This window comes from Sphaerodactylus townsendi, linkage group LG03 (assembly GCF_021028975.2).
Source record: "Sphaerodactylus townsendi isolate TG3544 linkage group LG03, MPM_Stown_v2.3, whole genome shotgun sequence".
Taxonomy (NCBI): domain Eukaryota; kingdom Metazoa; phylum Chordata; class Lepidosauria; order Squamata; family Sphaerodactylidae; genus Sphaerodactylus; species Sphaerodactylus townsendi.
In genome coordinates this window covers 126,707,459-126,777,890 of record NC_059427.1, presented here as the reverse complement: position 1 = coordinate 126,777,890, position 70,432 = coordinate 126,707,459, and the positions used below count along the sequence as shown (strand labels likewise).

The 70,432-nt window shown below is 48.9% G+C and overlaps 2 protein-coding genes across 2 annotated transcripts; one reads left to right on the top strand and one right to left on the bottom strand.

Moving 5' to 3' along the window:
* Positions 1 to 31,556: 31,556 nt before the first annotated feature.
* Positions 31,557 to 36,337, top strand: CBX8 (chromobox 8). The gene is made up of 5 exons (XM_048488183.1): positions 31,557 to 31,897; positions 32,441 to 32,484; positions 32,684 to 32,749; positions 32,871 to 32,937; positions 33,113 to 36,337. Exons 1-5 carry the CDS (start codon positions 31,829 to 31,831, stop codon positions 33,962 to 33,964), a joined length of 1,098 nt encoding a protein of 365 aa, XP_048344140.1. The 5' UTR covers positions 31,557 to 31,828; the 3' UTR covers positions 33,965 to 36,337.
* Positions 36,338 to 46,572: 10,235 nt separating this feature from the next.
* On the bottom strand, positions 46,573 to 59,233 carry CBX2 (chromobox 2). The gene is made up of 5 exons (XM_048490290.1): positions 58,928 to 59,233; positions 58,773 to 58,816; positions 57,080 to 57,145; positions 55,140 to 55,209; positions 46,573 to 53,109 (listed from the first exon to the last, which is right to left on the bottom strand). Exons 1-5 carry the CDS (start codon positions 58,997 to 58,999, stop codon positions 51,754 to 51,756), a joined length of 1,608 nt encoding a protein of 535 aa, XP_048346247.1. The 5' UTR covers positions 59,000 to 59,233; the 3' UTR covers positions 46,573 to 51,753.
* Between the last annotated feature and the right edge of the window lie 11,199 nt (positions 59,234 to 70,432).

The window sequence follows — 70,432 nt, the reverse complement described above, 5'->3', positions numbered from 1 at the left end:
GGTGTAAATCCATTGAAACAGATGGGATTGTAGAGGCTGCCGGTGGCACGGAATAAGATCAGTGACAAGGACGTGAAGCTCGGTTGCCTTTCCCTGCCAGCGCGGAGGGGGGGGGGGCTCAAAGTATCGCAGCCGAAACCAACGAAACCCCCGAAAGCCTTTTTAGGGGCTGGTATTTCACCCTGGATTGGACAGGTCAAGAGGAGGAGGGCGACGCCGGGGGCGGGAGGCGCCCTTCTCCGGAGCCGCAACAAGTTTAGACTATAAGCGCTGATGTCAAGGGTATAAAAAGATGCGGGCGCCGGATCGCCAACCGTATAAGGAAGCGCCGGGAGGCTGCTAAATGCTGCCGCAGTGGCGGGTGCGGGCGAAGGGATCTCGCACGAGCGAGCCACACAGATAGCGGGAGGCTGGCGGAGCCGGGCACGCTGTTGCCCGCAGTCCGGTGGAAGGGCCGGGGACAGGTGTAATCCTAGTGACACGGATGTCGGTATTCACACGCACACAAGCAGAGGGCAAGCCTGTTGTCCTCAAGGCATTCACTCAGCGTGGGGAAGTGGAGAAGAGGAGGTGGATTCTGGAGAACCGGGTTTGATTCCGCACTCCTCCACCTGAGTGGCGGAGGCTTCCCCATTCCTACATTCCTGTCGAGTTATTCGGAACTCTCTCAGCCCGACCTATCTCACAAGGAGTCTGTTGTGGGGAGAGGAAGGAAAGGGAGCTTGTAAGCCACCTTGAGTCTCCTTACAGGAGAGAAAGGTGGGGTGTAAAACCAAACTCTTCTTAAATCAGTCAAAGAGGCATGGACCCGCTCTTACACACGCAGTTCCGGATCCCCGTGCCTGCTAGGGAGGCCTCCGTGTCAAAACATTTAGCTTTATATTGGCACGGAATGTAGCGCGATGCTTAAGCAGGTGCCCTTAGAAAGAAAGTCTCATTGAGCGCAAGGGCAGGTATTCCCTCCTAAATGGACAACAGATCTTGAAAACTAAGCAGCGTCTGTCCTGATTAGTATTTAGTGGGAGACATCCAAGGAAGCCACATCTGTTCGTAGGGCCTTGGAAGCCCTACAGGGTCCCGGTAAGAAGAAGAGGTAAGAAGAAGAAGCGTTTGGATTTATACCCCACCTTTCTCTCCTGTAAAGAGACTCAAGGTGGCTTACAAACTCCTTTCCCTTCCTCTCCCCACAACAGACACCTTGTGAGCTAGGTGAGGCTGAGAGAGTTCCGAAGAACTGCGACTAGTCCAAGGTCAACCAGCAGGAATGTAGGAATGCAGAAACACATCTGGGAACCAGATAAGCCTCTGTCACTCAGGTGGAGGAGTAGGGAATCAAATCTGGTTCTCCAGATTAGAAGCCACCTGCTCTTAACCACTACACCAAGCTGGTAAATCGGCAACTTGACAGTCCTTCCCTTCATCCCCAATGGGCTTGCATGTTACAAGGTCTGTGTTCAGGCGGCAGCCTAGAGACCATTGGGGCAGTCCCCTGGACTCCTCCTGACAGGCACCAAGGGGCAGCTTGGGCGGCTCCAAGAAGGAAGCCAAGTTGTGTGCAAATCCACGTAGTTTCCTCCTGATCCTAATGCCTGTCCTGCGTCGGGACTTTTAAAGAATGTGAAGTTATTTCTGAGTGATGCGACAGAAATCTGTCCTGGTTTGAAGGCAGACAGTAGAGGGGGTGGGGTGGGGAAAGGAAGTGAGAGAATATTGCCAGAAGGGTGCAACCAGTCCCACTGTGTATTTTGGCACAGTCCTCTTCCGGTGTCTATTTCCTTTACACAGAAACCTATAATTTTAGTTTGGGATGATAGCGTGAGTGACATCTTCATGTTGCCTTTGACCTATTATGATTCTCTCTCTCTCTTTCAAGATTCCTATGAGGAGCGCCTTCTCTGAAGCTACCCTTGCTGCTATTCGCAATTCCTAGCTTGCAAAGAAACGAGAAGACGATCACAAGCCTTTCTGGGCAACGTGGTTAGTTGAGTGGATGGGATTCACCTGTTAAAATCCTGGGAATTTGCGGGAATTCGTGTTCTATCGGTGACCTTTGGGTATTTAAATTTTTTCATGAAGCAGAGCATTCTGAAATCCCCCCCCCCCCCCCCCCCCCCCAGAAAGGACAAGGATCGCTTCAGGGGGCTCAACGCTTTGAGGTTTCTGCCGCAAGCGCCTGGGGCAATTGTCTGTGACAAACATGAGACAGGGTTGCTTGCGACTCTTGCAGCGACTGAAAACCAAGTCAAGAGCAGATCACAACCACTGGAAAAGGCTGTCTTGGTTGGTCTGAGATGAATTCCAGCCAGTAATATTCCTGAAATAACTGGCAGGGAATCTGGCCAGAGGCTGAAGAAGGAGGAGGAGGAGGAGGAGGAGGAGGAGGAGGAGGAGGAGGAGGATTTATATCCCCCTTTCTCTCCTGTAAGGAGATTCAAAGGGGCTTACAATCTCCTTCCCCTTCCCTCTCCCCCATAACAAACACCCTATGAGGTTGGTGGGGCTGAGACTGCTCAGAAGAACTGTGACTAGCCCAAGGTCACCCAGCAGGAATGTGCACAAGTTAATCTAGTTCACCAGATAAGTCTCCACAGCTCAATTGGCAGAGCAGGGAATCAAACTTGGTTCTCCAGTTTAGAGTGCACCTGCTCTTAACCACTACACCATTCTGGCTCGCACAGAGAAGAGACACCTTTTCCTCTGCTTCCAAAGCCTTCCCTCCGCCCGGCCACCATCCTCCAAGGCCCTGCAGACAGTCTCTTGGGAGACTCCCAGAGGGCCAGCAGATATTTCCTGCCCTCGGGGCTCCCAGCAGATGCCCTTCTTCGTTGTCCTGCTGCACCTGCTACCCGGCCGAAGGCCCCAGCTGCGCCTGGCTGCCTAGGTGGGGCCGGCAGAGAGGCTCGGACCGCTGGCGCACACAGGGGGCAGGTCTGGAACTTCCCCCCCCCCCCCCCGCCCACACACACCTGAAAGGCGACAGGGTAGTAGCGCTATCCCCAGGGCGAGATCCGGGGTCAGAAAAGGCGAGATTGAAAGGCCAGCAGGCATTTGCGGCGCTGTCAGGCGAGCCGCTTCGATCTCAGCCAGCAAATCTCCTGCAGTGCCAGGGACTGACCTACATTGTAAGCTGCAATGAGAGGAAGTTAAACCCGGCGAGGAGGAGGAGGCCCGGTTGGGATCTCTCAGCAGCGGAGTCCTGCCGCTGGCATTTCAGATCTATCCTTCGTTGCCCTTCCCCATCCGAAGACATTTGGTCAAGGGGGGGGGGGGAGGCACCGGCAATTGGGCTGTTGCTGCTCAGCTCGATCCCTCAAGGCGTGGAGCAGAAAGTCTGGGATTTAAGGCGGCTTCTGCCCACAAAATCTATGTCCGCAAATCGCCACGGAAGAAGCGAAGTGGGCCGAGTGTCTCCCCGGGGAAAGGCAGAACTGAGCCGATGGGCTGCAGCAGAGAAGAACTGCCGCTTGGGAGGTGCTCTTTGGCCAGCCACGAGCTCCATGGGTCGCCGCAGCCACCGACTTTCAAGTCGGGATGGATCCCCTCGTCTTCCCGTCCCACTCGCACAACCGGTTTATCCTCCATTGCACCTCCTCCACCCATAGTGTGTGCGTGTGTGTGGTACCTAGGACCAGCTCCTTCTGCGCCCATGAAGCCTCTGATGTAGGCCTTCCAAATTCACATTAGAGTGGATTGCTAATTTGGTTAGCTGTGCCCCCCTCCCCCTTTACCTGTTTTTCCTTTGCCCACTTTAAAGCTCCTCTGATTCTCCCTCACTTCCCCCTATTGCATCTGTTCACTGACATACTCATACCACAGGGATTCAAAGAGTGGTGCCCTTCAAAGAGTGGTGCCCGGCGCCCTCTTCACCTTCCTGGATCTTTAGGGTCCTCCCCGGATTTCGCCCTAATTCTTAAAGCCGTCCCTTCTTCTCCTGGCCAACCGCTTGGCTTTCCCAGCTACTGGACTGAATCGCCTGCCAGGGTGCCTAGAAGGATCGCAGAGTGCCTGCCAATGAAGGGCAAATGCCTTCCGATGCCTCCAGTTCCTCGGTGGTTTCCAGGGAAGCTGGTACAGAATTGTTCTTATTTCATTAGGCTCCGCAGAACTGACATCCCGAATTCAAACAATCCGATGAATACCCCGAACCTCCACAGAACAGATCATGCGCAACATGGCCTGCAGGTGCGGTACGATTGGTTTCAGGATTCTGACTCATTTTAAAATCCCGAAGCCCAGAAACGCCAAGGCCTTCGTGCCAAGGCCTCATCCTCACCAGGCAGGACAAGTCTAGCTGACACCCAAAGGTCTTCTACACGTGTGGATGCGGCAAACAGGTGTCTGAAAACACCTGCATCATACACAGAGGGACCGGCTGCAGGTCTGCAGCACAGGGGTCTGATGTTGAGTGACAGGGTAGTTCTTGCTTGACATTCCGAGCAGCCAGAATGAGTAGGGTTCCTCGCTGCGCCATCAGTCGATGCCAGCCAGCCAACCAGCAACCCCCCCCCATCCGTCTGTCCCTCTTCCTCTCCCACTGAAAGCCCCCCACCCCCCAAAAAATCCATTCCCGATCTCTCAGTCCCTCTCTGGCACTTGCCTCCCTCCCTCTCCTGCTCAACCCATCCATCCATCAATTCACGCTCTCCATACAGTCATCCATCCATCACTGGCACGGGTATTTCCATCAATCACGCACACCTATAAACCCCCTCCCCCAACATCTCCCGCTTTCCGAGTCTGCCCCCGCTCCGAATCTCGCCGCTCCAGTGGAAAACCCCCCCACCCCGCCGCCCCCCCCACCCCGCTCTCTCTCTCTCTCTCTCTCTCACTCTCTGTTCTTTTCCCGGAGCTAATTGTAATTGCGATTACGCTGTTTCTGATTTCCAAGCCAGAGAAGGAGGGGGAGGGGCGGACCAGACGAGGGAAGCGGCGGCGGCGGCAGCAGAGAACATAAAACCGGGGCTGCGGCTGCGGGTGGCGAGAAGGCCCCCGCCGCCACGCAGGGCCAAATTGGCCCCTGGTGCGGAAGCCCCCGCGGCAGGAAGGCAGGCGGCCCGTGGGCTCGTGGCGGGGGAGAGGCTGCCTGGGCCTGCACGGGGCCTCCCCGGCCTTCTTTTTCCCCCCACGGGGCGCCACCATTTTTGCCTTTCCTGACTTTGGGGGTGAGGGGGGGGGGAAGGGGAGGGGGAGGCCGGGGGGAGGAGAGTGGGGCTCGCAGGCCCGTTTCCCCCACTGAAGTCTGGTTGCCGAGATACGCGCCGACCAATCAAGTCTCACCAGCTCACCCGAGGCTCTCGCGCCGCTTCCTTATATGGTGCGGGCAGTCTGCAGGGCGCCGCATTCATCACCATATAAGGGCATGAACCTAAATACAGTATCTACCTTGTTCTCTCGCTCGCTCGCTCCCCCCCCCCCCCCGCTTTTCTTCCTTCGCCCAAGACGAGTGGCAGCCAGGCAGGCAGGCGATCGATGCCCGGGCGGGGAGCGGCGGCAAATGTCGCCGCCAGTGGCCGGGGGTGGAGGCCAGTGCCCAGGCAGCCAGAGACCGAGAGAGGGGCAGGCAGGCAGGGCTGCTGCTGTTGCAGCCGCCGCCGTCTCTGTAAGGTCGAGAAGACCCGGCCAGGCACACAGATGTTGCTGCCATTTTCCCCCGCAGGCTGCTGCGAAATTATCTGCTTGTTTATTAGGGGGCGGGAGATCCTTTCGCCTGCTGCAGTAGCCGCCATGGCTACGTTACAGCACCGTCCTGGGCTCTGCTGCCTGCCAACACGTCAAGCGAGGTGGGGCGGGGCTGAGGGCCTTCAGGCCCGGGCTCCTTTCTGCCGCGATCACTTGGACACCCCTTGGAGGTCTGGGAGGAAGAGGGAGCCCCTCTGTCTCCATAGGCCGGGGGAAGCTTGCTGACGGCTCTCGCCCTCCCGCTGGGCTACTACGGCAGCAAGATAGGGGCTTTTTTTTTTTTTGAGGAGACGGGCCTGAGGTTGTAGCCTCCCAGCCGCGATGCATGGGGGGACTGCGGAGCGAGGAGCGAAGAAACACTCTGCACTCGCTCAGAGATCTTTCTGCTTGGCACTGTGCTTGAGTTATTGGCAGTGAAAACAGACTGAGGGCTAATCCCGGGCGTTCCGGGTCCTGCCTGGCTCAGATTGAACCAGAGAAGGGGGGGGGGGGGATGTCAGCCTGACTCCTGGTAAAACGGCCTCAGAAAGGGTTTGTTCCGAGCCGATCATAGGCCGAAGTGGAGGGGCGAGGAGTTGCGGCCACACCTCCTTGCAGCTGTCAGACTGCAATGTAACCCTCTCCCCCTACCCTTGCGCTGACGTCAGCGAGCTGCTGTGCCGGGGCTGAGGGTGTGCGTGTGTGCTTTCTCTGCAAGGCAGGACGGCCCCCTCCCTCTTCGCGGGTGGGGGGTTCGCCCCAACCGAAGGGGACTGCAGGAGCGGGTGTGCAATAATAATTCTGGTCGCACCCAGGAGCGCATGCTCTCTCGCTCTCTCCTATACTCTCTCTCTCTCTCTCTCTCTCTCTCTCTCTCTCTCTCTCTCTCTCTCTTCTACACAGCCAGATTTTGCTGGCTCTTTCCTGAGCCCAGCAGGGAAGAGAAACAATTCGCACACGACGAAGGTTGAGTCCCTGAGACAAAATGGATCCAAACCGGGGAGCTGGGCTGCAGGGCTGTCGTCCGCCTCGGCCCCCTTCCGTCGGCTTTGGCGGGGACGGACAGGGGCGATGGCCCTGGTTTGCAAACACCCGTATTTGTATTTCTAGGTATAATCGCGGATCGGGTGGGGGTTGTCGCCGCCAGGAACAAAAGGCGCTCTGTGCAAAACGTCCTTCCTGTGCCGCGAGTGTCAGATAAAGCTGCTCTATCCCCCCCCCCCCGCAAGTCGGCCGCCGCCTCCTCCCAGTGAAGCAATTTTATATCACAAGGATTTCCCTGTGCGAGTTGGCGGGTCCCTGGGCTGAAATGGCCGCGTCCCCTTCCTGGCAGGAGAGAGAGGAGGATCACTGGCAGACTGGCAGGCATCGATGCGCGCCTCTGGGTGCGAGCGCGAGCGCGCGCCTACAAGGGAGGAGGTGGGAGGGAGGGGGTAGGATTCCCGTCAAAGGCTTCTTTGGGATACAGCTTTGAGAGTCTCGTGAGCCTGGAAGGAGTATATTCGGTACCCCCCACTAAAAAAAGAAGGGGTTAGAGTTTTCTGCGGCACTGCTGTCTGCTGTTGGTCTTCTCTTGGAAGGACAGAGTTCAGCTTCTGTGCTGCATACACCTCCTGGCACGCTCAAGGCCCATGCCTTCGCTCGTATTGGCGAGACTCCGATCCTTAAAGGGTTTAGAGCTGTTTGGACTCAAAGATGCGCACCGCTCCGGGAATCTGTGCACCCAACTCAGAATGGGCGGCTTTGTATGCGCCCCCTTTCAGTGTCTATTTCTAGCTTCGTGGACTATGCACAGTTATCTCCATGGACTCCCAACTCCCCGATTTCCCCCCTCCCCCTTGCCAAAATGTAGGACTCGCCCAAGCCTCTTCCGACCAGTTTCCTTAATCCACAACATATTTCTGCCCAGGGAGTGGCTGGTTCAGCCACAAGTCTCTTGGAACTTGGAGCAACCCAACCTGTTCCACCTAACCCTCTCTTCCCCAGGTTGGTTGGTGTTAGGAAAGAGAGAGGCTGAGGAGTCCCGCTCGTGGGGCTCCTGAGTGGGACTCCTGAGTGCGGTAACTGGTCATGAGCAACACCCACTACTTAACGCTGTCCCTTAGCGCTGCCCTGATTCACGCTTCAGCGCCCCCAAGAATTCGACCTCCAGCTCTTGAAACAATAATTGATCAAGGTTACTAGTATGATTCCCCCCCCCCCCCCAGTATTGTCATCCCCTCCCCAGACCTGCTGCGGACTACGCAGACTCCAAATGTGTCAATCCACAACCAGAAATATTTCTGCAAACTGAATTCTCTAAGGGCTGAAAAAGGGGGCCATACAGATGTCAGCCATCGCACAAAAAATTGTTTAAGCCAAAGGGATCGAGCAGAAAGCGCATTTATGTTCGTCCTAAATATACAATTGGCGGAGGGGGTGGGATCCAAGAGAAACCTATCACTTCCAGAGAAAATTGTCTAGAATCGCAGATCTGAAAGGGGTGTGGTTCCAGTCCAGACTAAGGGTGGAAATCCGAAAGCGCTTTCTTTGCAGCCTTCCAGCATCCGTGGGATCACTGTCTCCTTGACTGTAGGAAGTCGCACTTCAAAGAATGCGATTCACTTCAAAGGCTCCAATCCGATGCACAGTTTCCCCTGCAAAGCAGTCAATCCCAGCCCATGTGCGCGGGCTGTCAGATCTCTTTCTGGTGGTCTCTTCATGGTTTGACGGAAAGAAGGGGTGTTACCAAAGCTTCCGTTTGATCGGCTGGCGGATCTTGTGCCCCTGAGAAGCAACTGGGACCGTGGGCAGCCCAAAGTGGTCCTCGACTCGATGCAATCCATGCCTCGGGACAAACGGCGAAGTTTCAGCCGAACCGACCGAGGAGGCAGCGCTAGTTGCTTGCCATTTACACACAAGTGCCATTTACAGTAGCACGGTGCCACCTATGGAATGTACCTGGAATTATTCCTTACCAGCCGCGCACACAAACCACTCAGCGCCTCTTGCCCCACTTCGGAAGTCTCTGGACTGGGGAGGGAGAAGTTCTGTGTGTGCGTGCTTTAGGAAGCAGAGGCCATTCCCTAAAGGGCGGGTGAGGGGGATAGATCGTCTTGTTCCTCCTGGGGGGAATTTTAAAACTCTTGGCTAAAAACTGGTGCCGGATTAAACAAACGCGCTACTAAATTTGAGGCAGCAGGGCATCGTGGGCTGCTTTTGACCTCGAAGTCTGTTACCTTAAAAGATAAAACACCGGGTCATTTCTGACCCATGGAGTGACCCACGACACGATCTTTACTAGGCAAACCAAGTTTGGTTTGCTATTGGTTTGCTATTGGGTGGTTTGCTATTGCATTCCCCAGTCGTGTACTACCTCAGCAGTTCTTAAAAGAAATGCCACACTGATACTGAAATGAAAGTCTGGGGTTCTTTTTTAAAAATGTACAAAAGCAAGCCTCTGAGGCTATACAGAATGCCTTTTCCTCACCTGTTCCTCACCACTGAAGTATTTGAGAGTTATTAGTTTAGGGTTACAAAGCAGGGCTTCCAAAGCAGCGAACACGGTTTTAGTCTTTCTTTCTTTCTTTGTACCTTGGGAGGTGGGGGGAGGCGTCACTTCCTGCTGCCCCTTCGAACTGGCAGCCACTCAGAAAGGAGACTCCTCAGGCTTCTGAATGTCACCGTGAGTGTGGGTAGAGATGCTTTTGTGCAGCGTCATAACAGCCTCTAGCATCTGTATAAAACTTTCACATTTCAAAGTGCTTCCCACACTTTTAAAAATAATTCTTACGACAGCCCTGCCGAGCAAACCGGTATCATCACCCCGACACCCCCATAATGCGACGAAGAGCTGAGAGAGTCCGCCTTGTCTGCAGTGGGTGGCAGAAAGGAGATTTGAACTGCGGAAACTTTGCCAAGTTCCGAAACACGTTTTCTGCTCATGAGTTTTGGCTCATCGCGTTTTTAGGGAGGCCTGAGCAAAGGTGTGTAACTCAGTGGAAGACCTGAGCTTCGCAATAGCTACCTCGAATTAATTACAGCGGAAAGGAGTCAGATCTTCCCGGACCCTGTCACCCGAGTGACTTCATTCCAAACGTCAGCAAGGGCACACTCCCATCCTAAGCAGGTTTCTGCAGGATCCTGAGATCTGTTTCGTGACGTTTGATTTCAGGGACCTGTTTTTAGGACTGCAGAAGCGGGAGGGAACTAAAGCAGCCCTGCACGGTTGCCTTGTTCAATTAAGAGAGTCTGGCTCCGGGTGGAATGGAGTGGCAGGAACCCGATCACGAGGGCCAGCTCCCATATTCCGGTCACAACCGCCACTCAGCCCGGGCTCGCATCCAAGACCACAGAAAGGGGAGCTCCTCGGCGCTTCTCACTGGAAAACACAAAGTTTGCTGGAAAAAGGAAGAGTTTAGATTTATAGCCCGCTTTTCTCGACTTTAAGGCTCTCAAAGCGCTGACAAACCCCTTCCCTTCCTCTCCCCACTGCCGACATCGTGAGAGAGTTCTGAGAGAACTTAAACTAGCCCAAGGTCACCCAGCATGTTCCATGTGGAGGAGTGGGGGAAACAAACCCAATTCTCCAGATCAGAGTCCGCTGCTCATGAGCAACTATTGAAAATGTACCTGGGGAGAGGGAGGGAACCTGGTGGCAATTCATCCATTGTGTTACCTATCTTGCCGCTGGAGCCTCAGTCTGAGCAGCGGAAAATAGACCTCAAAGGACAGGGATGTATTTCCTCAGTGCGTCTGGGACCGCAGCTCTGGAGTCTTGGGGAAACTGCTCATTTCTGTGTCACTTCACTGGAAATCGCTTTCTACTTTTGTTGGAAAGTTGCTTCCCCCCCCCCCTCCCCTTCCACAGGCACCCAGGCTCAAGAGCACCCCCACCCAAACGCTCTAGGCAAACTTAATATTTTCTTCTCCCTGGTTGGGATTTTCTGAGGACTTTATGAATATTAAAATTTAATATGCTGACCTCCCCGGGACAGTTCTGCACTCTGTTCTCCAAGCTTGGCTTTGCTGTGGCGCCCAAGGGGAATCATAAGCAACGCTCAAACCTGCCAGGGACCAAACTCCAGAATTTCTGCAGGAGGTCGAAAGGATCCAGGAAACTCCCTCTTTGATCGACGCCAGAAAGAATCCCTGGCATTTCAAGACGTTCTTCCCTTTGGGGGAGGCGAACGCCCGGGACAGCCCCGTTAGACTGAGCGTTAGCAGAGAATGCAGAATATGTTTTTATGGGAAGAAAAATTGGACTTTCAGAGTAGGAAGAGTGTTTTTAACACACACGCACACCTTTGTTCTTTCTTAAACACCAGAGTGAACTGTTTCTGTCGGAAGCGTTTTAGAGAGTCTCCAAGGGAGCATCGCCCAAACTGGTCAGTAAGGGGAGGGCGTCCTTTCCAGCCCGCACTTGGATCTCCGCTCTTGCCTGCACCTCCATTCACACCACGTGGCACGAATCAGAATCCTATGCCACCTTTCTGCGGGCTTCAGATTCTGCAGGCAAGGAAGGAGGAGGAGTAGTAGTTTGGATTTGTATCCCCCCTTTCTCTCCTGTAAGGAGACTCAAAGGGGTTTACAATCTCCTTTCCCTTCCCCCCTCATAACAAACACCCTGTAGGGTAGGTGGGGCTGAGAGAGATTCGAAGAATTGTGAGGGGCGGCCCAAGGTTACCCTGCTGTGTTGGAGTACACAAGCTAATCTAGTTTCCCAGATAAACCTCCACAGCTCAAGTGGCAGAGTGGAAAATCAAACCTGATTCCCCAGATAAGAGTGCACCTGCTCTTAACCACTAACACCAAGCTAACAAGGTCCTTGCACCAAGTGGATGGAGCACAGGCTGGCCCTGGGTGTCAAGGAGGCTACAGAAAGGGGTTAGTTATGAATCTTTTGCTACAACCAATGGTACTGTCTGGAGCTGTTCACTAAACCCATATGCTAAGAAGTAAGCTCCTATTGCTTCAGTGGATTTACTCCATTGGGGGAAAAAGGAAACGAAAGTAGGTCGCTTAGTGTAGTGTGAGAGCCAGCTGAGAACCGAAAAACCACAAGGGCTCTTGCCTCAGCCGTGAACAGGAGGGTTGTGGTCCTATGCCCAGTTAGACTGGAAAGCGCCCCCTTGAGCTGAGTTACCTGTATTGCCGGGTGGTCATCCGACAGCCAGCGGTAAACTGTCATTCTGTTAGCTGAGTGTAATCCTGGTGGCCTATTTTGATTTCTGAGATTTATAAAGCGTTTTGTACAAGTGAGAAGTTCTCTGCACACCAAGTAGCAGTATTTCAGAGTAAGGTAAATAGCTCATCCAAGCACAGTCTAGGAACAACTGACAACCGGAAAAGAGCTCTTGTTATCCCTCCCCTTTCCCCGTGGTGCCCTAAAAGTTCCCCTTCAGCTACTGGCCTTCACAGGTGCATGGTCTGTAGACATTTAGCCACCTGGATTAATAGCCATTGGTGGGCCTGAGTTCCATGAATGTGTCACTTCCACAAGTGTGTCTAAGCCTCTTTTAAAACCATCTAAACCAGGGGTAGGGAACCTGCAGGCTCTCCAGATGTTCAGGAACTACAATTCCCATCAGCCTCTGTCAGCATGGCCAATTGGCCAATTGGCCATGCTGACAGAGGCTGATGGGAATTGTAGTTCCTGAACATCTGGAGAGCCTGCAGGTTCCCTACCCCTGATCTAAACCATCGCTACATCTTCTGACACCACATGCCCTAATTAAAGGTGTGAATTCCATACCTGAATGATGCCTTATTTGAAGAATTCTTTCCTTTGGTCTATCCTCAATCTGCTGCCCATCATCCTCAATAGGTACTCCAAGGTCTAACATCATCGTATAGGGAGAAAACGCTCTCTGTCCACTGGGCTATACGCCTCGTATACTGTTAAGCATCTACTATGACCTGTCCTCCTGTTTTTACAAAGCAATCTTAAGCATGCTTACTCAGAAGTTAAGTCCAATTTTATTAAATGGGGCTTACTCCCAGGAAAACATTGCAGCCTAACCCCCTCCCCTTCCTCTACTGAGAACGGTGCTTCGTCCCTTGATCCTAGGGGAGGGGCAATATAGACCATTTTCAGTGCTAAGATATCCTTTTGGAGGAGGAGGGGCACAGTATTTCAAATGCGGAGACATGGCTCACATTACCCCTTTTTCAATAACAGCGGAAATGAAATTACTGTCAATCAAACCGATCCTTTCCAGACCATGCCACCAAAGGGCTCGGGTGAATCCAGTACCTGGAGAGGACGGTGCTGCGGACCCAGTAGCTGGGTAGATGGTCCTGGGAGCATTCAGCTTTGGAGTGCACGAATTGATTGAAGGTGGTAATTCAATAGACATAGCTGGACTGCTGCGGAGAACAGCTTCGATCCTGCTCATTGACCTGGAAATAAATTCCGCTGAAATTTAATTACTTCCGAGCGATCTCCTCATAATAGAGTGTCATCGGCACTATATGTCTCCTACCCCATCCTAAACAAACTTACCTGCAAATAAATCCCATTGAGTTCAGTGGTAAAGATCTCCTCATGTTGCCCATAGGAGCCCACTGGTTTGGAGTTTTGCATCATGCGCCGGAACTAAGTGGACTTGCTGCCTCCCAAGTGCGTTTAGCATTGTACTGCCTGTTCACTCTTTTTGAGTTAACTGAGGCTGTTTGCCAAGCCTCATCTACAGGACAGACGAGTGAGCCTGTAGTTCTTACAAGCATCTGCACGCACAGAGACGAAAATGACCCACAAGGTGGACGAGGCCCTCCCCGCTGCCCTCTGTTGGAGAGGGACGGGGTGGGCTGGGGGTACTGGCCATTCAGTAAACGCAATCAGCGCAGTCCAAACCCAACTATGTCCTCCCTAAACCAACTGATCCATCGGGCTGTAACTGGGTCAAGGATTGCACTTAGGCTTGGAGGGTTAACCTTCTGGCTTTGACCAGGTCAAAGCATGCAAGGGAGGGGGGGCATACAATAGAAAGGATTCGCTTTTAGGCACAGAAAGCCAGGCTTCCAAAAGGCGACTGCCGGCGCTTTCACTATCACCACCAAGGGGTCGAAAAGGTGAAAAGAGAAATCTTGCCGGAGAAGATACCCGCTTGTTAAACTGCCAGGCTGCGTCCTCTTCTCTTCCGGACCAACCGTTCCCCTTCCCCTTTGGAGTCTCCTTTTAAGGGCCGGTTCACAAAGGAATAGTCCTGGGAGCCAAAGCGCACAGTCGCCACCAACAGTGGCTTTTGGAGCTGATGGCTCAAGACCTGAAGTCACGGTCTAGCTAGCTGGAGGGGTAACATACCTCAGTACACTGTCTCCTTCAGTGACATGGGTATACATTTTTATGGGGGGGCACGCCCCCACCCACCCCTGGGAGTGTGTGGCTACGCATCCCCAAGCTTCCACCCCTTCTAACCTCGAGTGCTTTATAGTAAATGCAGCTATCTTGAGGGCCAGGAAATGGCAGGATTCCATATGCCCGGCCCACACTGCCTGCCTCCCCTGCCTTAACCTTCTGCCCTCTCCTCCAGGCAGAGGCAACTGCCCTCCCCTCCAGCAGAGGTGTAGCTAGGGAAAATGGAGCCGGGTGCAAAATCTGAGTTTTGCAGGGGGGAGGGGGGCATGGGTGGCCACTGTGATGCTCGAATCCACCCCCAAACAGCATCACTTTCAATGGTGTTTAAATTAGGGAGCCCAGATTCTCCTTTTAAATCCACCTTGAAGGGAGAATCTGGGGTCCCCAGTTAAAACAACATTGAAAGTGATGCTGTTTTGGGGTGGGTTATCCCCCACCCTGAAACAGCATCACTTTCAATGTTTAAACTGGAGACCTCAGATTCTCCCTTTAAGTCCATGCTGAAGGGGTGGATTTAAAAGAAGAATCTGGGGAAATTTGGGGGGTGCCTGCTGTCAGGGGTGCAATTGTTAAGCTAGCAGCACCAAACTTTCAGGGTATCTTTAGGAGACTCTCCTGATGATACCACCCAGGTTTGGTGAAGTTTGTTTCAGGGGGTCCAAAGTTATGGACCTTCAAAGGTGTAGTCCCCATCTCGTATTAGCTCCCATTGGAAACAATGGGGGATGGGGGCACCCCCTTTAGGGGTCCATAACTTTGGACCCCCTGAACCAAACTTTACCAAACCTGGGTGATATCAGTAGGAGACTCTCCTGATGATACCACCTAGGTTTAGTGAAGTTTGATTCAGGGGGTTCAATGATATGGACCCTCAACAGGGTAGCCCCATCTACTATTAGCTCCCATTGGAAACAATGGGGGATGGGGGCACCCCCTTTAGGGATCCATAACTTTGGACCCCCTGAACCAAACCTCACCAAACCTGGGTGGTATCATCAGGAGAGCCTCCCAACAAATCCCTGAAGTGTTGGTGCTGCTAGCCAAAAAACTACACCCCCTGTAGGACAAAAACCAAAAAACACACTAAAATTTACAAAAAACGGGGGTGGAGCTTCAACCTTGTAATGGGGGGGGGGTTTGAACCCGAGAACCCCCCTTACGTCCTTGGTCTCCTTACAAGCAGAGTCTCCTTACAGGCAGAGAAGGCTTTCACAGCAGGAATCACTAGGGTTTTCTGGGTTGTATGGCCATGTTCCAGTAGCATTTTCTCCTGACGTTTTGCCTGCATCTGTGACTGGCATCTTCAGAGGATGCAGGTGAAAAGTCAGGAGTCAGAATTCTCCCCTTCCACCAGCCTCTAGTGATTAGGACCAGAATCTGAGAGACCCAGGTTCGAATCCAGATTCTGCCATGGAAGCTTGGAGGGCAACCTTGGACCAATTATTCTCTTTCCACCTGTCGTACCTCACAGGGATGATAAGACACAGTTGGGATTGCTTTAGTCCTTTGCTCTGCGTCCAGATCATGAGGGGTGGGGGAGCAGTAGCATCTCCACTTCTCACTTATTTCCCTGTCACATTATGGATGTTCTTATAAAAGTGTCAAAAGGGTATACAAGGAAGATATTTACTGGGAAACTCTGCTAAGAATGTGCATACTTTCAAAACTCAATGCTTGCATGTGTGTATGGAGGGGGAGGGGCAAGGTGGCTCTGTGGAAGTGGGCGGGCTGCCACTCTCACCAGTCAATCAGTACCCAGCGAGTTCCGCAGGTGGCACCACCAAGTCAGCATGTGGCAAAGGTCAGTCCCTGGAGGGAATCGCTCTCTCTTTGCCGCAAAAACAGACCCACAAAACCCACGGCCTGTCAGGCAACACTGGCTGGCTGGGTAATGTGGTGGCTTCTGGTGAATCTTTTACTACTATTGTGAGAGCCAGTGTGGTGCAAGGGGTTAGTTAGAGTGTTAGACTAGGATCTGGGGATGTGCGTGTTTGTAAACTGCAGTCAAGTCACAATTGACCTTTGGCCACCTCTTGTGGGGTTTTCAAGGGAAGAGACTAGCAGAGGCGGTTTGCCATTGCTTTCTTCTGTATAGCAACCCTGGCCTTCCTTGGTGGTCTCCCATCCAAATAGTAATCAGTGCTGACTCTGCTTAGCTCCCGAGATCTGACCAGATTGAACTAGGCTGAGCTATCTAAATCAAAGCAGTATCTGGGAGATCTCCATCAGGCCATGGAAGCTTCCTAGCTGACCATAGGCCATTCTTGCACCATCAGTCTAACCTACCTTACAAGGGTGTTGTGAAGAAAAAAGGAGGAGTTGAGAATTATGAAGCAGCTTTGGGTCTCCAGTGGGGAGAAAGGCAGGGTATAAATGAAATAAATAAAAGCAACATCAAAGTGACACCAAATATTGTGCAAGCTTTCCAGCCCATCAGTACTCTTCATCTGATGGTACAAAACTGTCCATGGACAGCTACTCTCCATGATGACTTACAGGGATTTCCTTCGAGTCTTGGTTGGCCGTCCAGGGCAACTGATTGGCTGCTGTGAGAAACAGGATGCTAGACTAGATGGACCACTGTTTGAATGGGTTCTTCTTTGGTCACCCCAGTCAACGCCACTGATTCCATCAAAGCCACTGATTCTAATGCACATAGACTGTAGTACTAACTGTAGATGGGTTTGAACTGTGAACAGCTCTAAGAAGAGCAACTGAACCAGTCCAGCTGCAGATGTATTTGGTCGCAACCCAAATTAGGGATCGGTGGAGTAAGGTAAGGATGGAGGTGGATGGACATGCGGAGAAAATGGACAGATGTTGTTTCCCCTCTTGGCCTTCCCTTGATCGAGGACTTACTTAGCCCCTGAGTACCAACAGGATGTAGCAGCTGGGATGGGGGAAATATAAGTTATAACTGTCAATTTATTCCTATTGACAGATCTGAAAAACTGATCAAATACTTCCTGAAAATTTTGCAGAACCAAACTCAGCCTGTGCTAGTTTCCCAAGGCATCTGTGACTCTGTGAAGAGTGCTCCCAAGCATGGTCAGAGTGCCATGCTTTGATTCTTGTGGACCATTTAGCAACCACACCAAAAAATTCAAAGGCTCCCAAATACACAGAAGCAAAGAGTATGTAGAGGGAGGTGGCGGGGGTTCCCCAATGAGAAAGAAAATACGATTACCAACTGATTTGAACATCTATAGGCCTTTCTGTGTAGAATTTACATACAGATGTTGTCTTGACTCAACATACTCAGGATCTCATCTTGGTGCTCAGTGTCAATTATTTATTTATACTCCTACCTTTCTTTCCAATGGGAACATAAAGCAGTTTACATTTCCTCCACCTTACAACAACTCTGTAAGGTAGGCTAGATTGAGAGTGTGTGACTCAGTAAGTTTCCATGGCAGAGCAGGCAATTTGAATCTAGGTTTTCCACATCCTAGGACCTAGCCCAAGTCTAACAACAACACGACCCACCCTAACTGCTACACTGGTTTTCAAGGGAATGGTCACCCACAGCTATTTTAAAAATCCACAGAATACCTAAGCTTGTTGAAAGTGTGGGGGAAATTACCCCACCACTAATATCCTGATTTCTATTTGTGATGGGCTGATTCAAAAACGTTGGGGAGCCACTAGTCCTCAGCAAGTGATCTTGAGTACCCCCTTTCCGTGTGGGAAGGCAGAGTTCTCTCTTCTTCTTTCTTTCGCTTTCCAAGCAAGAAAAAGACCCCAACCACAGAACCGTTGATGGTTTCCTCTGTAACTGCAGATGAGGAAGATGCAACCATCTAAAGAGGTGGGTTGCACATAAAGAGCTGAAGTGTGTGTGTGTGTGTGTGTGTGTGTGTGTGTGTGTGTGTGTGTGTGTGTGTGTGTGTGTGAGAAATGTTATGCAAGCTTGGGAGAGGAAATTGGCTACAGTTGCATTCATTAGATACCCGGCAAGATCTCGAATGACAGAGGTCCCACATGACGCTGGGAATCCGTGTCAAGTCTTGTGACTGAGTTATTAAAAGCAACCAACGACCCTTTTCGGGGAGGAGGGTTGACTCCTCCCCCATGCCTGATGTTCTTGATTGGAAACTGTCCTCCCCTCCTCCTCTCAAGCCTGGCCCAATAGGGTGCTTTAGACTTTTGCTAATCAGGATACAACAGCGTGCATAATGCCAAGGTTTATAGAAATATTATTATGGGAAAGGAAGCAAATGGCAGATGGAGGAAGTCAGATAAAGCTAAGATCAGTCTTCTCTCCCCCCTTCCCTCGGAGTTTGGGAATCGGAGTCCTCTGAAGTTCGGGTACATAGCAGGGAGAGTGCTCCGGATTAATTGGATTTGGTGGGCATTTGAGCCTCTCATGCTCTTTATAAGGATTTTTGAGTGTCTTCTCAGATTCTTGCATGAGAAACTCAACAGACCCTGACATTGTGTGATCATTCCAAACAGTCCTGAGGATACTCCTTCCCGGCATTCTCTACACTTTCTGTTGTTTAAGCATGTATTTGTAACAAAAGTGCATTCTCTACACTTTCTGTTGTTTAAGCATGTATTTGTAACAAAACGCACATGTTTCAAATGACCAAAAATAAAACTGGAAATTCAAGGCCTACAGGTGAAGCCAAGGTTGGAAATGGTTCACATTTTAAAAGAAAAATTGGGACCAGTTCCTTCAGAGAGCGATTCAGTTGATCCCTGATCTCGCTCAAGGTTTCCTCCATTTCTCTTGCCGATTAGGGAGGCTCTTTGAATGGTCAGGTAGGGCCAGGTGCAGTCTAACTCTGTGGGATGCATCTGTTTGTGCTAGATCAGGTAGACTATCTAGGAGACTTTAAAAGGGGGAGAATGAAATGCTTCCATGTTTAAAAGTGCCATCCTTTGCACACTTGCTTGGACATAAATCCCAAGGGACTGAGCCACAATGACTACAAGCGGAGGTTTGGCCTAGGCTGACAAAGGGGGGAGAATTGCCTGACTAGGCCTGTCTGTGTGTCTGTGGGATTGCCTTCACTTTAACACCAAATGAATGGGTCGAGTGAGGCCTGTTGACCACTAACCCCTCTTGCCTGTAACTTCTTCCCAGTGCCAAGGATGTAGGTAAGGGTTTTTTTCTCGGGTTCAAAACCCCCCTCCCCCCCTCCCCCCATTGCATGTCCGAAGCTCTGCCTCCCGTTTGTGGTTTTTTGTATTTTAAAGTGTTTTTCCGGTTTTTGGCCTGCAGGGGGTGCAGTTTTTAGGCTAGTGGTACCAAAATTTCAGGCTATCGTGGGGACACTCCTGATGGTACCACCCAGGTTTGGTGAAGTTTGGTTCAGGGGGTCCAAAGTTATGGACCCCTAAAGGGAGTGCCCTCATCCCCCATTGTTTCCAATGGGAGCTAATACGAGATGGGGACTACACCTTTGAAGGTCCATAACTTTGGACCCCCTGAAACAAACTTCACCAAACCTGGGTGGTATCATCAGGAGAGTCTCCTAAAGATACCCTGAAAGTTTGGTGCTGCTAGCTTAACAATTGCACCCCTGACAGCAGGCACCCCCCAAATTTCCCCAGATTCTTCTTTTAAATCCACCCCCTTTGGCATGGATTTAAAGGGAGAATCTGAGGTCCCCAGATTAAACATTGAAAGTGATGCTGTCTCAGGGTGGGGGATAATTCACCCCAAAACAGCAGCACTTTCAATGTTGTTTTAACTGGGGACCCCAGATTCTCCCTCCAAGGTGGATTTAAAAGGAGAATCTGGGCTCCCTAATTTAAACACCATTGAAAGTGATGCTGTTTGGGGGTGGATTCCAGCATCACAGCAGCCGCCCAAAAACCTCTGATTTTGCACCAGGCTCTATTTTCCCTAGCTACTCCTCTGCCTGGAGGGGAAGGGGAAGGGACTGCCAGCTCCCAACTGGGAACCCAGCCGGTGGAAGGGCGGGGCAGGCAGGGCAGGGGAGTTTGCCCTCCCTGGCCTCGGAGAGCTGCTTTTATAAGCACTGAGGCCAGGGGCAGGGAGTGGGGAAGTGTGGCCACACCCCCAGGGGCGGGTGGGGGCATGGTCTCACCCTGGAACCCCCCATAACAAATCTATACCTACGTCACGGCCCCAGCCCCCCCCCCCAAACTCCCGTGAACCAGGAATGGGGGTTGAGCGCCCCATCTCTTCGGTGATCTCAATGGATCCCTGATCTCTCTGGACCTGCAGCTGGTCTCAAAAGGAAGCGCGGCGCTCCTGAAACCACCATCTGCGCGAGCTTTTCTTCACGCAGCTCAGATCCCCTTAAAAGCTGGGGGATCGTCTTTATCACCCGTTATCGGAGCCGGAACACACAATGCCTTCTCCTGAAAGAGCGGCTCCGGCCTATTCAGGGGAGCAAGTAGCCTGCCCTCCAGCCGGCTCCTGTCACGAAGGCCCGGCTGCGGCCGGAGGGGTCTCGTGGGCCTATTGAAATTAACGGCGACGAATAGAGGCCGAAGGACGGTGCTTAGGAGAATTAGACCCGATCCTACAGGATGGATCAGACCCGCTGGGAAGAGCGAGCGCGCGGCCACAGCAACGTCCAGGCCCGGTCGCCAGTCCTCAGCCAATCAATGACCAGCCAGCTCCTGCCGATTGGCCCAGCGCCTCTCTCTCTCTCGCGCGCAGAATCAGTACTGCCTCACGTCTGGTTCCTTGCCCTCCACCGCCTGCTGCCCAAGTCCTCCTCCTCCCCGCCCCCCCCCCGCCGCCTCCATGGCCATTGCAACAGCCAGGGAGCCCCGTCCGCGTGGGGGGGGGGGGGGAGGCAATTCGGCAGCGCCGCCGCAACTGAAGGGTGACAATGACAGCCACGCGCCCACTTCTTGAGAAGTGTGTGTGTGTGCGCGCGCGTGCGTGCGTGTGACGATCGTCAGAAACAAGGCAACATCAAAGCAACGCGCTGGGCCTGCGCTTTGTAGCTTTTCTTTCCTTCCGCGAGTGAAGGAGGCAGAGGAGACTGTGGGGGCCGTCTGTCTTTGCACTGGGCTGCAGTGGCTCGGACCTAAAACCCGGGTTCCGAGCCATCCTTGACGTACAGAGGGCGACACTACTCGCTCTCACCCCCCTACCCCTCCTGAAAGACTGGTGAGACAAAGAAAGCAGGTCATAAACAATACGCCAGTCACCTTCCACCTGCGGTCCTTCGGGCTTCCCTCTCCACTGAAATGGAGGCCGTTGGAATATAGCCCAAAATCTTTCAATGTGGAATGGCAAGTCAGCGTCCTTAGGACGGCTGCGTACTCAAGGCCTTTCTTCTCCGCCAGATGCTGAGCAACCTGCTAGGAAGGAAACACCATTGAAATAGGGGCGATTCACTTCTTCCTAAACATGTGTAGGCTCCCGGCGTGGAAGGGTGAAGGACGCCGCCACGGAGTGGCTTCCATATCATTTCACATCCACCCCAGCACGGTCTGGTTGTTTGCTTTAAATAGGGACCACTGTATGTTGTTCGCAGAGCCTTCTGGCTTGTGTGAAGAAACTCCTCCGGAAAGACCCCACCACCGGTTGGCCTCCCGTTCTGTAACTGAGTGCGGGCTTTGCATTTTCATAACAAGCTCAGGAAGCCAATCGCTTGCTAATCCTTTGCTGGTTCCTCCTATCACCTGGATGTGATGCGGCATGGATATTTCCATTTAATAGATGAGGCGGAGAGACAGCTCACCGGTTAATGTGTCAGGCAATTTATGGCCCCTCTTTTGCGGATTAATAGAGCAGGGACAGCTATCTGGATTGTGCTACAAAGGCCTTTTCCGCACATGCAGAATAATGCACTTTCAATCCACTTTGCAGCCAGATTTTGCTGTGCTGAATAGCAAAATCCACTTACAAACAGTTGTGAATGTGGATTGAAAGTGCATTATTCTGCATGTACAGAGGGGGCCAAAGGCCCACAGCCCACATGTGACTGAACCCGGATTAGGATTATAGGTATTTTGCTGCAGCTCGATACTATACAATATCTCTCTGCAGCCAGTGGGTTTTTACTCCCAGGTCAGTGCATTTAGCATCTCAATCTGAATCCCGCATTCAATGCAACAGCTGGAATGCCTCTGTCTAATAATTCCGGCTTTCCTCCAGGAGCTCACAGGGGCCTAAATGGAGCTCCCTCCCCTTTTGCCCATACAACAACCCTTCAGGTAGGTCTGAAAGTGACAGACTGACCCAGGTTCATCCAGCAACTGTTTATTCCTGAATGAAGAGAAGAACAACAGTTTGGATTTATACCCCACTTTTCTCAACCTTTAAGGGGTCTCAACGAAGCTTATAAATTGCTTCCCTTCCTCTCCCCACAACAGGCACCTTGTGAGGTAGATGGGGCTGAGAGAATTCTTAGAGAACTGTGACCAGCCCAAGGTCACCCAGCAGGAATGTAGGAGTGGAGAAACAAATCTGGTTCACCAGAAAAGAGTCTACCACTAATGTGCAGGAGTGGAGAATCAAACAGGGTTCTTATCCAGATTAGAGGCTACTGCTCTTAACCACTACACTTCACTGGTTCCCCATCTGACATCTCATCCACTACATCACACTGGCTTTTGGCCTTCTCATTCCTATAATGTGAATTCTAATCCCAAATTATAAAATAATGCAGCCTTTTTCTCTCTCCCAAACCATCGGAAATCAGCAAGGTTGCTGCTGTCATAAATAACCCATGACAAGCAAGTATGAGGAACTGTAGCAGTGGATCCTAGCATAAGCGGGTTGCTCTCTGCTTTCTTTCCTAGATCCCGTAATCATGGCTCTCTCAGTGTGGTCTCTTCGGAAAGCTCCTTCACCTATCCAGACCAGACTTCTTTCCAAATCCCCATCAGTCCCTTGGGGAGGACTCGCTTTTAAAAGACCTACCCCCTGCTGCCCAGCGCTTGGCCTCTGGGGTGGGGTGGTCTCGTTGCCCCCTGCCAGAGATGGAGGAGACTCTGATTGGCTGCAACCATTCCCGGGTCAGCCCTCGTTGACCTCCGCCCCCTCTTCCTCCAGCTCCCCCTTTCCAGGTCCCCGTTGCCTGCCCGGGTCTCGCTCCCTTTCCGCTCCATTCTTTCCCCCTCCGGGCCAACCAAGCGCGATGATGGGATTGAGCAGCCCCCGCTGGTTCTTGCCTACACCAGCCGTCAGGCAGCTCTATGCGACGCCTGGGCCGCAGCAGCAGCGCTTCCAACCAGGCATGAACGCCCCACCTGCTAAAACCTGGTGGCATTGCAAGGATGGGTGAAGCCAGGGCGGCCAGGCGAAGCCCTGCGGAAGGATGAAGGGCCTGGACTGTGATTCAGGTCCAGTCCAGAGGCCTGGAACAGTTGGCGATTCTTTGTCTCTGCCCACAGCCAGAGTTGCTTTTTACTGACAAGGGTGAAGTTGGGCGCCCAGGAAAACACCCAAAGTGCACTGCCATGGACTCCCCCACCCCCACCCCCGTTTAAGGACAGGGCTGGAGGCCTTGCTTGCAGGCTTTTGTGTCTGCCCAGGGGCGCAGGGTGGGGGGGGAGGTGCAACATGGCTGACCTCCCCAAAAGCTCACAACATATTATGTTATGATGTTATATTTATATTATATGATGTTATATTTATGATGTTATACTTACAATATTTATGATGTGATGTTTATTGATCCTGTGTTATTGTTCCTATGTTACTGTTGCCATGTTTATTCCTTGTTGAGCTCCCAAAGGCACCTGGTGGGCCACTGTGAGTAGCAGAGTGCTGGACTAGATGGACTCTGGTCTGATCCAGCAGGTTTGTTCTTATGTTCTTGTTGTTATATGATGTTATGCTTTTGTTGTGGTTTATGTTGTTGTGCACCGCCCCTGAGCCTTTTGAAGGGAGGGAGGGCGGTATATAAATTTAATATTTTTTTAAAAGAACAACGCCCCCTTGGGTTAGTTTGGGAGCCGTTTTCAAAAGAAGGTCCCAAGGCTGACTCTGCTACAGGAAGGCCCTGGAACTGGTGGGCAGGCGCTGGGAAAGAGCCAGCGTGGTGAAGAGCAGGTGCACTCTAATCTGGAGAGCCAGATTTGATTCTCCGCTTCTCTGCCACTTGAGCTGTGGAGGCTTATCTGGTGAATCAGATTAGCTTGTGCACTCCAACACATGCCAGCTGGGTGACCTTGGGCTAGTCACAGTTCTTTGGAGCTCTCTCAGCCCCACCCACCTCACAGGGTGTTTGTTGTGAGGGGAGGAAAGGAGAGGAGATTGTAAGCCCCTTTGCAGGAGAGAAAAGGGGGATATAAATCCAAACTCTTCTTCTTCTTAGTCTGCCCATACCATGAAGTCCGAATCAGCAATCCACTCCCCTCAATCCGCTTTGATGAATATTCAGCTCTCAAGTTAGTGCAAATAACAATACCAGACGCTGATATACTTCTAAAGTATGTTTCGTGGAGCTGACATTTTATAAAATGGAAAGGTGCATTTCCTCCAGTCTAAGACAGGGAGGGAAGTCTAATATTCGGAGTTGGGTTCAGAAACTGAAGGGGGAAGGGAGGCTTTGACAGGTATATCCTATTTCTACAGCAGCCAGGAATTTGCTGGTCCCCCAAGTACTTCTCATCCCAGCCAAGGGCCCGCTGTGCTGACTCGTGACCAGAACTTCCGCCCTCTTTGTTCAGTGTTTAGCTGGAACACCCTTTCCTACCCGAGTCCTTAGCAATGGGACGCCCAGACATTTCAGTGATTGGGAACTGGGCGGGAAGGGCGGAGGGGATTCCGCTCAGGGTCACTCCAACAGGTTAGGCTGAGAAAGCGACCGTCCCAGCCACCTTCCATGATAGCGCGGAGAATCGAACCTGAATCTCCCAGTTCCTAGCCCTTCTCCGCAACCAACTGGCCGCCAGATTGGAGTTGGAGGAGGCCACGGCACTTACCCAGATCAGGAATGTTTGCTTGGCAGGGAGCTGAAATGTGGGTGGGGGCAAAGATGGATATTATTATGAAAAGAGAGGGCTCCTGGGGGGATTTCAGACCAGGAAACTGCGACAGTCCCCCAGCTGTGGTGGTCGGAGCTTTCCCGGGGAGCCCTGGGTCTACCCTTCTGCTGGCATGGGAAGAAGGCTGACACAGGCCAAGGTGACATGGATGTGTGCCCCAGGCAGGAAGCCGCGGCTGCGTGTCCACATGCCGCCTGCCTCTGTCACTTGCGCGACGTCCCCCACCGCCACCTTGGGCCCCCTGGCTGAGACCGACAGCCTCAGAGACACCCGCCGTATTTATTGGTTTAGTCGCTTCCGCTGCACTTGCGAAGCCCCCACCGTAGGCTGTCAGAGCCCCTTGGCCAGCACCGTTGCCTCCCCAGAAGACCTGTCGCTGTGCCAACAAGAGCAGAGCCCGCGAAAAATCCCAGCGGCGTTAAGAGAATCGACCAGAGAGTCCTGCCCGTGCCCCTTGGCTCCTCGGCGCCCCCGCCTCCGCCCGTCAATCAGAGTGCCGAGGGTTTGGCTCTGGCCATGAGAAAGGATGGTGCGGGACCCCCCTTCTAACTACCCTTGGGGAAAGGAGGACTGGGATTGTGCTTTTCTGCTGGGCGGATCCAGGATTCACCCGACTGATCATCACCAACGCGTTCGTCGTATTCAGCCTCACGCAGAGGCCGGTCGCACCGAGGGACACCCGCGCCTGTTCCCCGACCAGCGTGCCTACCCCTGCAATCATATGCACGTGCCTCTGTGGGAATAAACTCGGCTTAGATCATGAGGCTCACTTCTGCGTTAATGTGTTTAGCATTGGAACCCATTCACTCCAGAGCTCCGGCTCGCACAGGAACCGAAATATTCGTGTTGGATCAGACCAAGAGTGTAGTGGTGTAGTGGTTAACAGCAGGTGCACTTTAATCAGGAGAGCCTGGTTTGATTTCCCGCTCTGCCACTTGAGCTGTGGAGGTTTATTTGGTGAACCAGGTTAGTTTGTGGACTCCAACACATGCCAGCTGGTGACCTTGGGCTAGTCACACTTCTTCTGAGCTCTCTCAGCCCCACCTACCTCACAGGGTGTTTATTGTGGGGGGGGGAGAGAGAGGGGAGATTGTAAGCCCTTTTGAGTCTCCTCACAGGAGAGAAAAGGGTCTTCGTCTTCTTGTTCTACCTGAGCGTCAGCACTCCTCTGTCGCTAGCTCCCCAGCCTGTCTAACCCTCATTCAGCTTTCATGGCTAGTAACTAAGGATAGACCGATCCTCGATAAGTGTATCCAGCCCTCTTTGAAATGCACTGGCGGATCGGTGGCCATCACTTTTCTTTTGGCAGTGAGTTCCACAGGTCAGCCACCCACTCCGTGTCGTACTTTCTTGTCGCAGTTTTGAACCAGCCGCCAACGAGTTCATAGGTCGACCCAGAGTTCTACTATTAAGGGCAGGCAGAGAAAAAAAAATATCTCTCTTGCATAATTTTGAACATCTCTCTCCTCTCACCTCTTCAGTAGCCTTTTAAAAATTCTAAACTAAAAAGCTGCCGATGGTTCCAAACTAAAACCTCTAAACAAAAAAAAAAGCACAGTTGCTTCAAAGAGCAGGCGCTTCGACCCCCGATCGTATTTACTGCACTTTTCCTAGTTCATGAATCCATGTGTGTGTGTTGTACATGCACCACTCTGTACATTCTAAGTACAGCTGCACTCCACCATGGAAGCTCGATCCTGCGCAGCTAAGAGTCTCTACCAGCTGTAGGGATAGTTTCGACGCTTGCCCTGCTCAGACTCCTTCACGGGCAAGGAATTACACGTTCGTTGCAGCTACTAGTCCCCACGGAATTTGGGTGCAATTCCAAACGACTTTCGCGGCCCAATGGTGGATCGGGGGTCAAGACTGTGGGAACGACCCAGTCCTGAGTCTGGAAAGAATAACTAGTCCAAATCTCATGGCTGGATCTCCCACCATCAGCGTTTTTATTGTTCAGTCCGTCCAGTGAGATCTCCCAGCAAGCAGCTGGACAACATGCCCAGCTTTCAACCCCCTCCCCAAGACCAGAAATTCGAATGAACTGCTGTTTTTTGTCTGAAACCATTTTCTGTTGCCCTGACGTAGGTAGATTTCCGGGTGACACAATACTCCTCATCAGCCTGCTTAAAGTTATTGGGTGCCTCATTCGTTTCATAGCAGCATGCGGTGGCTTTGTTTCAAAAAATCATCGCTTCCGCTTTTGTTGCAGATTAGCGGCGCCCAGTCCGACGCAATTTACTCCGCCAGGCACGGGAATGCGTCGTTCCTTCTGGCCAGTCACGGCAGCCACCTACTCCCGGGGACCGGGCACAAGGCAGCCTGCCCAGGCGCATTCCCTCCGTCCGCTCTGGAGGCGCAGGCGCACAACGGAGTCCCGGCGAAATGAGTGCACGAAAGCGTCGAGGCAGGCCGGGATCGCCGGCGGCTCCCCGAGATTGACAAGCCGCCCCGCCCCCTCTCCCGAGCCTGGCCTGAGACGATCCCCTCCCGCCCCCGCAGGACCCTCCCGAATACTGCAGCCACATTAGATGGCGAAGACCCCGCGCTCGGCGCCGCGCGGCGCTGTCGGTGGCGAGGAAGGCAAGAAGCCGGCGAGCAAGCCAAGGGCCAGGCCAAGAAACATACCCTGGTCTCTACCGGGGGGGGGGGGGGCTTTGAGTATTGGGTTGGGGCATCCCTGGGCAAGGATCACTCCTCATCAGTAGCCTCGGCCGCCACCGCCTCCCTACTCGCAGCCCCACCGCTGGAAGCTCCCGAAAAGGAGTCCGCCAAGTGCTGGATTTGAACTCCGAACTCTCAGAGGCCCGCGAGAGCCAGCCAGACACCCGAGGCTAGCTGAGAAACAGGTGTTCAGCAGCGCGTATTGCATTAAATACACACCCACGCGCGCACACACACAGAGGCAGAGGCAAGCAGGGAGAAGGCGAGCCAACCAGAAAGCCCATTTATCACGCTGCTAACGATCCTAAATGGAACTGCTGGCGTTTTTTTCTTCGTAAAATGGCCATACTGGCTCGTTTTATTTCCACTTTCACACAGGCGCACGCGCTCACTGCGAGGCACTCAAAATTGCAGCCAGATGGAGGCAACCTAGATGGAAGAGACTGCCTTTACCTTATTTATCCAAGCGGAGGCGCAGTGACATTGGCATACTGCTCTTCTGCCAGCCCCTCCCTCTAAAGGACTGGAAATCGACCGGGTTACAGCGCGTTCTAGACTCTGTCAGGGGGGTGGGGAGCAGAATCTAGCACATGGGGTTGCTGAGGAGTCCCCCAAGGGGCAGCGTGCTCTGTTGCTCAGAATGGGGGGAGGGGAAGGGGTGGCGTAGAGACAAAGCTCCAAAGCAAAACTAATTCTGTAGGATAGGTTCAGGTTTTGTACTAGAGAGCTGATCACCGATCTTAACAGTCATGTTCCTTTACAAGGAAGGGAAAATATAGGAAGCCAACAGCGTCGCCATATTGTTTGGGGGCACTTTGAATATTTTGGGTCTTCTGCAGGGGCAGTTTAAAGGGATTTATTCCAGAATCAGCTTTCGAGGACTAGAACCCACTCCTTTAAGATTAACTTAGTTTATGTGCTTACTTTACTGATATCAGCCTTCCAGTTGCAAAAAATTTTTCCTTTCAGGTGGAAACTGCTGAGATTCCTAGGGGTATCTTCGCTGAGGCTGAACTGTGGACTTTGTAGGATGCGGGGAAGAAGCGGTTTTTCTCAGTGCGGTCCCGTCTGAGATGGAGGGAGACCCTTCCCGCCAATGCTGCCCTGGCATCTGACAAGTGATAGTCCATTTCTTCCACTTGTTTCTGTTAGCAGCTGTATATTCAGCTCCAGGACTCGCTGGGAGCCCTAGCTAACTTGACTGTTTTAATAAATCTGCCCTTGACCCTGACCGCAAAAACGAGCTGCGACTTGGGTGTGAATCATTCCACCTTGATTCGAATTTTCGGTTTTTGCCGGCTTGACAGGTCGTGAGTGTGCTTCAATTCGTGAACCAGAACAGAAAAAGGTTTCTTTCTCTCTCCGTCCCCTCTTCCCACAGCGTCTGAACCCGGAGTCCTTTCAGCCGTCGAAAAAGTAAACATAGTTAACTGGAGTGAAGAGGCAGTAAAGTCACTGAGGGATGAAATGCAGAGAAATACTACCTTAAAGCAAATAGCTGAACCCTTAAAGAGCCATCAGTGATTTAAAGGGGTGGGTGGGGGCGTAACGGAGAACCTGCGAGAGGATTCAGTGAACGGGGTATCAAAATGCGCGGCGGGCGGGGTGTGTCTCGTGATAACTTTCAGAACACTTTTGGGTCTCTGTTCCTCGTGACAAAGTCACACCCGCACGCACAGGCGGCCACACACCTTGGTTACAGATCCCTCTGCCAGATCAGCCGAATCCAGAGTCCCTTGAAGCCCTGGGGATGAGGCAAGCCCCACTTTGCCCTGTTCGAGCAAAGTTGTGAAAAGTTAAGCCCAGAGGTCCTTGGAGCTAGGAAACCGGAGCCTCGTGTTATATTGGCTCTGGAGGTCGACTTTATTTTCACTGCCCAAACTGTTGGAAAGTATTTAAACTTAAGCAGAAACAGCTGTATTGCTGGCACGGCTCTCTGTTGCTGCCGAGAAGACTTTGAACAGAACTGAGGGGCTTCTGAAACGGAAGAAATAATTGGAAGCTATTGTCCGACCACGGACTTTTTCGCGTATTCTGTAGATAACCTCCCCCCCCCAAAGTCTACAGTCTCACGCATCTTATTAAAAATATCTTTAAAAAAAAGAAAACTTCGACTAGTTAGTCTACTGATCGACTAACTGAAGCATTCATAGGTAGCTTTTTATTACAAGTTATCACAACAGGACAATCACCAGTCCACAGGAAGACGGCGTAAATCAGACTTAATAAAAGTCAGCCGATCAGATTATCGCTTCGTCTTCCTAGGAAGAGATTTTTTACTCCAGTTCATCAGAAACTACCGTTTCAGTGACTAAAAGACTCGGGCTTCAGCATGTTGTGGATCGCGGAGGGACCGTCATCATCATCACAATAATACTCCCTTCCACCCGGTGTAGCACTTCTGTGCCTGAGAGCTGAGTCGAAAGCACTACCTCCCCCCCACACACACACACACCCAGCCCCCAATGATGTCAAAGAAGTTTGCTTCCCACGAGGTTTCTTCGGGATCGCAGCTTGGTGCCCACACCGCTCAGACCCCGCCGGCATTTATTTTGAATTTTTGATGAAGTTACTCCTACTCAGCGGAACTTCAAGGCTCGGATCCCCCTAGAAGTTTTATTACTGTTCAGATACCTTTCTACTTACAGGACAGAAAGGTCAATAAAGATTGGTAATAAGTAACAGAAACGTTTACTTTTCTCTCCCTGCAAATTGAACGTTTGTTGGGGGGTGCGGGAGTGGGGGACTACACAGTCATTCATAACCAATGTGCGGTATGAATGCGCGCGCCTGTCTCATGCAGAAAATATGCCGAAGTCAAAGTTCACCGAGTTTCGCTCATTGGATTGTCATAAAACCGAAAGGGAGCTGCGCGGCCACTTCTCCGGCAGGACTTGCGGTTGGCTAGCCGGGGAAGCGCGCGGGCTTCCCGGTTCGTGCAGACAGCCCCTGTTACAACGCGCAGACCCAACGCGGTCCCCAAAAGTCTGGCTGCCTTGGGGTCTTCGGGGGCGTCCAGTCCGGGAAGCCCTCCTGCTCCAGAGCCGCCGAGGCCCGTGTTCTGACTTCGACTTTTGCAGCCCATTGTGCGCGAGGGCTTCGGAAAACCCGTTTCTCTGCACAAACGCCGCCGCCGCCGCCGCTGTTGCTGCAGCCTTTCAGGAAATGCAGCGTCTGCTGGAGCCGGGCGCAAGCAGCCGGCGCGCGGGGCCCGGGGGTGGCGGCGGCGGTGCAGAACCCGCGCTGGTCCCGCCTCCTTTGGCTATTAAAATGCACTTTCGCCGGGCGAGGGAGGGAGAGAGGGAAGGTGCGCGCACCAAGCCGGGCTTTCTTCCTGCACACGGGCCAGATACCCGGGCAGGCCTGGGAACCAAACAGCACAATAGTGGATGTATGAGTCGAAGCCTTCTGTGATCTCAGCCGCCGCCGCCGCCCCCCCCCCCACCCGAAAACTTGGGAGGCCGCAGTGGCGGAGTGGGGCGCATCCCTGCCCAAAGCTATTCTTGGCCCTCCCCCCCCCATCATTTCAGGGGGATATCTAAGGGGGGGGGGAGAGACGTTTATTTTTCTGGAGCGAAGAGATGGAATGCGGGGGAGGGATGGGGGGGAGGGATGGGGTGAGCGAGCCCCCGAAGATTGGGGTCCCTCCGGCTCCTCGAAATGCCCCCCTTTCGTTTTATTTCTTAGGTGCAGATTGGGAGAGGGCGGGGGTGAGGGGATGGGGGTGGCAGCGGATTGGAGAGGGGCTGCCTGGTAAGGGTCGTTCCTTCCCTTCCCTCCCCCCTCGCACAACTAGACAGCTGAGGACCCCTCCGTCCCCCCTCCCCCCCTCCCCCTCCCCCTCTTCTCTCCTCCCCGCCCCCTCCCCCGGTCTCCCTGCTCCTCGGCTTGGCTCCGCCTCTGGGTGCTTGAAACGCGGATCACGTCGCCAGGAGGCGGGCGGGCGGGCGCCGCTGGAAAGGGCGGCCGGGGAAGAGCCGGGCCCAGCCGGAGCCCCCGCCGACGCCCGCCCCGCTCCCGAGCACCAGTCCCCGAGCAGGCCGCCCGGGCCAGCAACAAGTGCGGAGGCAGAGCCCGGCCGAGGGGCCGAGCCGAGCCGAGCCGAGCCGAGAGGGGCGGGCGGGCGAGGACTGACGTCAGCGAGCGGAGTATTATGGTCTGGGCTGCGCTGGCTGCTGCCGCCGCCGCTGCCGCTGCCGCCGCCGCCGCTTTTCTGCTGCCAGCAGCGGCCGAGTAAACATGGAGCTCTCCGCCGTGGGCGAGCGGGTGTTCGCGGCCGAGGCCTTGCTCAAGAGACGCATCCGCAAAGTAGGTGCCTCCGCCGCGCCGCCGGGGCTTTGTGCTCCCCCCCACCCCCCACCCCCCACCCCCCACCCCCAGCCGCCAGGCCTGCAGATGGGCGAGCGGCGCTTGGCCGGTGGGGGCTCGGCTCCTGCAGCAGCAGCAGCAGCAGCAGCAGCAGCCCCTCGCAGCCAGCCAGCCAGCCAGCCGCTCCCCCCTTTCTCTTGCGCCGCGCAGGCAGGTCGCCACCATGGACGGCTGCTGCGGCTTGCTTTGGGAACAAGGCATGCCCGCCCGCCCGGCCTGCCTGCCTGCCTGCCGCTGTGCCTCCCTCTCTGCATGCACATTTCAGCATATTTTTGCAGCACCGCCCCCTTTCCTCATGCATGGGTTTTTCTTCTCCTCCCTTGCACCTTACCTACGCGTTTGTGCGGCATGATTTTTGACACATGACTGTGAAGACACCTTTGTTTTGGTTGAATGCGTGTTGTGGCAGGCAGATAATTGTTGGCCTGCGTCCACCCCCGCCACGAAAAGGCGTGCTCACTTCTCTTTTCTTGGCCTCTGCAGGGTCGCATGGAATATCTCGTGAAATGGAAGGGCTGGTCCCAGAAGTAAGTGACTGTCTCTGCTACCCTTGCAGTCCAGTAAATCTTGTGATCTTGTTTTATTTTACAGTTAGGCATAGTGCTTTTCTTGTGGAGGGATGGACTGGGTGATCTTTTAAGGGACTTTGCAGTCACCACATTCTGGAAAAATAAGAAAATAAATATAAAATGATACAGCTTTCTCTCCTCCCCTGTCATTGGTCAGGTACAGCACTTGGGAGCCTGAAGAAAACATTCTAGATGCTCGCCTGCTGGCAGCTTTTGAGGAAAGGTATGCTGCTGGGAAATGCATTTATGAATGTTAGCAAAGCCATATTGCTCTGTCTTGGAGCAATGCTAAACTGATGTTCCTTTTTAATTTTTCCCCCTTAAAAAATAACATTCACATATAGGGAAAGAGAAATGGAACTTTTTGGCCCCAAAAAACGAGGTCCTAAACCGAAAACCTTCTTGTTAAAGGTAAGGGAAGGAGCCGAGGGTCTGTGATGGTGGGAGGGAAGAGCCCCTACATGGCTAAAGATATGGTGTCTATATGTGCCTAAGAAACAGACACCAGGACTGGCTTGTAAATTGCAATTGTGGAATTCTTGTGGCAAGTGATGACCCTCCTCTGGTAACCTTATCTGTTTTTCAGGCCCAGGCAAAAGCCAAAGCTAAAACCTATGAATTCCGTAGTGACTCTAGCAGGGGGATCCGGGTGCCTTACCCAGGAAGGTCTCCCCAGGAACTTGGCTGTACTTCCCGGGCTAGAGAAGGACTAAGACAAATCCCTCTGCCCCCTCAAAGCAGCTGCTCCACCACCGTGACCAACAGCACCTCCAGAGTGGAAACAATCCAGGAAAACAGGGTTGGGGCTGAGGAGGACCCATCTGAAGCAGCCTTAAAAAAGCGAGGCCCAAAGCCCAGGAAAGAACTGTACAAAGACCTGCCTGAGCCTGCTGATGTGGCCTCCAAGAGGAAATCGGTTGAACCAGGGGACAAAGTGGTGGTAGATTACCTAAAAGCCAGGAAATTGGAAGAGGCTGCAAACCCTGGTGCAGCCAAATTCAGTTCAGGACATAGTGTGATCCAGTTAGCCCGGAGACGGGAGCCTGAATTGCCCTGTACTGTTTCCAGCCCCAGAGCCGAAACTGGCATGAAGCTGGGAGTGCCTGAGGCTTACCCCCCCAGGCTTACCAAGCACAGGGCTGATTTCCTGGATCCAAAGGGGCAAAGCAGTTTGGACTTGGGTGCCCCTAAGATCTTACACAGCTCTGCAAACCAAGGCAGCTTATACCGAGATGGGCTGGGGACCCAGGCTGGTCGGCCTTCCCTCATTGCTCGCATCCCTGTGTCCAGGATCCTCGGGGACCCTGAGGAAGAAGCTTGGAGCCCATCGCTCAACAACTTGGAGAAAGTGGTTGTGACTGATGTGACCTCAAATTTCTTGACAGTGACCATTAAGGAGAGCAGCACAGACCAAGGGTTCTTCAAGGAAAAGCGATGAATCCCCTTGGAGCAGAGGATGCATTTAAAGGCTTTGGGAGAGCTTGTCTGGTTATGGATTTTTTTTTCTTGGGCAGGATTGAAGAATCTGTCCTTAATTATTCTTTTATTCCTCCCCTTTCACCACCAATTTCACTTTTGGTTGAAAAGATTATCTCTAGAGTTATATTTTCTATTAGATGTAAATATGTTATTTAAATAAAAATACATATATATATATCTATATACATATATATATATTTCAATTTTAAGTTGTTTTTCTTTTTTAATTTAAGGCTCTTGGAGAAGGACTAACAAACAAAGAACTGATGTATCTCTTGCCTCAATGGCCAGAGCAGGTGTAGATAGCAAATGACCTTATTAGCTAATTATAACATTTTGGTTTGATTTTTTTTTTATTCAGTTATTTCTCCTCTCTTCCCCCAAAGATGATGTTGATGGCAAATAGGGGATATTGTATTCATCTGGGGACTGAAAAATGTCTCCAGTTTCTTGATTGTTATATTATAAGGTATTGCTTTGTACAATCAAGTGTGCTGTGTACTCAACCTGTTCTAGCTGGACAGCTGAAGTAAGCACTTGACTTTACAGTATTGTCTTTCTTTTGTGTTGCTCCAGTTTAAAAAAAAATGTTGTTCGCTTAAAATGTCCATTAAAAACAGATGAAAGATGTTTTAGCAAAGAAGTATTAACTTGAATGACCTTTTCTTGCAAGGGAGGAGGGAAATTGTACGTTTTAAGAGTCCAAAAAGGAGTAGCTGCTGCCATGCACTTTAATACAATTGTGGGGGGGGGGGAGGGGGAGGGAGAGAGAGAGAGAAATGAACTGTACACTTAGTTTAACTTTGTCTAAGTTTTTTCCTCCTTTAAGTCCATCCCTGCTCACTCCAAAAAGATAATCTGTTTACATTCCTTACATGCCAGAAAAGTTGGGGAGGCAAATGTTTCACTGCTCATATTTTAGGTGTTCCTGCTGTTTTATTGAAAGTAGAGCACCCCCCCCCCCCATTATAGTTCTTTTCCAGGTCTCTGGAAAATTCTTTTTGAAATGTTGCATAATGTATCTTTCTCGTGAATGGAAGTCTTCAGTCAGAAATGCAGGGGAAACAAACAATTCATTTTAAAAAGGCCATTAATCAGCAAGCCTTGTTTTCTTTTCCTTCTTGTACATCTTTCTTGGAACAAGTATCTATTCCCCACCCCCAAAGGATTCTGCAGCCTGTTAAAAGTGAAACAGTTCTTTCCCAACAGCGCTATGTAAAATACAACCCCCACTTTCCTGCCTCCTTTAAGAAAGCAATATGACATCCAAGGATTTTAGAGTCTCCTTTAAAAAAATTTCTGTTCCACTTAAGGAAAATACATTTTTCTTTCCTAGACTTGCAGTAACCTCTTGCATTAGGAGGGAATGTGCAGTTTGGGGGTTGGGGCTGTTTTCATTTCTGTATAGCAGGTGCTGTGGTGTTCCAACAGATATTGATTTAAACATCTCTTGTTGGTTCAAAAAGCACAAATTTGCCTAGCGGCCCCTAAGGGCCTAGCAGGGGGATGAGTAGCCTTCTCCATCTTCTTATCAATGGCCTACTCAGTCACTGGAGCTTTTTATAGCATTTTCTCATTTGGAGACTGCACAGGGGCTGGAAGCACATTTGGCATTAGAAAGAGGGGGGGGGGGAGATGAGTAGAAAGGAGCTTTTGCTCTTCCTGGGATCAAACAGAGATCTACCTTTCTTTCTCTCATATATTCTTTTGAGGCTTCCCCTTCTTCTTTTCTAACTAAACATGTTTTGGGTTTGTTTAAACTATTTGAAGTTAGGTTCTTGTTTCCCATCTTAAAAATAATGTCAAGGTTTTAAACTTCAGTCAGTTCAGTGGATTAAGTAAAGAAACAGCAAATGTGCTCAGTTCCTTTCATATGAAACTTACAAGGGTGCGTGGGGGTTGTACATCAGCATCTGTATGTTCACAAAGGTTCCATAGCCCTTCACAGAGGATGGGGGCAGAGAAGAGATGTAGGCCAAGAGAAGCACTTCTTTGGTTGAAACATCCTAAATGGTGTCCTTCCCTCCTCAGGTGTCAAAAGTGGTACATGTCATCTACGAGATGTGTTTCTGGACACACCAATGGGTATATAAATCCTAGACATACATGTGGGTGTATATGTGTATGTACATAGTTACATATATTGAATGTATGTGTGTGTGAGTTATTTAATTATCTTTTAAGATTTGTAAAGAAAGCAAACCTATAATCATTTGGCCTAACAGTCTCACAGGTGAAGCTTAAATAGGTGTCTTCTGCCCATGTTGAATGTCTCTTGCAATACCTGCTTTTTATGTGAATTGAAATATATATATATTCCTTTGTAAATAGAGATTTGGCTTTTGTTTTGTGTTTGTTGCTATTCCAAGAGCAAAGACAGAGGTTACTGCAGATTCCCCTTTGCTAGCTGAGCAGCTGCTCTTGGTTGGGGAGGGGGGGGGGGTTAGGGGTGGCTGTATTGGGTACGTTGCCTGAGTGGCTGTACAGGGTGTATTCCAAACTCCATTCAATGCTTGCTGTGGCTACTTGGCTGGAAGAAATCTCTCTTCCTGTGCAACCCTGATCAGTTTAGACGAATTACTGATACTCAAGTCTTTGTGACCTAAAGTAGGGGCCCAAAACTGACTCAAATCTGGCCTCTTGAGTAAATTAGTATCTGGCCTTCAGATTTTTAAAGAATGGCAAATTCCATCATTCCTGGCCTATTTTTCCTACATTTTAGGAAGAATACAGGCCTGAATAAACCAGATGTCAACCCTGTTTTTGGTAGTGAAGATTAAACTGCAAGAATCAGTCTAGGACTTCTGATTTCTTTTGGGAAATTCAAGCTGGGGGAGCCTCTATCCCATCCCATTCAGCCATGCAGTTAAGCAGAAATGCAACAGAGTGGATCCCATTAACATCAATGGGGGTGAAATGGGCCTGACCTCCAAGCTGAGTTAGGGACCTTGGAATGGGGCTGTTGGAATGAGGCTGCTGACAGGGCTTAGGGCCACAGTCTCCTCCTCCCTAGAAAAAGCTGTGGCTTCCTAAGGCTAAAGAGACAAAAGGTAAAAAAGGCAACATGACCAACCTGCCAATGACCTTTTGCTCAAACCCAGCTACAGTTGTTGCCCTTTCAGCCCTTTCTTCCCCTTAATGTGTGGCCGCATTTTGTTCTGTTCCCGGTTGTAAGCCACTTTCATTTTTGCTCTCCTGCGCTGGAGTCAAGCAAAATGTTAGTATCCTTCCTAGAAACCCCTTCTAACCTCTCTGCTCAGTTATATGTATATTAACATGCATAAAAAGCTCCTACCTCTAGCTTTTAAGTCCAGGGCGGAGCAAATGGAAACCTGCGAGACTAGGGGCCCTTCCGCACATGCAGAATAATGCACGTTCAATCCACTTTCACAATTGATGGAGTGTGGGTTTTGCTATTCCTCACAGTAAAATCCAGCTTCAACGTGGATTGAAAATGCATTATTCCGCATGTGTGGAAGGGGCATAGGAAGCAATCCAGGCCGCTGTCAAGGAAGGGTTTTCAGGAACCTGCTCAATCCATTGGGGAGCTCGAGAGAGGCGACCTCTCTGAAAAACTCTGGGTCCACCCAGTGTGACTATTGGAAGGTATAAAGGCTAACGGGGGCTGACCTGGCCGGGGAAAATAGCACAGGGTCAGGATGCTCCTAGGAGAGGCTTCATCATGTTCCTCCTCTCTTACTCCCGGGTGAAGCAATCTGGAAGAACACGCATTCAACTCGGCATGGTATGGGCAAGGTATGGGCAATGTTTAATGCAACCAGCAACCGTGTTACCAAACGGATGGAAAATGTCTTAACACGGATTCAGCACCTGACTTGTTTCTTCAACTTAAAAAAGAAGAAGACATAATGGGGGTGGGGGTGGGGGTGGGGGTGGGGGTAAAGTCTCCATCCCGTTGATTCAGGGATTTCCCCTGGGGCTTTTCCCCAGCCAGGAGCGCACCCCAGTTCTTAGAGGCTCCCTTCTCAAGTTCCCTTGAGTCAACTACTGAGTGTCTTGATGTTAGAAACGAGTCCAGATCCACCTTTGAGACCAGCAAGGTCCCCACGAGAGCTTTGACTCTGGAAAACGCCCACCCTGGGACTCGAGTTGGTCTCTGAGGCGCTCCAGCTGTTCTCCTGCAGGCAGCCCAGCAGGGCTAACCCGGGCCACGTTCTTGATGCTGTTGCCTGCCAAGGAAGCGAAGGAGGAGACAGTTTTGTCTGGGAAGGAGATGTTTTGTCTGGGACCGTCTCCCTTCCGCAGCCACCGCGCCGGTGTAATTGTTGTTGTTCCGGCGTGTTTTCCCTTCTGTTGTGTGTCATCAGCTCGGCAGTTCGCATGGCCAGAAACACTGGTCGGACTGCGTGGAAGCATCCAGAGCGCTGAGTGACAAAGAGGCGCACACACCTTTGCGCCTCCCACCTGGAAACCGGCTCACCTACCGACCAGGGCGTGGGAAAGGCCAGTGGCCAAGGCTTCAGGGGAGCGCGCAGAGCCGGAGGAAAGGAAATGTCTTTGTGAGGTTCCTAGAGCTGAGATGACGATTTGGCCACGTTCTTCCCTTTCTGTCTCAAGGAGAAAGTCCAGGGGTTGTTTTCTAAGGGGAGGTGGGGGGTGGGGGAGAACCAAAACCACCTTAAAAACAGTGCCCTGGAATCTCAAGGGTTTTTTTAAATGGTGGAACAGGGCTGGCCGCCTTCACTCCTGCTTGGTGAACGTCAGTCTTGTTAAGAAGCCCGCTGTTCTTTCACGCACCGTCGGTACAGAAAGGCACTGAGTTCCTTTCCCCTCTTTCCAAATCGATGGCTTGCTCTGGAAGAGGCGCTGCTATTGATGGGGAAGGCGACAGTGGGCCAGGCAGTTTCCTGGCTCCCCGCCGTCAGACTCCCCGTCCCCTCAGACTCACCCCCTACTTGATCAGATGGGCTGTTATTCTCCAGCATCTAGTGAGTGTCCCAGAAAGCCTTCCCCGCGCAGTTCTCCCTTTTGCCGAGTGAATAAGAGGGTGAGCAAAAAGGGGAAAGACCCAGCGTCTGTTCTAGACAACTTCCACTGGTTTGTCTTGGACGTGGAGAGGGATGTGTGAGCACCGTGGGGCGGGGACGGTTCTCTTGGGGCTGGAGGCATCAACTGAAGCTTCTTAGACCCAGAGGTCTCTGCAAGACCGGCTTCCCAACGGGTGCCGGAGACCAGGGGGCAAACCTCTGGCGGTGCAGCCCTCCACAGTTACGCCCTTCTGATGGTGTCTCTCTCTTGAAGGCTGCACCTCCAGGCAGGAGTCCATTGCGATCAGTGGGTTTCGATGGGCTGGTTAGAATCGCATTCATAGCCTTCACAGCCTCTCCAAGCTCAACGACGGCCCTCCGTGTCTCCACCGAGGGAGGGGGACCCACGGAGTGGAGAAATAGGGCGGCCTGTCTCATTCGCACGTGCAAGGAGTACCTCAGAAGGGCGCCTGTTGCGACTGCACGCAGAAGAAGAGAAGAAGAGTTGGGTTTATATATCCACCCTTTCTCTCCTGTAAGGAGACTCGGAGGGGATTGCAAACTCCTTCCCCACTCACAACAAACAGCCTGTGAGGCGGGTGGGGCTGAGGGAGTTCTGAAGAAGTGTGACTAGCCCAAGGTCACCCAGCTGGGGTGTGTTGGAGTGCACAAGCTAATCTAGTTCACCAAACCAGCCTCCACAGGTCAAGTGGCAGAGCCGGGAATCAAACCCGGTTCTCCAGATTAGAGTGCACCCGCTCTTAACCACTGCACCACCGCCTTGCTTACTGCCTGCCCCTTCAGAGCGGAAGGCACAGCCACTGTCCCTAAGGGCAGGCTTGGGGTAGGGGCGCTTCTTCCCTGGGATGATCCCCGCCCCCCCCCCCCGAACCTGGAGGTGGAAGGGCTGCAGTCCTCCTTTATTTCCATGGGTTTCTGCCCATCGTCTTTGCTATGCCGGTGGGGTGAGTGTTCCGCCCCCCTCCTGCTGCTGCGACTTTATCCTGACGAGTCTAGTAGCAGTGGCTTAAGTAGGTTTCATGCACGGTCTTTTTAACATTTGTTGTGGAGCAGCAGCGTTTGGGAAAGCGCGTTGTAAAGAAATAAATACTGCAGAGGGCAGAGCGGAGCTTCAACTTTCCCTTCTACTTGAGATGGGCCAGTTTCGAAGTTCCCACGTTCGAGGCTCCCCAAAGGATGTAAACGGAGGGGCAGGATCAACCACTTTTTTGCTTGACCAGAATTTTAGCCGTCTTATCTCCAGTTCGGCCACAGGATGGGGAGAGAGAAGGGCAGGGAGGAGGGAGTGAGGTTGTGGAAGACGTCAGGAGAACAATAACCAAACTAAATCCACAGTGTCTTTATCAGTGTCATCTCCCAAAGGCTCACCTCTCATCCCGGATTCCCTTTACTACTGGGTGAAAACCCCCAAACAAAACCAGACGAGCACTTCCGCACACGCAAAATAATGCGTTTTCAAACCACTTTCACAACTGTTTGCAAGTGGATTTTGGTATTCCGCACAGCTTCAAAGAGCACTGAAAGCAGTTTGAAAGTGCATTATTCTGCATGTGCGGAATGCGCCGAGGTCCCGTCAAATGGTATATTTAGGATTTAAACATCTCCGTATATCAAAAATAAAAATCAGGTGGCACAGATATATCAATGCTCTCGGGTTCTTCTACGTTACGGGGAGCAGACTTGGCCTTCCTGAAGGGTTTGCTCCGCAGTTGACAAAGAGGGCCAATAACGTCGGGACACAGGAGGGCGAAGGAGCAGGGGAAGTTTTGTCCCGGTTAAAAACTGTTGTGAGGGACGGCAGGAGGGAGAGCGCGTCGGTGGAAAAACATCTTGATGGGACGCTGCCCTCTCCCCCAGACCACGCAAAGGAAGTAGCTGGAGGAGAGATAGCCCCTTTTCTTTCCATCCATTTCCCCGAGTAAAGGTACGCACGAAAACAAGGGAAATGTCGATCGCGACTGTGCCAGGGGGACATGAGTGAGGAGCCCCTTGAAGCAAGCAGAGGAAAGTTTGTTCACATTTAACCAAGTAGCGAAACTTGAAACTTCCGCGGGCAGATCAGACGCCCTCCTCCATATTGAGGAGGGACAGTCTACTTGGAATTAGCAAAGCACTGTAAGTGACCCAGAGTTTAGACCTGAAGTTATCTCTGGGCACCTGAACAACTTCTATAGACTTGCAGGCAGCGCAATTGACTCAGGGGGAAGTCTGAAATCTGTGAAAGGTCATCTGCAAGCCCAGATCATAGAAGCATAGAGTTGGAAGAAGCCTCAAAGGCCATCAAGTCCAACCCCCTGCAATGCAGGAAAACACAGTCAAAGCACTCCTGACAGATGGCCATCCAGCCTCTCTTTAAAAAAGGGAGTGCATTCCACTGTCGAACAGCCTTTACGGTCTGGAAGTTTTTCCGCATGTTTAGGTGGAATCTCTTTTCCTTCACCTTTCCTTCTCCTTGATCAATCTGTTGTGGAAAAGCCCCCCCCCCCCCCCCCCAGTATTTCAGGTCCGGTGAGGCTTGATCCAGATTAAGTTGCATGAAACTGCTTCCAAAATTGCATCTCTGAAGCTCAGTAGGTTGTCCAGCCACAGAACATCAGAAACCCAAACAGCTTTTCTCGAGGTGGCTCAGTACGTTCAGAGGCTGGCTGGAGCCCTATTCCCATCTGCACTCATCGGATTTTAGCCAGCATTTCTCTTGGGGCTCATTTCTTTTTGGCAGTTCTACCCTCCCTCGGGACACACAAGAGTCAAACGCAGGTCATGAAAGCAGGGCTTCACGAGGCAGATTTGAAGAAGTTTCTGAACCTCCCCCCCCCCCTTCCTCATTAGGCGGCTGCTGAAAATCCTTGCTAAAAATCTGCTGACGAAGTGGGGTCCGTTTTCTCTGGAGACAGGGATTGTGCAGATGCTGGGCTCCAGCCATCTATTGGTGTCCAAAGAAGGGGAATCACGGCGGTCCCTTCCGCACATGCAGGATAATGCACATTCAATCTACTTTCACAATAGTTTGCAAGTGGATTTTGCTATACCACACAGTAAAATCCAGCTTCAAAGTGCATTGAAAGTGCATTGAAAGTGCATTATTCTGCATGTGCGGAAGGGGCCACTGACTTGTTAATATACCCAGGGGGATCACGGAGGCAGAAAAGACTGTGACCCACTCAGTGCGAAAAATCCCATATCTTTTCACTTGGCGTATTTCCTTTTCACTGAAGGAAACAAAAATATCCCTAAACTATTTTCCCCATAATAACCGATTAATGGTTTCCAACCTACTGGCCAACTTGTTACCAGACTCTCTTCAGTTGGCCACTAACCAGTTAGTAACTAATTCCTTGATAACCTTGACATGGATGTGGGATTTCAGGCTGAGACTTTTCCTAGAGGAGGTAAGCGTTGGTCTTTAAGTGCAGGATTCTCTTTGGCCACCAGGGGCGCTTTTGCAGTACATTTTCTCCCAGGATAGGCCCCGGATACTCTCCTCTGTGCAAAGCTGGAGTGGTGCTGCAATGGCTCAAGACCAGATGAAAGGGCAAAATTGCTTCTCCAGCTGCTTTTCAGATGTATTTATTTACAAATGCATCAGGCACCTTTATCCCTTGTGGAACTCAAGGCAGCTTGAATATAAATAAACCAGTTATGAAAAAACAACAATAAATGTGAATAAAAGAACACAATTTAAAAATTCCAATTAGGACCGCTAATAAAAAAAAAACAAATCAGTCAAATGTAGCACTAAATAAAACTGCCTCTTGAAGATCAACCTTAAGGGGGACAGGCCCACCTCCTTGCGAGGTTGCTCCATGATTGTGGGGTTTGCTACCAAAAAAGCCCCCTCCTAAGTGCCCAGTGGAAAAGGTTCTTTGATTGATGGGACAGGAAGAATCAGGAAGTATCTCCCTGCAATATTAACTCCAGGGGAGGAGTTCATGGAAGAAGACACCCTGGTCCCAAGCCATGCAGGGATTTTAAAAAAATTGAATTGGCCTTGGGAGCAGGTTGGTAACCAGTGTAATTGCTATAGTATCAGGGTAATATGTTCCCAGTAGCTGTCCCCAACTATCAGTCTAGCTGCAGCATTCTGCACTAGCTGCTGCTTCTGAGCATTTTTCAAGGGTATCCTTAAGTAGACAACCCTGCAAAAATCCAGCCTAGATGCAGCCACCATGATCCATACCTTGGTTACATCAGAATGGAAAAAGAATAGACACAGCTAGTACATCAGTTGAAGCTGGGAAAAAGCAGTCTTACCCAGTCACATCCACTTGGCTTTCTAGGGTGACCGTGGCTTCAAGCAGAGCTTCTGGATCCCAATATTGCATGGAAGCTGCTATATCCAAACCATTCCAGTTATTCAGACTGGATGCAGAGCCCTCCTCCCCAGTTTCTCCATCTCCCGTTTTATAAAGATCTCCAATTCTGCAAATATCTTTAGCTTAAAATTCTTTTGAAAATTTTGCTTTATCAGTCCATACAACTTGGAAGCTTTAAAGGTAGACCTTCTCTATATCCCTTTCCTTCTGGACTGTTCCACCTCTGCACAGTATAACGCTTTGTTTCTTGCAAAGGGAGCTTTGCTCTGATCATGAGGGAATCCCCCCCCCTTCACTATTGTTAACTGGAACAGCAAATCTATAAAAGGACAGCAACGATGTTGTTCTAAAATGTACAGAATTTAATTCAGACATAGTAGTTAAGAATATTTCCCCGAGCCTGCAAATGTGTGTGTACCAACAGAAGTGCATCTTCCTAGGAAGGTAATTCTGTTGCTACAGAGCTTATGAACAACCTGCAGTCCTTACAGACCAAAACACCTTTAATTATTCCACAGGTCTCTGACTCCAATTCTTAGCCATATAATAACAGTTAAAGGACAAGGTTTGCCTGTAACTGTTGTTATACTTACCCTGTTGCTCAGAATCAGTCAATTCTTTAACTTTGCTTTGCAGTGTTGAGCTTTCCTGTTTACACCATTCTTTCCTCTGCCACAGTTTTTTGCTTCCTATCCCAGTTGATCCACCATTCCCCCCCCTTGTTGTTGCCATGCAACCTCCATTGGGAGGCTGTCTGCTGCCTGGGGGGTGGGGGGGTCATCTCTTGCTTAGTGAAAGATCATTGAAAGCCTTGTCCATTTCACCAAGTTCCCAGCTCCAATCTACTGCTCCAGTGATAGGCTTTAAATGTGAAAATAAAATAATGGGAGCCAGTAAAGTGAGAGGAAGTACTGTGGTGGGGGCAGGGGAAGGAGGGAGGAAGGGAGAGAGAAACCCTGATGAAATGGTAACTCATTGGGATCTCCTTCGTTTTTCCTGCGAAGGGAGAAAAAAGGTCACACTTAAAGAGCTTTTGGAAACTGTGAGGATTCTTTGATCTGAGAGTGGACGAGTAACTGAGAATCAAACCTGATGGAAATGTACACTCAAAGCAAAGGAAACCGCACATGCATAAATGTGTTCTCTAGTTTCACTAGTTCTTCTTCAATAGAATTTTGTTTTCTTGTGACTGCAGCAGGTCTCCATAACCCTCACATGTCCCTTCCTCCAGTCTCTCTCTCTTTTTTTTTTGCTGTGATATGATTATTATGTATGGTTAGTCTGGAAGAGGAAGCAGACACACAATGTACTTATCAGAGTGTTGTTAGGGAGTGGGACAGACAACTATGTGGGGGGCGGGTGTGTGTGTCAGTGCACAACTGCTTGGTCTATGGCAGAAATGTTAGCCCTGCCTGTGCCAATGTTTATAGTGTCCCAGAACAAGGTGCACTAACCTGGTTTTGTCTATAGCTGTTTTTAGGAACCAGTTTATACATCATCTTGGAAAAGCCTTTGAATGGTGAGGTCGTTCTGCCTCTGACCCATGTTCATGATTGCTTAGCACAGCAATTGCACAGTTTGTTACTCATTTGTTACCCTGGCTCCTTACAGCTTTCTTTCTAGTGGAAACATTTTCCCAGCATTCAAATTGTAGTTTTGTGACGGAAAAAAATCTTGCCCTGCTAGCTCTGGTACTATGAAAGAAATAACTTCACTGCCTGCAACGTTACGTAAGCTTTACTATTTGAAGAATATTATTTCTCTAAAAATGTTATTCTTCTAAGAAGATCAGAGTGGCATGCATGGCTTCTCTCGATTCCTCACAACTATGATCCTGTGTGGTGTGTTAGGCTGCGATAGATTGACAGGCCCTGTATCACTAAGTGGGTTTTGTGACAAATCAGAATTTGAACCCAAGTCTCCTCAGACCTAGACCAGTACTTTGATTGTGACACCCCTCTGGCTTACTGACCTTGGTGAGCACAGTCATTTATGATCTTATGATCTTGCTGGAGTTTAAAGGTTGATACTAATTTGCTTGCTACCTGCACCTCCTCTCTCGAGCTAGATCAGAATTTTCATTTCACTTTGTTACTGAATCCTTCCTTCAACCCATCCACTGCTTATCCTAAATGCACAAATCCATATGCCAGGCTCAAAGCTGAACTCTTTCAGGGCTTGGGACCAGCATACCTGAATAACATCTTCTTCCAGAAGAACCTGACCAACCTCTTAAGGGCATTTTCCTGCTTTAAGGGCCCTCATTTTCTGATTTTGGGTAGTTAGTAACACAGGAAAAAGCTTTTTAAAAAATGAAGGCACCAAAACTACGGATCTTTCCAGGAATAGCTGTTTGTCATCTACTGTTTCTCGTATGACAGTGTTTGAACAGTGTGAGTTTGTTTCATCTGGCATTCCCTTGATGATCCCTCATTCCTGCAATATGTTTTAATTGCTTACTATATTTTTAATTTTGTTCTAATTTATATGCTTTGTGATTTTTTAAAACTATTAGCCACTGGGGTAGTTCCCATCAGGCAGAAGGGTGGCACACAGGTTTTGTAAACAATCACAGTAGTTCGATGTTAAAATCAGTTTTTGTTTAATCATCTGGAAGGCCTCCTAAGTACTCTGTTGGCTTGTTTACTGACCAAATTGCAGCAGATATTAATGCAGCAGCCTCTCTCCTTTTCACACCCCTTTAAAAATATGAACTGCAATAAGGCTTTATGTTAGTGTTAAAGACTGCCAGTATTTATTAAACTATTAGCCCTCTAAGTAATGCCCTGAAGAAAATGTTTGGTCTCATGAACTGAGGGTGCCCTTCATCCCTGTTCAACAGATATATGAAACGGGGGAACAAACAGTCAGTGTACAAAGTTCACCCCAATTTTATTACCTTTTACTTGCTAGCATGAAAAACTCCTGTGCCAGTGGAAAGTAGTATTAAACAAACTAATGGATAAACCCATTAACAATTGCAAGCCATCATGGTCAAGACAATGTCCACATGGATTATCTTTATGCTTGAGATGTCCCCAGACAGATGGGAAGGCTCCCATGTTTCTTTTTCCTCACGTACTTCTGATGCAAAAGATATTAAATGTTTTCTGAAATTAGTGATTGGGTTAGCTGAACTATTCTGTTGCATTTTGTTATGACCAGTTTCTAATGCTGTAACTGAATTTGGCAGCGAAGCACAGTATTAACTACAAGAGTGGAGTAGTACAAGCCACACAGTGAAGTGAAAATTTAAAAAAATATTTATTGAATACTAAAACCATGAATTAAAAGTTATACAAAAATTGTCCAGCATACCATCTAAGAGATTTTTTTTCCTTTTTAAACCTGCAAAATAAATTAAACAGCTGAAGTTTAAACTAGTGTTAACGGCCGAGAAACACTAGAAGGCAGACATCATATAAGAGAAGCAAGCCAGCCAGGCAGCCAGGGTCAAACAAACAAACCCCAAACGCAGCAGTGAACCCACAGTGAGATCAATGGGCAGACATTGCTTTCAGCCTTATTTAATATTCTGGCTGGAAAGGCTGTCCCACTCTAACAAAGAACCTAAGCTTTCCCATGGTAATAACATCTCCAACTTTTGTTCTCTTAGCATAAAAGCAAAGAAACAGCTCTAGTTAAAGCAATTAGAAAATGTCATACAGGAACTATTTGGCTTTTTAAAAATTAAACACACAGTGATTGACACATATTACAAGAAGCACTGAACTAATTTGCACAAGTTTCCTTCTTGTGAAAGCTATTTCTCTTGCTCAGAAGTGAGTGCATGGAATTCAGAGGATCAGAACAAAACACAATATAAAGTAAATCAGGTTTGTGGGTTTTTTTATATTGTACATATTGTACAATTCTACAGAAGTGGGCTATCTTTAGCATTTCTTCCAGTCAGTGTAAAAGAGCCACTACATTATTCCAAGACAAAAAAAAATATCCATTTGATATACAAATACGGCAGCACTATATAGTTACAAAACAACCCCGCAAAAAAAACCTCTTCAAAAATAGAGCAGAGTAGCAACAGAACTTTAGACAATTGTTTGCCACACAACTAAAACCCTCAGACACATAGCAGCAAACTGAAGAAATATATATATATAAAGGTAGGCTTTGAATACTACTTTTTAATAATTGGTAGATATAGTTAGCATTTATATGAACCATCTGCCAAGGACAGATTTTAAAATTTCAACTGTGAATTCAAATGCACAGTTAGGCTATGAAATGATAGCTTCAATTTTTATTTTTTAATCTTTCACTCAGTTTTGTACACCAAGTAACAAGCACCAATGTCAATGTAGTCGTCAGAAAGTGGTTCATCTTACTGGTTAAGTAAGGTATTTTCAAGAGATAGGCTTTGGAATAGAAATGGCTGGTTAAACAGAAAGGCACAGGATTAGAACTTCTAGGGAAAGAGCAACAGACCTCAGTTTTCCAAGAGAACAGGGAAATATAAAGAAGCCTATTTCTAATGGCTTTCACCAAAGAGCACAGTTGAGAATCCCAAGCGACTTGTGCAGAGGTCTCTGGAACAATGGGAAGCTGCTATACATTAAAATTACAGGTGGAAAAAAATGCATTTAGAAATTTAACAAATACATGGGGGCCTGGTAGGTCAGAAATAAAGAATGTACCAGGGCCAGAGTGAAATATATTATTACTGAAATACTGCAGAGCTCATTATAACAAACACGCACAAAATAAAGTTAGGGCCCAAGAGATTTTATTGATGACAGTGGGGTTTCTGGGTAGAGGGAAAGCTAGTGCCCACTCTTGCATTCTCAGCTGTATGAATGGACCTCTTACCTCTAACCAACAACAAATCCCTTTAATTCATTAGAAGCCAGTCCAGCAGAACAAGGCCTTCTTTCCTTGTGAAAAGACGCTGGCCTCAACAAAGCAGGAGGGTCGCATGTCTCTAACAGACAGCTGTCAGCTCTATTAGCCAAACAGGCCAATTTAGCGTAAGCACTAGCATATTATGAAGTCTTTCCTCTTACTCTGCTTCAAAACCCGGTCTCGTCATAAGGACCTTTAACACTCATTCAGTTGTAATAAAAACATGAAACTGTTGCCGGCAAACACACTGTTTCCAAAAGGCACGAGGAAGAGTTAAAAGGGATTTAGATTCATAAAAGCAAAATACGTAATAAATATCTGACAGACCACAAAGACAGATGGCAGCCATCAAAGTTCCTCTTTTTACTACAAAAGTAAAACTTGCCAATTTTTTTTAAAAATACCATTCTTACTGTGTCTTGAACTTCAAGCCTAAACTGGGCCAGACTTTGCCAAGAGCTTTTCAGAACAGTGCCCAGTATCCCAAATGGAGAACTGTCTGAGCTTAAAACTAACCGGCAGAAAGAAGCATCAACATAATTTTGCATTTTTGGCACCCAAAGAGAGAGAGAGAGAGAGAGAGAGAGAGAGAGAGAGAGAGAGAGAGAGAGAGAGAGAGAGAGAGAGAGGGAGGATAGATTGATATTTCGCTTAAAACAAAAACTAGACCACAAGGCCCCAGAGTTTATTATTATTATTATTATTTATTATATTTATAAACCGCCCTCCCCCGAAGGGCTCATTATCTCATGTAAACTTTGCAACAGAAATTCATGTCTCCTGATGTAGACATTCTACCCCACAGGGCAGGAGTGTAGCTAGAACTAAAAGGGGGGGCGGCGGAGTAGAGACAAAACATGGACACTGGACAGCAGAACAAAGAACAGGAGGGGAATACAGATCCCTGTAAAGTATACATGCATTCAGAATTAAATGTTGTTTCACTTAAGTCTATTTACAAGGATGCCTTTAAGAAGAGAACATAACTGTCACATCTACAGAGCCCATGAGAACACCTTCTAATATACTAGCAAAAGAGCTGTTTGCTGAGCCTAGTCAAGGTTTCTTGATATCTATAGTTGTCATGCTGCCAAAAGGAGGGGTGTCACTGCAGTATGCTAAGCAGTGATTTCCTGGGTGAGTTGTGGTAACCAGTTCTCTTCTTTCCTTGTGAAAAGACGCTGGCCATCTTTTCGGGTCTTGCTGACCCATCTTTTCGGGTCTTGCAAACAGGGGAACCAACATTATAGTCTGCTTCCCTAACCCTGCTCCGCAGCCTTGCACAAAAGAGCCTCCACCAGAATTTTTACCCAAACTGTTCTTAGATGCTCAATACATTACTAGAAACTTGCACCCCAACTGTAAACACAACCACTTTGAAGCAGATTACTTCAATGTAAGCAAATTCAGGATCACAGGCTGAGGTGAGTATTTAAGTAGCAAAAATTCTTAATATAAATGGAAGCAATATCTTATCCATGGTTTGCAACCTCCCTTCTTCTCATGTTTGTTGATGCTATCACCCCATGAACTCCAAAGGATATATAAAATGACAACAGGAAACCAACAGGCTCAGTCACTGGATTTCAAGCAAGGATCCAAAGAGAATGGTGCAAAAGTTAGCAAGCCACACACTCTTTGGGTAGCTCAACATGCATTAAAACTATTCAGGACAGACAGATCCAACAAACAACAGCTCTTGGCAATCAAGTGTTTGTAGAAGACACTCCAGGACAATACACTCTAGATTGCAAAGACAAACAGCTATTCTGAAACTTGGCAATGTATCCCTATTCAGGTTTGGAGGCCTTTGCCTATGAATACTCCAGGTACTCCTTGTTTCCAAGCAATGCTGCAGTTTCTAATTTAGTGTCATGTACCAATGTAAATAAACAAGCCATCTGCAAGATGGAATGATAAAACAGAGCTGCTGCTCAGAGCTACTCCAAACCTGGAAGATAATGTTGGCCTCAATAAGCCATCTGTCATGGAAAAAATAATACAAAGCCAAACTTGAGTCACAATGTGACTTCAGGAAAACCTAGGCCCAACATGGACTTTGGTGCTGGATTACCCTCCAACCTAGCTTCTTTCTTGTCTTATGCCCCGCCAAGAAAGTAAGGCTCATGTTGCATTAAAAAAACCCACATAAGACCAAGGCATACAATACCTATATACAGTTGCACACTTCAAAAGAGAAAAAAAAACAAATTTCTCAGAATATCAGTATGGAATGTTTCACGGTTAAGTTGCAAGAGTGTGTGGCAGAGACAGCATGATAGCGGCTCTGTTCTCTACATAATGAAAGCCTTCCACTCCGTTTGGACAGCATTTCCTTACCTCACTTACATCTGCTCCCAAGATTCAGTTACCATCTTTTATTACAGATCCAGCAGTTACAGAAGTTCCTCACTGTACTGAGAGAACATGTCTCAATAGCCTCTGTACCAAAACCTAAGGACCACTTCACTTCCAACATTTCAACATGGATACTAGTTCTGTGTACGATACGAAACGTAGCCTATATATAAGCCATCACCATGCTTGTGAGGTGTTTGGCTGTCTGTACTCATCCTGGGAAGGTGCCACGGGCTGTAGTTGCCCTGTGTATGTGATGATGTTAAGCAGAAGTACTTTCTATTAGAAGTTTCCACATAGGTGATAATAGGGATGAAGGGAGAGCATGTATACCGGCACCTGGCAGGTGAAAAAGGTTGCTTAGTTTTGATGGAAATGTTTCTGGGACCACTTAAAGGCTTTGTTTTTCAAACAATTTCTAGCACAAATGTTAATAGATAGTCCTGATGCTACCACTCTGAGCCAAGAGAAATAGCAAACAGGCAGCTTGGCCATGTAGCCAGTAGCACCTACAGTTTCTAGGCCCAGCCCCCCAAAGCTCTGAAGGCAATATCCTCTTCTGTATCAACCCCATTTAGCTTGCAAAGGCAAACTTAAGGAAATGTAAACAATATTCCCATTTCACACAACCCTTTTGTAGTAATCTAAATATTAAAACTAATATTCAAGTTTTGACTGGGTTTCACTGTCCCAAGCTCAAAAGATTCAGATATTGATTATTTGGTGGAAGAATACATTTCCTTGGATAACACAAAATAATAGTAGAAGTTTGTTTTTAGAATCCTTCCCTGCAAACTTACCAGGCAACTGGATACTCAGTTTTCTGCCATTTCAAACCATAAAGCTAAGAAATCCAAGTTCAGCAATACCTGGGTGAGTAACCGTCTCTCAGTCTCTCCTATACTGACTGATTTTAACTAAAGCCAACATTTTTGAGAATCTTCAACCCTGCCTCTCTCTCTCTTTGGCAGAACAGGAAGAACTCTCTATAGTCTTCAAGGTGTTTCTATAGAGTAGACTAGCAGAAGCCACAAGATCTCACAGTCAACAACTATATACTCTCTCAGTGTAGGTTCACCACTTACTAGAACACAGCTTATTATAGGGTGAGAACAGCCAAGTCAGATCTCCCTTTCTGGCATCCAATGCAACAGTCAGAGTCAGTGAGAAAGGTGGAAAGGGACAAGATGTGACCCTTGCCATACGTTTCAGTAATGCCTAAGATTAAAGAAGCCAACGCTAGTTGGGGATTCCTTAACTGTCACAGTGATCAGGTTAGCAGTCACATCTGTGACAAAGACATGTTCAATGAGACTGCGAGTGGGCTTCCAATCCTGGCTAGTTTGGATGGAGACAGACATATTCTGGCCTGCTCCAGGGAAAGCGGCAGAGTCTCGGTCTGAATCAGAGCTAGTCTCCTCTTCTCCGGTGCTCATTTCTGACAGAGCTGATGTTTTGTGATTTTCTGCTGTGGTACATCCCTCCTGTGTACTCGAGGTGCTGCTTTTCGTTGTCAAATCTTTCTCGCCAGTCGCTATTCTTTGTGTTGGCTTCTCACTTTTGTGAGCGTCTGTATCTGAATTTGCAGTGTTTGGTCCAATGGCTGGCCCACTGCCTTTGGGCACACCTGTGCTCATGGCTGCAGTGTTGCCAGCACTTTTGGCCACCGTCCCACAAGCATGTCGGGGAAGGATGCTCCCTCCAATGGAGGTTGGTCCATTTTTCACACTTTGTAGATTTAAAGCTTGGAGATTGAGCTCTTGGTTGGAAGCTAGTTGGCTGCTGGGAGAACTGGCAGGAACCTTGTTACCATTGTGCAAATTCTGAGCACCAGCACCAAACCCTGTTTTCTGTTCCCCCAATGCGTTGCCGCTCGGTCTCTTAGCCACTTTGGACCCTTGTAAAGTCAGCTCCAAATCCCCGGCACTTTTCTGGTTTTTCGGTTTTAAATCCAGTCCTAACCCACTCTTGCAAGACATGGCTGACTTGAGTGTCAGCCTTCCCACAGCTGAAGTATCTGCTGAGTTCTGATTTTGTGACATCCTGCTCATGTAATGTACGATGGAGCTCTGCCAACTGATGCCACAGTTTGGGCTTCCAGGCGAGTTACCTTTCACAATATTAGCCAGGTTGTCAGTAGAAGATGCTCCAGAACAAAAGCCACCAAATGCACCTTGCGCTTCCTTCATGTGGGATTTAAGTATGGCAATGCCAGAACTCTGAGCATTGTGTTGTGGTTGCATCTTGCCCATCAACTTGGGTCCTCCTCCCCCCATGTCTTTCCGATTAGTTTTCAGCACTTTTGTTAGGTTGATGGTCTTCTTTGCTGCCTTCTGTTCCGGAGGCATCGGCTTCCGCCCACGCTTTTTCCTAACAGCATCTTTGTTATCAGGCTTGGCAACCAGAATTTGAGCTTTCTTCTGTGGCACAGGGTGGCTCTCTCTGCTCCGTTGACCTCTCTTTGTGTCAATGTCACTCTCATCCTCTTCCTCAGAAGAGGAAGATGAGGAGGAGGTTGATGAAGAAGAGCTACTGGATTTGCTCTTTGGTGCCAGCTCAGGTTCCTTTGAAAACAAAGTTAAAAAACAAAGTGTGAGAGAGCTAATATGATCTGGTTCTTCACTACGATTGTAGTGAAGGATTTTAGAGAACAGTTATAGTGCAGTCCTCAGCGGAGTTCCCTTCTCTAAGTCTAATTCAGGGGTAGGGAACCTGCGGCTCTCCAGATGTTCAGGAACTACAATTCCCATCAGCCCCTACCAGCATGGCCAATTGGCCATGCTGACAGAGGCTGATGGGAATTTTAGTTCCTGAACATCTGAAGAGCCGCAGGTTCCCTACCCCTGGTCTAATTAAATGAATTTCATCCTTTGGGTTTCTGCAAGACAAGCGGACCCAAAATAAGGGCTTAGAAGAAGAAGAGTTTGGATTTATATCCCCCTTTTCTCTCCTGCAGGAGACTCAAAGGGGCTTACAATCTCCTTGCCCTTCCCCCCTCACAACAAACACCCTGTGAGGTGGGTGGGGCTGAGAGAGCTCTGAGAAGCTGTGACTAGCCCAAGGTCACCCAGCTGGCATGTGTGGGAGTGTACAGGCTAATCTGAATTCCCCAGATAAGCCTCCACAGCTCAGGCGGCAGAGCTGGGAATCAAACCCGGTTTCTCCAGATTAGATACACGAGCTCTTAACCTCCTACGCCACTGCTGCTAAAACAGCTTAGAACTGTTTAGGATTACAGTTAGTGATCTCACCCACAGTAAACTAAAATAGCTTAGTTAACACAACTGGTTTATAGCACACACCATTAGTTTTGTGCTATTAAAGAGCTCTCTTTGTGCATGCATGCAAACAATTAAGTTAGGTTTTATGTAAGGCCACAGTATACTAATTTGGAAACATCATAATGAAGAACGGGAAGCTGCAGTACTGCAGTCCAAGCTCTGTTCATGACCCAAGTTCAATCCCGATGGAAGTCCGTTGCAGGTATCTAGCTCAAGGGTGAGTCAGCTTTCCATCCTTCCCAGGTCAGTAAAACAAGTACCCACCTTGATGGGGTTATAGTGTAGATGACTGGGGAAGGCAATGGCAAAATGGTATAGTGGCTAACAGCAGGTGTACTCTAATCTGGAGGAACTGGGTTTGATTCCCTGCTCTGCCGCTTGAGCTGTGGAGGTTTAACTGGGGAATTCAGATTAGCCTGTGCACTCCAGCACATGCCAGCTGCATGACCTTGGGCTAGTCACTTGGCTGGCCAAAAGGCCGTAATAATAAATATCTATCTACCTTGGGCTAGTCACAGTTCTTCGGAGCTCTCTCAGCCCCACCTGCCTCACAGGGTGTTTGTTGTGAAGCGGGAAGGGAAAGGAGTTTGTAAGCCCCTTTGAGTCTCCTTACAGGAGAGAAAAGGGGGGACCTCTTCTTCTAAATAGTCTGCCTAGTAAATGTTGTGATAAGTAATGACCCAATGCTTGCACAGAGGACTACCTTTACATCATCCTAAGTCTGGAACAAGAGGAGCATGCTCCCGATTCTGATCGGGAGCAACAGCCGCAGAAGGCCATTGCTTTCACATCCTGCATGTGAGCTCCCAAAGGCACCTGGTGGGCCACTGCGAGTAGCAGAGAGCTGGACTAGATGGACTCTGGTCTGATCCAGCTGGCTTGTTCTTATGTTCTTATGTTCTCTATCTGGACATCCTCTTACTTTTCAAATCTCAGAAACCGTTTCAACTTTCTTTAATAAGAAAGTTGCCAGCTACAATCGTGCTTGTGGTGACTTACTTCTCTGATGGTTTGTGAAGAGAAAAATCACCCCAAGCAATCAAACAAGTTTGTCACGATGTGAGGAGGGAAAAAAAATCCTGGCTGCAGCACCTGGCTCAAATATTAGCCAAGTATGCCCAATGTAATTACGCACATGGTAATACATGCTGACGCAGAGCTGAATCAAGCACACTATGCTCGTCTAACCCACCTGGTTGCCTCAATATGGAATTTATGTGCAGGAAGTTCATGTATAATGTACAGATAAGCCTTCCACCCTGCTCCCCAAAGCCTCCACTCCCATCTGCTTTCCAGAAGTCTCCCTTACTCACAACGTTTTTCCTGGGCCTGCCTCTAGGTCTCTTGCCCCTTTTCTGATTTTGGACTTCTTTCTCGTGTTCTCTGAAAAGATAAAAACAACAACACAAGAGTAAGTCATCTTTGCCTCTCATTAACAGATACCACATTTCCACTCTAAGCAGCTTGCTTTTGATTAGTCTCCCACAAAGCCTTCTATTGTTTTTATTGCTCCCTTTGTTATTGTTTCCAATATCTGTAAATTCTCATATCAAAATTCTTTGCCGTCTACCACTAGAAGAGCGTATGAATTGCGCCAGGGAGGGAGAATGAGGCAACTTAAGCTCACGATTCTGTCTTCAGACACCAGGCAGTTATCGGGTTTACGAATACAATTTTGAGGAAGGCTGTTTTCTTGTGCTTCACTCTTTTCATACCAAGCATGTAAGTCTCTATTAGGCCACTGTCATCTTTCTTCAAAAATTAAGATACTACAAAGCATAGCTTTCATGAGGGTGACTGCATTCTGAATAATTTTAGTTACTTTATTTTCTCTATTTTGTGCCATATGTATAGTATTCCTAAATGCATCTAAACATATCACAGCAACGCAAGGGGTGAGGGGAAGATGCTTTACCACCTTTAACTGTGGTAACAACACAGAGATGGGAAGGGAGTGAGGCCACTTATAAACGTTTTAGAGGATTGATGGCTATGAGAAACCAGGCATGAAACAAGAGCCACCACAGCTGGCAGCAAGCCTCACAAACAGAGAAAGCTGTCTAAACCAGCAGAGGCCATTTCTGGACCCCATTACAAGAGGGTACTATGTAGGAATGTACCTCCTTACATCTTGAGCTCCAAGCTTGTGAAGAACGTTATGCATGCTGATCCATTTACACTGGAAGGTTGGGGGAAGGGCACAAATAGACAGATATCTTTCTTCTTGTTTACACCCTCCCCTTCCCCACGAAGAAGGTTGTGATGCGATGCCAGGGAAGATAATACCTGCTTCAGCTCCCTCTTGTGCGTTTAATTTTGATTTTTTCCTAATAATGTGGTGGCTTCTATTATTGCAGAATATCAAATTTCCAGAGAACATGCATTTCTAAGTTTTCTGACAATGTCTTAAACTTGGTATACACATCATCAGGTCTTCTCTTCCTCTGTACATCCAGAATTCTGTTGCTTAATCACTCATCTCTAGAGAGGTCCCTCTGGCGATCTCTGTAATCTGCTCTAGATCTTGATACCCCTGAGTGGTATCTTTTCTATGTTATACACAGGATACCAGAAGAAGGGGCTGTTACAATCCACCTGGCAACAGCCAATATCCTGAATCAGTGTATCCCCCAAAAGTTCTCATTTCCTTCTTAAAGGTTGAGAAGTACACTGTATCCCATTAACAATAGGCAGGAGTTCACCAGACATTATACGTCCTTAAAGGGTTTTTTTTCCAGATAACATAAAGCCTCTTACTCATTTACTTGCAAAAATATTACTAAAATAAACAAAAACTGGTACTAAATTGGGCAAATCAAGAAAGCAGCAGCATGTGGACAATTACCATGTACATTCAAGCCTATAATAGTCCATTAAATGCCATCATAAGAAGAAGAGTCTGGATTTATACCCTGCCTTTCTCTCCTGTAAGGAGACTCAAGATGGCTTACAAACCCTTTCCCTTCTTCTCCCCCATAAATAGGCACTTTGTGAAGTAGGTGGTGTTGACAGAGTTCCAAAGAACTGTGACTAGCCCAAGGTCACCCAGCAGGCTTCATATGAAGGAGAAGGGAAACAAATCCAGTTCACCAGAGTCAGCTGCTCATGTGGAAGAGTGGGGAATCAAACCCAGTTCTCCAGATTAGAGTTCACCACTCTTAACCATTACATCATGCTGGCTCTCAGTTTAAGGGCAAAACAAGGAACATATAATAAACTCTGTCTCCATGCTCCACAATTACAGCTCACTCACTTCTTCTGAAAGGCCAACAGAAGTCTGGGGTCAAGAATGTTCTCTTCAGGTTCCCAGCTGTTGTGCCTGGAAAAAAGTAACAAGTAATTACAAGGGGAAAAAAATCATAAAATAAATAGTTGGCTTGTAACAGCTCCAGGCTAGCCTGATCTTGGCGGATCTCAAGCTAAGCAGGTTGGACCCTGATTGGAATTTGGATGGACAACCTCCAAGGACTACTGGGATGCGATATAGGCCCCTTCCGCACACGCAAAATAATGCGTTTTCAAACCACTTTCACAACTGTTTGCAAGTGGATTTTGCTATTCCACACAGCTTCAAAGAGCACTGAAAGCAGTTTGAAAGTGCATTATTCTGCAGGTGCAGAAGGCGCCTTAGAGACAAGCAATGGCAAAGCACTTCTGAACTACTCTTGCCTGGAAAACCCTAGAGGGTCACTGTAAGTCAGCTGTGACACACACAAGTTATGATATAACTTTTATTATAAATGCCTCACTTTGAGGCCATGCATGCCCCCTTCTCCATGTAAGGGCTAGAAGTAGTTGCGTTTTCTGAATAGATCTTGACCACCACAGCCCCAGCTGTACAGAACAGCTATACTGGCAAACTAGTGCCTTCATTCTTGGAATGGGTTAAAAAAATGATCAGGGAGATGAAATGTCAGAACTATAGACCTTTAAACAGAGTGAGAATTTAATGGCCTGTGACAGACCATGTTCAATTTGCTTAATGGACAGGGGGAAGCAATCGGACTATTTGCTCAACAGAAGGAACATCTTGGCTAGAATTTTGATATCTGGCAAATGTGTGTTTGGGCAAGTATGGTGAGAACTCATAGAAGAAAAACAGAGACAAACTACTGGTTTGTGCGGGGAGCACGCAAAGGGAGTAAACAGCAAAAAAGGTTCCTCTCTTTGGCTTACACTCCCCCCCCCCCCCGCCCATTAACTGATATCTCAGGTTTCAGAAGGGACTCCCACGGGTGGCCAACCTATGGCACTACAGATGTTCATGGACTGCCCACTGGCCATGCTGGCAGGGGCTGATGGGAACTGTAGTTCATGCACATCTGGAGTGCCATAGGTTGGCTACCCCTGCATAGCATAGGCAACAAGGGCACCGTTGGCACTTCTGCGCTGGAGCTGAGGGACTGGGAGATGCAGGGCACCGCACTCTTCGCTGCTGCTCCTTCTTACAAAGGGGGGGGGGGGGAAGCGGCCAGGACTCGGCGCTCAGTTTCGCAGGAGTAAAACAGAAACATGCAACACCTGGGCTGCAGCAGAGACCCACTGCAGAGGAAAGAGTAGGATGGCGAGTGGCCGGTGGGGGCGGGGGGGGGGCGAGCAACAACTAATTCATGGTAAACAAAAGAAAGTCGTGCGGGAGGAAGCGTCGCTCTGCTTCGCCGGCAAAAACCGCCAAAACAAGCCCGAGAGTCTCTTGCGGCACCCTGGAAGCGAGAGCCCGTCGCGCCCGCCCCTCCCACACGGGCCCCTCCGGACTCCCGAGCGCCGCTCTCAGCCGGCCCCCCTCCGGGGCTTGTTTTCCCAAACTCTGCGCTCGCCTGGGCCCAGCATCCCCCAGCCCCCAAGCCACGCCCCTCAACCCCCCGCCCGCCCGCCGGCTCCTTCAGCCCAACGGCTGCCGGGCGGGCGGCTCAGCTGCTGCTGCTGGGCTCATTGTCCGAACTCACTTGGAAGACCAGCCGCGCCACTTCACCAAATACTCCAGCTTGCCCTGCGGCGAAAGAGAGAGAAAGAAAGGGAGAGGCGCGTTAGGGAGAGGCCAGCAGCAGCAGGCTGCCCGGCGAAGGGCAGGCGTCGAGTCCCGGCCGGGTCGGCTGCCCACCTTGCGGAGCCGCTTGCTGAGGATGCACTCGGCGGCGAAGACCTGCTCTCCCACGCTGCTCAGCTCCTCCATGGCGCCGGCTGGGCTCCCTCCTCCGCCTCCTCTTCCTCCTCCGCCGCCGCCGCCTCTGACTTGCCTGTAGCGGAGCCAGCGTTGTGCCTGCAGCAGGCAGGGGGCTCCGCGAGCGCGCGCTCCTCCTCGCCCGCCGCCGGGCGCCCCGAGCCAGGAGCCAGCGCGCGCGCCCCACTCGCCGCCACTCCTCGGCCTGGCTGCCGTTGCGGCGTACACAATGCAAGGCGCGCGCAGCCGACTCCGCCTCCCCACGCCCTACTCCAGGACTCCCCAAATCCCCCCGCAGCCAATGAGGAACGAGGAGGCGGAGTCTGGGAGCGCGGCGGCTGGAGAGCGCGACGAGCGGAGCAGCTGCTATTGTTTGAGGCGGAGGAGGAGGCGAGTTGCGTGGAGGGAGTTGGGCTCGGCGGGGGCTGCGTCGCGGGCTGGGGCGCAGCGCCTAGGAAAACAACACCCTGTTCCTACCGGTCGTTCTTCGCGGCTCTTCCGCGCATGAGTGCCGCTGTGGTTTGAGTTAGAGCAAAGTTGGACTGAAGAAGTTGAAATGCGGGTGTGTTTTGGGCTTGGAAAGGCGAAGTCTTCCTCTCAAGCCGTGAAAAGAAAACCATTGCACTTTAGTTCGGGACGCTCGCCCCGGGAACGTCCTTTGGACAGGTCTGGGGTTCCCCGGGGCGTCACCGAATTCCGTGATTGCTGCCGTGACTCTGGGATGGCAGCGATCACCGACCTGTTGAGCAGAAGATTCGGTTATTACTATTGTCAGCAGTTCACAGATGAACAGTTTTATAAAATGGTGTGTGTGTGTTTGTGTGCGGACTATACGGGGATGGGGGGAATTAGGAGAGGACAAATATAGTGGTGAGGGCTGAGCTATGAGCCAGAAAACACTGACTTCGCTCTCACCACTTGATTGCAGTTGTTGGCTTGTCACAAAACCATTATCCACCTTCACATTCTTCCAACATGGATGATGCCTCTTCAGAGATTACTGAGACAGTGGAAGCAAAATGCTAAACGGGTCTACTCAAAAGGGTTGTTTTATTCATTGGGGCTTGCTCCGGATAAAGTGTTCTTGATTGCAGCCATAATGTGATAAAAGTCTTGTAAATGCTCTAAAAATCATCATATGGATATCTAATGATTTCTTCCTTTTGAGCAAGCGAAAGTGATTTCAGACGGCCAATGCTGTATAGTGGTCAGATTGCTGGACTTGTTGAAGCCCGAATCGCACACACTCGGCCTGACTCATCTCACAGGCTGCTTGTGAGGATAACATGGAACAGGGGAGAATGTTGTAAACCCAGTAGAAAAATGTTAAATGAAATAAACGTGTTTCAGGAGGGAAACTAAGAAAGGAAGTTTTCCCTAAAACGTATATGTTTAGTGCTTTTTCATTTGGTTGTCTTGAGAAATTGGAGATCTCAGTTACAAGAGGTGCAAGTTGTATTTTTGCAGTTCCAGCTGAAGTTTAGCTGAAGTTCAATTAATGGAGGCTAGACTAGGGGTGGCCAACCTATGGTGCTCCTGATGTTCATGGACTACAAATCCCATCAGCCCCTGCTAGCATGGCCAATTGGGGCTGATGGGGATTGTAGTCCATGAACATCTGGAGCACCATAGGTTGGCCACCCCTGAGTTAGCCTGATCAATCATTGGCTATGATGATAGCTGAGAGGAACCTCCTTGCACAGAGCCAGTATACCCCTGAACAGCAAATGCTGTGTACTAATGAGAGAAGACCACTGGCTATTGTGAACTCAATATCAGTTGTCCTGAGTCCGCCATTCTACTTAAGTTGTTGTTTCAACAAGAAATGTAATAAATAAGTGCATTAATAGAAGATAACAGGTTAACATTGCAGAACTGCTGAAGAAGGAAAAAAGAAATTTGTGGACATATGAGATTTTCAGGTCACTCTTCCTGCCTGCTAATTCTGACCTCATAATTGCTGATTCTGAAATGGGAGCATGTGGAGAAGAGCATCTGGCACACATTGTTTGAGCCTTCTGTTAACGTTCATCAGTGGGGTTAGTGTTGGAACATAAGGAGGCTAGTGTTATGGAGGAGTCAGCATTGCATGCGGACCGTTGGCAACAAGTTCTAATGGATGTGATCAAACCTACCTTCTGTGTGCTTATGTGCATGCATGCTTTGACTCAGAGTCTAATGTGGATTTTAGGGATGTGAAAAGCACCGGATATGTCACACCAGATTCTTTGTGATGGATATCATGTGCATCTCTCTACTACTTTTTAATTTGTTTAAGCCTTTCTTTTCTGATGTAAACCCAGTATCATGACCCAGCTGTTATCATACCACCCTGGCATAGTGGGTGGGTGTGTTTATTCACAGGTACCCATGCCCTGCGTGCCAGCCTAAAGGGTGATGCTAGCGTTGCAGAAATGGGGAGCCCATTCTCTGGCAATAGCCAGGTCTACCTACAAGGAACTTCCAGGATTTTTTCTTTCTTTCTGTTCTCATGCTGTCAGCTTGCTTGCCATAGCAGCACCTTTTCAGCCCACAGCCAAAGAAGAATGTGTCCTCAACACAATACAGTAGCCCTGCTGAATGGATGCTCATTTCCAGCCCTGATGACATTGCCTCCCCTGATTATTTATTTATTTAATTCAACTTGTTTGCCGCCTTCCCCACAAGGGCTCCGAGTGCTCAGATACTTAACCCAGATGCTCCCTTCTGTAACTAACTTTTCCTGACCACCTTACAGTGCACTCTATTGTTTCTCAAACAATCCTCCCAGACTTGAGTCTCAGTGAGAGTGTATATAACATACATGAATGAGAGCCAGTGTGGTGTAGTGGTTAAGAGCAGGTGGATTCTAATCTGGAGAACCAGGTTTGATTGTCCACTCCTCCACCTGAGTGGCAGAGGCTTATCTGGTGAACCAGATGTGTTTCCACACTCCTACATTCCTGCTGGGTGACCTTGGGCTAGTCACAGTTCTTCGGAACTCTCTCACTCCACCTACCTCTCTTGGTGTCTGTTGTGGGGAGGAAAAGGAAAAGGAGCTTGTAAGCCACCGTGAGTCTCCTTACAGGAGAGAAAAGTACGATATAAATCCAAACTCTTCTTCTTATCCCTACAACAAAGATTGTCAAATTTGCATTATATTCCTCTCTGTGGATTTTCTTCCAAGAGTTGATCTTCGTATGCATTGGTATTAAAGATTCCTCTTGCAATATTAATAAGCAGTCTGCTCTGAGCTAATTTTCCCCACATTATTGAGAGACTGCATCTCCATCCTGTGTAACACAACTCCTTGAAAAGACTCTGAACCATGCACTTCTAATTATTGCACAGTTCTTGTTTGCTTTATTTATTTGTTTTGTTTGTTTCCCATCTATTACTTCGTTTCCTCCCTTTCTCCCCAATGGGAACCTAAAGAGACTTACAACATTCTCCTTTCCTCTATTTTATCTTCATATCAACCCTGTGAGGTAAATGAGGCTGAGAGTGTGTGACGTGTGTAAAGTCACCCAACAGGCTTGCAGAGAAGAGTGTCGATTGTAGAGCCTAGTCCTACCTGTAACTACCTCATTCCACAACAAAAGGCAAAATATGGTGACATGGATAATGCTAACTCCTTGCTCCTATTGTTTAGGTTGTGATTATCAATCACAATTTCTAAATTCAGAAAAAACCACAAACCCAGGCCAATGTAATTCTGTTAACAGACTTCTTATCAGACTGAATTCTGAGGTGGCATGAGATGTGTTCGAACAAAAATAAAATGGAAGTTCTGTGGCACTTGAAAGACTGACAGAATTTAGTCCAGCACAAGTTTTCATGAGTCAGACCTCTTGTCAGCACATTTGTCTGGCATGGCCAACAGGCCAGCCCAGGAAAAATATGTCCCATTCCTTTAATAACATTTTTATATGCAGAAACGGCCAGCTGAAGCTTTTCATGTCATGGAACTAAACAAGTTATGTGGACTATTTCCTTGCTACTGAACTATACTTGAGACTGCAGAATGTGTCTGTGTAAATCTTGATCTATCTATGCCTATTAAAGGTTAATAAAGATAAAGACTAAACATAATTGCAAATTATGTTGATATTACAGGAACCGGTTAGAATGTTGTCTCCCCTTAGTTAAATGCTGGACTCCTGTGTTATTTTGCTGCTATAGACTAACACAGCTATCAATTTTTGGATAGAAATAAGTAGACTTGCTTGCACAATGGAACCTCATTCTGATTTGCTGACACCACCTTATCAAATATTGAATTCCAGATATCCTTGGAAAGTCAGGATGGACATCTGTTGACCATATAACATGAAATCTGAGCATCACTTTCTCATGACATCAGGGTCTTTTCAACTTGATTTTTTATTCTCCTAATGAATAATGATCTAAATAGAGTAATGATCTAAATATTTGATAAGGTGGTGTCAGCAAATCAGAATGAGGTTCCATTGTGCAAGCAAGTCTACTTATTTCTATCCAAAAATTGATAGCTGTGTTAGTCAGAACTTCCATGTTCCTGAAGCAAAAAAAGAATATCTTAAACAAACCAGAAAAGTACTCAATATGGTTTTAATGTCTAAAAACAGTGATACAGGGAAGGACATGGGTTTGGGGAAAAACAGAAACACATAATTATGTACCAAAGGTGAGGAAGGGAATGTGTGTAAAGCTGAGGTATACATTTGGTAAAGTAGTTGCCAATGCTAGGATTTATCCATAAATAAAATAATAATATTGTCCCTGCAGTTTTAATCAGACGTCAATCCTACTGAGGGACTTATAGGACTGCACCCTTAATGCTCCATTTCAGAAATTCAGATTCCTATTCCTGCAGGAAAGCAGCAATATAGCACATGTGGAGTATTTCTGGAGGCCTCTAATTGACCCTGCCTCCATAAGCTTATTTCTAAATAAGCATTCATTGGGTGAATCATATTTAAGAGTTGCCAACCTTTGTCACAGCTTCCAACTTTAATATTCCTTGTGATGTTAAAAGTCTAAGCCATGTTGCTGTTTTTCAAACATTCCTCCTTCAATGTACTGTTGAAGACTTTCACGGCTGGAATCACTGGGGTGTTGTGTGGTTTCCAGGCTGTATGGCAGAGGATCCTCTGAAGATGCCAGCCACAGATGCAGGCGAAACATCAGGAGAAAATGCTTCTAGAACACTGCCATACAGCCTGGAAACCACACAACACCCCATTCCTCCTTCACTTGCAAACTATTATTTTGAATCGTTTCTCATTAAATCAAATGCCACCTTTTCCATTTGCAATGGGCTATGATGTTTCTTGGAAAATGAAAACTGCTGCCTAATAGCCTATTACTATCGAATTGGAACCAGGGGTTGCAATAAGTGAGAACTCTGGTGTGTTCAGGTGCCATCAGCTTCGGGGATTTTGAAGGACAGCAAGGAAGAAGCTGAAGGATAATAAAGCTGGTAATGTGGGTGCTTAAAGAGGGTTAGACACTACAGCTGGCCTATCAATCAAAACAGGTGGACAGATATTAGGTATTGCTGAAAAACACAGCAGGTGCATGGCAAAGGCTACCGGGGAAAAGTCGAGATAATGGGCAGGTGATTAAAAATGCATACAACCCCCATGTCTAGACGGAGTTGGTGCTTCTGTGTACAAATTTATTCTAACTTCCTCACTACAACAATGTGACACTCTGTTGACCATCTTGACCTTATTTGACCTTCTCCTAGTGACGTAGGTAAAAATCAGGGGTGGCCAACCTATGGCACTGCAGATGTTCATGGACTAGAATTCCCATCAGCCCCTGCCAGCATGGCCATTTTTAACCAATTGGCCATGCTGGCAGGGGCTGATGGGAATTGTAGTCCATGAACATCTGGAGTGCCATAGGTTCGCCACCACTGCCCTAAACTAAACCCCACCAAACCTTGGTGGTATCATTAGGAGAGTCTCCCAACAAATCTCTGAAATTGTGGTGCTGCTAGCCTAAAAACTGCACCCTCTGTAGGCCACAAACTGAAAAAACTCTAAAAAATACAAAAAACCCCACAAACGGGGGGCAGAGCTTTGGACATGTAATGGGGGGGGTGGGTTGAACCCAGGAGCCCCACCTTACCCACATCCTTGCCTTCTCCCTTTAACTATGAACACTGCAGTTGGCTGACTGTGCTTTGCTAAGCTAGCCAGAGGTTTTTGTAGAAGCAGCCTGATTGGACTTGAACCTTTAGATCCCCCTCTGACTACTGGGCCTCCACAGGTGGGAAAGAATGAGCGTTCTCATCTGGAATCTCTAGGCCAGGGGTAGGGAACCTGCGGCTCTCCAGATGTTCAGGAACTACAATTCCCATCAGCCCCTACCAGCATGGCCAATTGGCCATGCTGACAGAGGCTGATGGGAATTGTAGTTCCTGAACATCTGGAGAGCCGCAGGTTCCCTACCCCTGCTCTAGGCGCTACAGGGAGAATTCTGGTGGACTTTCTTGATGGTATCCACCAAAAGAGCCTTTGGCATTTTAAAAAACAAGTTCCCAACTCATTTGGAGGTGTATGATTTTGACTCCTATCCAGATCTTCCAGGAAACTTGAGATGTTTTTGTTGTGTGTCTCAGAAACAACATGGTGCAGTGATATTTTTAAGTAGCCATGCACTGGGTGTGTCGTGTGGGATGGAGAGTTACTTGAGCATTTGTTCTGAGCTTATTTATTTAAAACATTTTAATGCTGCCTTTTCACCCTGTCAGGATCTATATGGCAGCAAATGTTAAAACAGTTAAAATTATAGCATTCAATTAAAAATGCATAAATGCTAGAAGAAGGGCCAATAGCCATTATTGGGGATGTGTCAGATGAAACTAAAAAGTCTTCACTTGCTGGCAGTAGAGAGAGACTGGTGACTCTCCCTGGGGTTCAAAGTTATGGTGTCATGATGGGGAAAGCCCTTTCTCAGGTTGCCACCTGTGTAGCCTCAGATGGCTGAGGCAAGCAAAGCCGGGCCTCTAAAGATGACTTGAGTGAGATGGTAGGTTCATATGGTAGAAAGTGGTCCTTAAGTTATGTTGGTACTAGACTATAAAGGGCTTTAGTCAATACCTTCCCCTTAAATTGAGCCTGGATGCAGATTGGAAGCCACTGTAGGTGGAACAAGACTGGAGTCATATGGTCCCTACAACCCATTCTAGTCAATACTCTGGGTGCACCATTCTGTACCAACCATAGCTCCCAGACACTCTTCAAAGACAGCACCATGTAGAGTGCATTGCAGTTGCCTAATCTAGATGTTACCAGGACATGCACCACAGTGGCAAGATCTTTTCTGGCCAGAGCAAACGATAGCTGGCTCGTCAGCTGATGCTGCTGAAAGGCACCCCTGGCCACTGCTGCAATCTGTTTATCCAAAAGGAGGCGTAGGAGCACTCCCAAGCTGCAAACCTGCTCCTCTAGAGGGAGTAAGATACCACACCAAACAAGAAAGAACCCATTTCTTCAGACCTTCCCCCCATCAGTAGCACCTCCAACTTGTTGGGATTAAATTTCAGCCTTTATCCATTCCTCAACTGCCTCCCGATATGTTTTCAGTTCCATAGCCTCCTTGGGACTGCTGGTAGAGCAAGACAGAGATGAATATTATTGATATATTGATGGTAGCTCAACCGAAATCTCCCAGTAGCTTTACATAGATGTTGAAGAGCATGGGGGCAAGATGGAACCCTGGGAAATCCCGTAGGCCGAAGGCCAAGGAACAGAGCAGCAATTCCCTGTAACCACATTTTGAAACCTACCCTCAAGGTAAGACTGGAACCACTGCAGAATAGTGCCTCCCTGTTCTGAAAGGCTACCCAGAAGGACACCATGATGAATGGTATCAACAGTCCCTAAGAGGTCAAGGAGAAATAAGAGTTGTACTTCCTCTGTCCACCTCCGAGCGCATGTCATCCACCTAGGGTGACAAAGCAGTCTCATAAGCAGGCCTGAAACAGTGAAACACATCTAAAATAATCTGATCCAGGAATCTCTGAAGTTGGCCAACTAACACTCTTTCAGTCACCTTCTCAGTAAATGGTACATTTGAGCCTGGACAGTGTTTATTCAACTCTCCAGAGTAAGTTTCTTTGGGAGTGCACACACCACTCCCTGCTGCAAGACAGGAGTGACCAACCTGCCTCTCGGGGAGATTTACTGTCTCCCAGACTCAGTCCACCAGCTTCCCGCACCCAAACCAATTTAAGCAGCCAGTGTCATATAGACATGTGGTAGGTCTCAGACTTCCAGGAACTAATTGTTCTTCTTAACAGGAGCACAAGCCATTTAATGTCCGTTGACCACCAGAGCCAAGCACTCCTCTCGTGTCTCAGCAAGAGCCTTGCTTTTTCCACTGGATCCCAATGAGTCCGCAGGGAGGGGCTGGGCAGATGCTAGGCCTACTGCCTTTGTTCAGTATGTTGAGTACATTTTAATCTTCTTTTCATCCAAGGAAATCAAGATAACATACATGTTTCTTCCTTGTCCACTTCATTATCTCAACAACCCTATGAGGTAGGTCCATTTGTTTCTTTGAGAGAAACAGTGAGCAGGGCTGGCCCCGTTTCAATCTCCACGTGGAGATCGGAGCAGCAGGGGCCTGTTTGAACCTGGCCTCAGTCAGGCTTGGAACCATCTTGGATCCTGACTGAGGCCAGACTGACCTCAGAGCCTGTCCCTCTCTAGCTTTATGCTGTTTATTCTGCCCCCAAGCTCCATATTGGGGCTCGTGAAGAAGTGAAGGAGCCTGCCTATGCTAGAGTCACTCAGCTCAAGACTGTTCCCCTTGTCAAGGTTGAGCCAAAGGCCCTTGTGCCTGGCAGGTGAGCAGACAGGCAAGTGGGCAGGCGCCAGGTGGGAGGGTGAGTGGGCAGGAGGGTGAGAAAGTAGTAGGGCACCAGGCAGGTGGGTGAGCAACTCAAAAGTAGGCAAGCACTGGATGGGGCGCTGCAGCTACCCTAGTGCCCTCCACCTACTGAGAAGAGGAAGAAGAGTTTAAATTTATATCCCCCCTTTCTCTCCTGCAGGAGACTCAAAGGGGCTTACAATCTCCTTGCCCTTCCCCCCTCACAACAAACACCCCGTGAGGTAGGTGGGGCTGAGAGAGCTCTGAGAAGCAGTGACTAGCCCAAGGTCACCCAGCTGGCGTGTGTGGGAGTGTACAGGCTAATCTGAATTCCCCAGATAAGCCTCCACAGCTCAGGCGGCAGAGCGGAGAATCAAACCCGGTTCCTCCAGATTAGATACATGAGCTCTTAACCTCCCATGCCACTGCATGCTCATGTCCACCTCAGCCAGAACCAGAGGACAGCCACCAGTCCTTCCCATGCCCAGCCTCACCCTCAGGCCTTCTCCTGATCTCCTGGTGTCCCCACGAGTGCCTTTGGGCATATGCAGAGCATTTCCCCACCCTGGCATGTAGATGGATGGCTTTGGCAGGGTGGGGGCAGGAGAGAGGGCAAAGTTTTACTGCTTCCCCCAGGCATTATTTACTGTAGATACACCCCTGTCCTTATGTGGAACTATTGCAATGCAAGACAATCATGCATCTATATTGTCTTTCCTTCAAGGAATTCAGGGTGATATACACATGATCATTTGTTTTTATCCTCACAGCAGTCATATGAAATAAATTAAACCAAGGGATTGAATCGCACGAAGTTATCTAGCTTTATGGGTGAGCAGAAATTTGAAACTGTGTAAAAAGTCCAACTCTCTGTCCATTACAATATTCTGGCTGTTTAGACACCTGTAGTTTCAGGGAACAAACAGTTGACTTCAGTTTTGGTTGTGGATTATTTTGCCTTTGTAGGTTGGAAGAAAACAGGGTTGATGCTATCCACTGAGTGAGGAAAAGGAAGAAGTTTCAGTGACTCTGAAACTGAGTACTTTGTAGACCCCCCCCCCCCTCCCAGCTGCTGAAAATGTTGGACAATATGAAAGTAGGGACAACTCCTTAATTGCCCATTCTGTTTCCTTGAAGTTTTCAGCAGCTGGTTAATGAGCTAGAAGAGATGTGGAATGGCATGGTATAGCCTGATCTCTGATGCTAAGCTTGTTCAGTACCTGGATGGCAGACCACCAAATAAGACTTTGCAGAAAGCGGCAATAGCAAACTACCTCTGCTTAATCACTTGCCTTGAAAACCCTATAGGGTAGCCATAAGGTGGTTGGGACGATGGCACTTTACATGCACGCACAGTGGGCTAGCTGGTATTCTAAGTAAGAAGAAGGGTCCAGTTTTTCTTTTCAACCTACCTAACTTTTCTAGGCAGATTAAATGCACAGGGGGAGATGTAGACTCAAAAAAAAAGTCTCAGTTCTAGGGTTCAGGGAAAGTGACAATATCTTGCAGAAGAGGGGAGAAAGCTGTTAATAAATCTTTGCAATTCTTTATCATTTGCTTAAGCAGTCATATAGTGGAAACCACAAAATCCCTTCTGTTTAATTGTGGTTGTTTGCCTTTGTAATTTGAATGGTCCAGAGTGGAACTCATGAAAAAAAAATGCAGCTGAACTAGCACGTGGCAGCAAAATCCAAATGGGGGTCTTGTAGCCACCTAAAGATTAAGCGATGTACAGTGCAGTCCTAAGCAGATCTACTCAGAATCTTATTTCTCTATTTAATTGGTCTTATACCCAGGGAAGTGCTTTTAGGATTGCAACGTTAATATAGCTTAAAATGTTGGGGGCTGGAGTCAACGCACAAGGCTTCTCTTTGTGTTTAGAGAAACAGGCTAAAGTCTCATGCAGATGTTCTTGAGAGAAAGTCCTTCAGACATTGAGACTGACTCCTGATCACATGATTTCAGTATCTTACCATGGAGCATTAATTTGTTTCCCTTGCCACGAATGATAATTACATATTTTAACTGGGAGTAGCATAATTCTTCATATGTGTTTGCGGTGTTCTCTGTTGCCATTAAGTATGAAAAGAGGGCTGCCATGTCTCTGTTGATGGCAAAGGCTAGCTTCAGTCCCTGGTACAATAGCCTATCAGAGCGCACAATGCGGTAAGAAAATTATGGATGTATAGGTTTGGAATATCCATGAATCAGATGGCCAGTCTCCTTTCGTTCCTGTGGCCTTTGAGTAACCATAGGAACACCTGGAGAAACCCTCAAGCTGGTCCCCTGACAGGGAGCTTTTCTGGACTTTGCATCCAGCTTTTTGGTCAGTGAAGACCCCCTGGGCAGCAAATGTCTTTTCTGCATAGGAGGGAGAAAGGGAAGCAAATGGTGTGGAAATGCGTAGCAAATTGGGATGCAGTATAACACAGGCCTCTCCCTGCTGTGCTATGTGATTCCTCTTAGCCTGGGAGGCAGGACAGGCAGATGGAGAACCAATCATTCTGGGGGGAAAAAGACAATAATTGTCTTGCCAAACATTTCTTCTGGAAAGAAGCACCAGCTACACTCCTGAAGGTTTAGGGCATTTACAATAAACAT

Excerpts from the sequence above, each read along its gene's own strand:
- CBX2 (XM_048490290.1), bottom strand. The coding sequence starts at position 58,999 with ATGGAGGAGCTGAGCAGCGTGGGAGAGCAGGTCTTCGCCGCCGAGTGC. Across the intron at positions 58,817-58,927 it reads TCAGCAAGCGGCTCCGCAAG|GGCAAGCTGGAGTATTTGGT; the intron begins GTGGGCAGCCGA and ends CTTTCGCCGCAG. Across the intron at positions 55,210-57,079 it reads CTGTTGGCCTTTCAGAAGAA|AGAACACGAGAAAGAAGTCC; the intron begins GTGAGTGAGCTG and ends TTATCTTTTCAG.
- CBX8 (XM_048488183.1), top strand. The coding sequence starts at position 31,829 with ATGGAGCTCTCCGCCGTGGGCGAGCGGGTGTTCGCGGCCGAGGCCTTG. Across the intron at positions 31,898-32,440 it reads TCAAGAGACGCATCCGCAAA|GGTCGCATGGAATATCTCGT; the intron begins GTAGGTGCCTCC and ends TGGCCTCTGCAG. Across the intron at positions 32,938-33,112 it reads CGAAAACCTTCTTGTTAAAG|GCCCAGGCAAAAGCCAAAGC; the intron begins GTAAGGGAAGGA and ends TCTGTTTTTCAG.